Source organism: Calypte anna, chromosome 9 (genome assembly GCF_003957555.1).
Source record: "Calypte anna isolate BGI_N300 chromosome 9, bCalAnn1_v1.p, whole genome shotgun sequence".
Taxonomy (NCBI): domain Eukaryota; kingdom Metazoa; phylum Chordata; class Aves; order Apodiformes; family Trochilidae; genus Calypte; species Calypte anna.
Window position 1 is genome coordinate 22,016,532 of NC_044255.1, and position 72,089 is coordinate 22,088,620.

Genomic DNA, 72,089 nt, shown 5'->3' on the forward strand with positions numbered 1-72,089 from the left:
AGAGTCAGTATGAATCAGTTACATTTTGGAAGTTGAATGGCAATTGTTCTGCAGAGAATTACTTTACAAAGAAACTAAAATGAAAAGCTTGTGGTTTTTTCCTAGCAAAAATACTGTAATTAAAAGTAAACAAAGGTGGAAATGTAAAAGGTTAAATGTTTAGTAAATGTTAAAAGTAAACAATGATGGAAACATAATTTATCTAGAATAATGTCTTAGTTTTACATTCTCTAGTGGTAACAGGTGCAATGCCTTTCACTAAGGCATTATTATAGAATATATGATGTGAAGAACTGTGTTTAGGTGGCTGCTAACTTCATGGTTTTCCTACAGGAAAAGGATATGTTTAAGTGCTCCAAATAAGGTCCAAAATACACCTCAGCTTTTGCTAATGGTATTCAGCTACTGGTATGTTTTTTAAAAGTGAGGCTTGCGTAAACATCATCTGAAATTAATTTAATTTCCTAATGCTGATGTCACTTTTTATTCTGAAGTGCTTGTTTACTGCCAGGTCTGTAAAGGATCTTAAATTGGCTCCAGTTTCCATGGTCTTTGGAATATTTTGTTAAAACAGATAATGATTTATTTCTGCTCTCTCACCAAAACATTTTGTGTCAAAATGAAAACAACTCCAAATTTGTTTTACAGAAGAAGAGAGCATTAGGATGTATTTTTAGATTCATTCCCATCATGCAAACTACAGTTCTTTCTCCAGATCAAAAAATCCATGTGGGTTTTCCACAGGCTCTCAACACAAATTGCCTGTCAGAGTAAAGTCTTGAAAGGTGTAACCAGGATGATGAAGGAAAATTACTGCCAGATTATATAGTCAAGAATTTTTGTGCCTCCTAGCTTGATTATATATATGGGATGAATGCAATTTTTCCAAATGAAATACAGCTTAGAATGCATATATTTCAAACAGATAATAGTTTGCACTTATTAAAGCTTGGCTTGGGTCATAAACAGAGTGCTTTCTTCTGAAATTATAGCTTTTCTGTAAAGACTTGGGGTTTTTTGCCTAAGGGAGCACTGATTATAAATAATGGTCTAACCACCAAAAATGGAAGGGTTAGACTTGAAGGAAATATACTGAAAATTATGATTGATATAAAAATTATTCTTTTGCCATGAACTCTGGGTATTCTTTGAGGATATGAGGTTAGCATGGGAGTTACTATTTATTGGCAGATACCTAAATACCTGCTCTGGAACAGCCAGAAAGTGATGCCAAGACCTGAAACTACCCAAGATGGGCATAGATATGGATTTTTATGGGTGTTAAATGTCTCAAGGAGGCCGTATAGCTCTCTGGGTGCTGAGCACTAACTCAAGGCTCAGGTTAGGAGTGGATAATGGGATAACTTGGATGAAAAGGTACCCAAAAAGCCTCCTTGCACTCAGCTGGGTTGGTTGAGATTTTGGGAATTAAATCCTCAGGGGGAGTGTGTTGGTTCCTCCAGAGATGAAGGTTTAAACACATGGTAAGTTAAGAGTAAGAACATAAAAGGGCCCTGATAGAAACAGAGACGTCTTTTGTGGTGGCTTTGGGAATAAAGATCTGGAATAAAGATGGAAAGCTTTGCAGCAGCAGTGGGGGTGCAGAGGAGAGGATTTTCCTTTTGGGGGACAGCACCAGCTGGGTTTCTCTGCTGGAAAGTGGATCCACACCTGCTCTAACTCAGCTGCTGTGGAAGGATTGTCCTGGCCCGAGGGAAAAACCCCTTTCAAACGCAGTTTGAGCTGATTTCCCTGAGCCTTTCCGAAGCCCCTTGGGGAGGAGAGGCATTCCCTCGGCAGCAGCGTGAGGACACCAGACACCTCTGCTTGGGTGCAGAGTAGCAAAAAAAGCCTTTCCTTAACTGTGGGAAGAAAAACATGAGGTAAATCCACCCTGAAAACTCAAAATATCACCCGCTGGAAGGCGTTATTGTACCTGGGGATTCTCGGGGGTCTTCGCCCTTACCCTGAGGGCTCTGTGGCTGCTGAGGGAAACCCAGGGCTCCCCCCCAGCGGCATGGAATGGTTTCTCCCTAGCAACCGACCCACATGGAATGGTTTCCCCCTAGCAACCACCCCAGCCATATGGAATGGTTTCTCCCTAGCAACCCATCCACATGGAATGGTTTCTCCCTAGCAACCCCCCCCCCAGTCACATGGAATGGTTTCTCCCTCTCTCCCTCCCTCCCGATCCACATGGATGTATTTGCAGTAAATTTCATGGGGTGACATTTGAGGTGAAATCACTGTAATTAGGAACTTTCTGCTTGTGGTATGCCCGTGCTGGGTCTTGTTTGCTCTGTTTGGGCAAGCAGGAGTCATCTCATGAGTGGGGAGGGCAACTGGTCACAGATTTAACCCCTCTCATTATAATGAATAATAAATGGAGCTTTCTATTGAAATACGGATTTAACTATTTCCCAAGAAACAGTAACGTTTTAATGCCAGAGGTGTTATGCTCCTATTAATTTTCATTTAATATTCATAGTCGAGTTACCCTGGTGTTTATATATATAAATGTAAATATTCTTTCATATAGGTTCCTTCAGGAAAAGCCAGGTTGAAAATACTCAAAAGAACAGATCCAAGGTAAAGGCAAATTTATTAACTTCCTAAAAACTCATCAGTTTATGGTGGAGTAGCTGGTTCTTGAAGTATGTTCCAATTCAGCAGTAAGGAAATCTGGAGTTGGATTTTTTTTTTGTTTTTATTTCCAGAGCCAGTGACAGAACCATTTAATCATGAAATGCAAGTGCTGTAGCTCACGAAAAATCGGAAAAATCGGAAAAAAAATCCAGCTCTCACCCCCCCGTCCCCAAATGGACTCTCCCTTCCCCTGACGCCGCTGCCATGGGAACGGAGCGCGGGGTGTGCAGCGGAGCCACCGCTGAGCCGAACCGGGACCGGACCCGGCACCGGACCCGGCACCGGACCTGACCCGAACCCCGCGGGGGTGAGCCGGAGATCCAGCTCGCAGTAGAAAACCGGGGGAGGATTTTGGGTTGGCAGCAGAACCCCAAGTTTGTGCCGAGGCGGCGGGGCCGTGGCCCGGGTTCCCCTCCGGAGCTGCGGGCCGAGCGGAACCGCCCTGCCCCGGGAGCACCGAGACGGTACCGAAGTGTTGGGAGAGTATCTGGAGGGAATTCCCTCTCCCTGTGTCCTGGCTGCTTGGATCTGGGTCTGTCCCCTGCGTTTCACTGCATTCCCCTCCCTTTAGGCTTCCTGATTTTAGGACTCAGCTTTGGGCACTTCTCTCCTTCTTTGCCCTTCTCGCTTTTCAGCAGTTTTCCTGAAAACCAGCTCTAGGTAATGGAACAAAACTAAAAAGTAAAAAAAAAAAAAAAAAAAAAAAAAAAAAGCCTGTTGTTCTGAATGTTCTAACTTTTTCCTTTTTCCTTTTTCCTTTTATCTTTTCCTTTCCTTTTTTCCTTTCCTTTTTTCCTTTCCTTTTTTCCTTTCCTTTTTTCCTTTCCTTTTTTCCTTTCCTTTTTTCCTTTCCTTTTTTCCTTTCCTTTTTTCCTTTCCTTTTTTCTTTCCTTTTTTTCCTTTCCTTATTCCTTTCCTTATTCCTTTCCTTATTCCTTTCCTTATTCCTTCCCTTATTCCTTCCCTTATTCCTTCCCTTATTCCTTCCCTTTTTCCTTCCCTTTTTCCTTCCCTTTTTCCTTCCCTTTTTCCTTTCCCCTTTTTCCTTTCCCCTTTTTCCTTTCCCCTTTTTCCTTTCCTTATTCCTTTCCTTATTCCTTTCCTTATTCCTTCCCTTATTCCTTCCCTTATTCCTTCCCTTATTCCTTCCCTTATTCCTTCCCTTATTCCTTCCCTTATTCCTTCCCTTATTCCTTTCCCCTTTTCCTTTCCCCTTTTTCCTTTCCCCTTTTTCCTTTCCCCTTTTTCCTTTCCTTTTTCTTTTTCTTTTCCTTTCCTTTTCCTTTCCTTTTTCTTTCCCTTTTTCCTTTTCTTTTTCCTTTCCCTTTTCCTTTCCCTTTTCCTTTCCCTTTTCCTTTTCTTTTCCTTTCCCTTTCCTTTCCCTTTTCCTTTCCCTTTTCCTTTCCCTTTTTCCTTTCCCTTTTTCCTTTCCCTTTTTCCTTTCCCTTTTTCCTTTCCCTTTTCTTTCCCTTTCCTCCTTTTCCTTTCCCTTTTCCTTTCCCTTTTTCCTTTCCTTATTCCTTTCTTTGATACACTAAGAATCTCCACTCAAAATACTTTGGTTTGACTTATTGGTAAGTGGATAGAACTCAGTTTAGCATGAAATACACATTCATGGTTATGCTAATGGGATTTTATGGGTTTATTGATTTGAGAAAGCTGCTGGAGTTTAATCTGCTCCAGTTAAACTCTTGTATTTGAAGTAAACTGGAGCCATCCTCAGCTGTCTTCAAGTTGTAAAGCTGTGTTTAAACTGGGGAGGAAGAAGTTTGAGGTAAGCTGAGAGGCAGGGGAAATGAGATTTGTGTTGAGCCCTGAAAATTAAATGGACTTAAATTTCATTTAGCAGAAACAACATGTTTTTGTTTTGTTCATTTCCACTGTATACCCATTAGCAGCACGGAGGAACCTGCTAGAGTGATGAAATTTGAGTAGGAGAGGGTGTAGAAGAGCAGGCAGAAAGGATGTGGCTAATTAATGCTTGATTTATTTATGCTGATGAGTTGCTTTACTCTTTGCCTCACCGGAAAACTGTGTTGCATGTTGGGAAGATGAAAAAATTCAGAGGTAAATAGAAAGCAGACAGAAAAAGGGAACTCTTGTCTGTATTTAAATTAGAAGTCTGTTTCCAAATATGATGGATGGAATCACATAAAGTCCATAAAGCATCACATAAAGTCCATAAAGCATCACATAAAGTCCATAAAGTCTCAGATTCTTTGTGTCTGTATCCCCTGTTCTCTATAACTTGAGGCATTTTTTCCCCCCACCCACTATTACTTTACTCTCCAAATGTTGTGGATCATTTTACCTGTGATACTATCTCATCTTTTAGGTTACTTTTTTATTTGCTTCCAGTGGAATACCTTAAACCCTATAAAACCAAAAGTCAACCATATTTATGGGTTAACTCCTTTCCTTTCTGGAGCTTGGTAAGCTTCACTCATTCAGCTCCATTTTCCTTAACAGGGAGGCTCTGGGTTACATCAACACCAGAGTTATCTCTGCCTATCTAGATGCACACATTGACCACTAGAATAATGTTATTCTAACTTAATTTAATCTTGTTTTACTCTTAGAATGTGAAAAAGTAATAGTTTTTAAATTATATGAAAGAATGGACTGCTTTATTTTTCTCTGTAGAGTATGCTGGACTAAAAAGGTATTTTCCCTGCTCCATTTGCACAAGTCAGTGTTGATCTTTGTGTGCTTAAAACTACAGGTATGGTTTCTTCCAGGTGTCTGTACTAGTTATTAATATCATCATATTAATTATTCTTGTTCTTAAACACTGGTGCTGAGAGAGTAGGAATGTCAAGCTTCATTTTGGGCTCTGTGCTGGATGAACTTCCTTGTTGGAAAAGTATTTTACAACCTGGAGGAAAACAAATGTGTCTGAATACTCCTGTTCTTTTGTGTCCATTTGTATAGGACAGAAAACATTTGGCTTTCTGAGTCTTTGAGATGCTTTGGTTTCATAGCCATTGATAACAATTTTCTCCTCTGTGGGTCTGGTTCAAGAAAGCTCTGTTTTATTTAGTGTTAAACTCCTTTCACTGAACTTTAGGGAATTGCTCAAAGGAAACAGACAAGTCAATATTTTCCCTTGTAACATAAATAGTTTTTCTTCCAGTTAAATTGAATTAGGAGCTGCTCTAGGTTTTAATTGGCACTTCATATAAACACGTTCTGTGCTCCATTTCTCTTTCTGTGCACTAATATTTTTGATTTATAACGAGGATTTACTGTTTTAATTTCAATCAAATTCCCATTTCAACAGATTGCTGTAGATCATCAATTTTATTTTTTTTTTAATTTATTTTTTTTAGAAGAGTTTGTACTGGGAATCATGAACATCAACGATTTTGTAATACTCCCAGGCTCAAAAACTGGAACCTCAGTGAGATTAAAAACTAAGTAAGTGCATTTTATATGATTCTGATAGAGATGTTTTGTACCATTTTAATAACTTGAAATGCAACACGAAGTAGAAGAGCTTATTTGGGTATGAGCAGGAAGAATAATGTTTCTTTTCCAGTATTTTCACTACAGTTTTATCTTTAAGCCTTTAAGTTTTAATCCATTTTCTAAGCTACAGGTCTTGTAAGAATGTATCTAAGATACATACACACAAACAAACAGTGCTAAAGGATTCTCAGGACTGTTTAGATAATTCCTGAAACCTTTCTAAATGCAGACACGATTGTATCAGTTTTATCTTGGTTGTAATATCTATGCCAGATCCAGAGGACTCTGGAATGCCCAAGGAGTCCAAGGAGTTTACACCTGCCCAAAGTTTTCCAGAACTCTTGCTGAGAGCTGGAAGGGTGATCTGCCTTTACTGTCAAGTTTTCCAACCTTTTTTCCTGGCTACTTGAACCATCTTCGTGTTCCTTACTGTCTTTGAAGTGATTTCTAATGAATATTTTATATTAATTTCTCCAGAACTGTCAGGGAATTGCAGCTGGAGAAGGCACAGTTGGAAACAGAAAACAAAGAGATGGAGAAGAGATTACAGCAACTGCAGTTGAACATGAGAAGAGAAAAAGAGCAGAGAAAGTAGGTTACATTTCTGTTTCAGATAAAGGAATCCACTGGGATGCTCCCTCCACATCCCCCCCTCCTTCCAGATGGGGTATTTTGCAAAGTTTGGAATTCACAAAGTGCTCAGTTTCCCCTCTCCAGTCTTTCTTGATGAGAAACTTTTCTACCCTATCCCTTTCTCATTGTAAACTCCCATGAAAATTAAAAAAAAAATAAAAAGAAAACTGAAAAATCCTTCCTGGCAGGGATGCTTCTTGTGTCGGAGAGATCCCTGTTTCTCATTTATTCCCTCTTTTCCCTTTTCCCCATTCTGATTGGATTTGTCACCTTATTTTTAAAGCAGGAGACAGCAAGTAGTTTCTCTTGCACTGGGTCAGTCTCATTTCTGAAGTTTCTGAGGGGGATGCTGTACTAAATACTGCTTTGGTCCTGGTTTCCATGAAGCTGTGTATTTTTTCAGACATTTTTTTTTTTGTTGGGAAACATGTCTTAGAAAGTAGTAGTCAATATCTAAACTGATAGCCACTTTGGGTATGTGCCGGGTCCTGCACTTTGGCCACAACAACCCCATGCAGTGCTACAGGCTGGGGACAGAGTGGCTGGAGAGCAGCCAGGCAGAAAGGGACCTGGGAGTTTGGATTGACAGGAAGCTGAACATGAGCCAGCAGTGTGCCCAGGTGGCCAAGAAGGCCAATGGCATCCTGGCCTGTATCAAAAACAGCGTCACCAGCAGGTCCAGGGAGGTGATTCTTCCCCTGTACTCAGCACTGGTTAGGCCACACCTCGAGTACTGTGTCCAGTTCTGGGCCCCTCAGTTTAAGAAGGATGTAGAGGTCCTGGAACAGGTCCAAAGGAGGGCAACCAGGCTGGTGAAGGGACTCGAGCACAGGCCCTATGAGGAGAGGCTGAGAGAGCTGGGGCTGTTCAGCCCGAAGAAGAGGAGGCTCAGGGGAGACCTCATTGCTGTCTACAACTACCTGAAAGGAGGGTGTAGCGAGGTGGGAACTGGACTCTTTTCACAGACGACCTTCAACAAGACAAGAGGACACAGTCTTAAGTTGTGCCAGGGGAGGTTTAGGTTAGATATTAGAAAGAATTTCTTCACGGAGAGGGTGATCAGGCTATGGAATGGACTGCCCGGTGAGGTGGTAGATTCTCCGTCCCTGGAGACATTTAAAAAAAGACTGGATGTGGCACTCAGTGCCATGGTCTAGCAACTGCTCCGGTGGGTCAAGGGTTGGACTAGATGATCTCTGAGGTCCCTTCCAACCCGGCTAATTCTATGATTCTATGATTCTATGATTCTATGTTTTCCTGGCTTATTGAAAGCTGCTGCATTTCTGCACTTCTGGGTGAATACATTGGACAAAGAAGATTAATCTGAAGTGTTCTTCTCTTCAATTTATATTCATTTAAACCCAGCCTTAGAGAATCGATGGGATTTTCTTACATTTAATAATGCCTGATTCAGTGGTGTAAAAATAAGGACTTTCTTGTACATTTGATGTTTTTACAATGATTAAAGTCAATGCTAAGCAAATTTCAATGGCAGGAAGGTGTTTGTGTTTTGGGGAATTGATCCTATAGCTAAGTCTTTCATTTTCATTCTGTTATTATTTGAAAAACATTTATGCATCTCTTACTTAGAGAAGACATAATTTCCAAAGATTTTCTTGATTTTTGGTTCACAGGAAATCAAGTGCTTACCATTGGAAATCTGGGCAGGCAGGAGCAATGATCACTCAAGCCCGAGTTCTGCCACAAAGCAAAGAGAAGAGTAATAAGGTAGGAAACTATATTTCCAGATAAAGCTGTTTAAAACCAAACAAGATTTGGAACATTTATAGTCAAGAAAATGGGAATTCTAAATACTGTAAAAATAAAAGGTTAATCTCATGCTGAATAATATTTTTTTATTTTTCCATGACAAGCTTATCACAGATTCCTTTTGAGCTGGAGGAACATCATGTTCTGTTTGGGGGTCTGTTGGTTTGTAGGAGTGTTAGTACTTCCAACTGCAATAACCTAGACTTAGTATTTCATTCTCTGATGAAAAAATTAATCATTTTAATAGCTTAGGCTCTTTTCCTTCAGGCTTTATACATCCTGGAAGCAAGAATTAGGTGTATCTGTCATCTGATAATGTTCATGAGTGCTGTTAAAAGTGCTGTTAAAATCCCAATTGTGTGATTAACAGACCTTATGTTCTTCACTTCTTCCATGAATCTGTAGGGGATCCCAAATCCAAAGTAATTCAGCCTAGAGATACTTCCTCCTTCCTTTAGCAGACACTGATGTGTCTGGAGAGACATGCAAATTGGACTGAGTGGGACATAAAAAGAGGGTTTTCTCCTAAGATTTTTTTTTTTTTCCCCTGGAAGCCATGCTATATTTTCAGTGTTGAAACGAGAGCTGTTAATTAAGTGAGACCACTTGAAATTGGCTGAATTAAAGCTTATGGAAGTCTGAAGAAAACAGACAGTGACAACTTCAGACTAAGCTGTCAGACTTGCTTCTGGAAGCCTTTTGAAGCAGCAGCAGTTTGGTGTGAAGGTCTTCTCAGCCAGCACACTCAATTTCAATAAAACTGCCTCTGAGAAGAAGAGAGGCTCTGGATGACAAGGTTGTCTTTAACCCACCTCCTTCCCTTTCCCCTCCTCTGAGACAAACAACTTAGATCTGCTGCCACTTCAAAGGCTTTAAATTGTCAGCTGTGATGGCCCAGGAGTTGAGTGGGGCAGGAGTCTCAAAGGGGCAAAATTAAAATTTCTACAGATGCAAAAGAGTGGAGGCTGGGGTGGAAGTGAGGGTGCAGAGTGGACTCTTTGTAGGGAAAAACTGAAGGGCAAAACTGTTGAAAATATTGAGTTACTGGGGTGCTACATCATGAAAGGGTAATGAAGAGAAGCAGAAGCAAAACCAAATCCCCCCCTGCAACAAACTGTGGGTAGATATATTTGCAGTAAACTTCATGGGGTGACATTTGAGCTGAAATCACTGTAATTATGAATTCTCTGCAGGTCTGTGCTTGTGGGAAGCCCTTGCTGGGTCCCTGTTTGGGCAAACAAGAGCCATTTCCTGAGTGGGGAGAGCAACTGGTCACAGATTTTAACACCTCTCATTATAATGAATAATAAATGGAGCCTTCTATTTAAACTATTTAAATATATGGTTAACTATTTCCCAAGAAACAGTAACATTTTAATGCCAGAAGTGTTATGCTTTTATTAATTTTCATTTAATATTCATACTCTTCTTACCCTGGTGTTTATATATAAATGGAAATATTCTTTCTTACAGGTTCCTTCAGGAAAAGCCAGGTTGAAAATACTCAAAGAACAGATCCAAGGTAAAGGCAAATTTATTAATTTAGTAAAAACTCATCAGCTTCTGGTGGAATATCTGGTTCTTGAAGTATGTTCTAATTCACCAGTAAAGAAATCTGGAGTGGAGTATTGGGTTTGAGGTGGAGTTTTTTGATTTTTATTTCCAGAGTCAGTGACAGAACTATTTAAGGATGAAATGGCAAATTCTGTAGCTCATGAAAAATCTGAAGTGAAGAAGCTAGCATGTGGACTGGGTGAAATTCAGAGTGCTCTGCTGGTAAGTTAAACAAAATATATTGTGTATACATAGTAGTTTTGTAGCACTAAATAGACTTAGATGTGTTACAGAGTACAATAAATTTTAAAATTAATTATTTTGGGTTTGTCCAGGCTTCAAGCTGTGCGTGGTTGGCACAGATGAGTCTGACCTTGGAGACTTTCAGGCTCCTTCATGAGGAATTAATTTTTCCTAGAGATGTTAATACAAATGTGCATCCCTAAAATACAGAAATAGCTCTAAATTCTGGGTTAGCTTGCTGGATGTTGCCTGGTGTTATTGTACTGGCTGCCTCCATTCCTGCCAGAAAAAGAAATTATTTTGATGGTAGGATTGCTGTTGGTGAGATGATAATGTCAAGGAGCTCATTTGAACTTTTGGCCTTAGCTTTTCAGTCCAGTTGAAGATTATTTTTTTTTAAATACCTTATTTTTGTAGTTTATTCTGAAAAAAGAAAAAAAAAAAAGGAAAAAGAAAAGAAAAAAAAAAGACTTCTCCAAGATGGTCAGCTTGAGGTGCCTTATTAATTATTTGATGTTCAGCAACTTAAAGAGAGGAAAATTTACTTAAATATTTGAGATTAATTTGATTCTGGTTATTTAAATATCTTATCTTACTGGAGTGAAGTTAAGGCAATAAGTCTCTCACATTTTTTCCCAGAATATATTTCTCAAATCCACTTTAATTTGAGCCTTTCTCACTCTGATAACTACATCAGCTGAAGGGGGGGCTTTATATGCTGATTTTCCTGAGTGGCCAGGGAGCAGATTAAATGATTCTGTTATCAAAACCATTATCACTCCTTTAACAGCAAGGGTTTTTTAAGCTATATTTGTATTAATTTGCCCAGCATGGGAACAGGAGTGCAGGAGAGTTATCTCCTACTTAAAGAGCACTACCCTATGATTAAAGTAAGATGTGTGGTTGCAGGCAAACAGGACAATATTGAGTGGTCCAGGAATGTTTTGTAATTCTAAATATTTCCAAGAGCACCAGGAGACATTCTGTCAGGGTTTAACACTGGCCTGACAATTAAACCGGATAACAGACGCTCTCTATTAATGTCCCTCTCCTCCTTTATAAAGAAAGGAGAGAGAATAAGGGAGAGAGACTGATGGGTTGGGAACTAAACTACACAGCTTTAATGGAACAGGAATGATAAATAGGAAAAATTACTAAATATATACAAATATACAGGAAAATTGATACCACATTCCTTCCTCCTCTCCCCCAATAACTTTCAGGTCACCCCCGAGGCTGCAGGGCAGCCCTGGGAAAGTCCAGGCTGGAATCCTGGGGTCAGGAGCAGTTGGGAGCTGGAGGCAGGAACACACAGATGTGGGCTGGGATGGATCAGGAGCACAGGCAGAGGAAGGGATGGAATCCTCCCAGGATGCTGGGTGAAGGAAGGGAAGCAGGAAATCTGGAAATCCGGAAATCCCGAAGTCTGGCTTGGCCCTTGTGATCCCTCAAATTTATACTGAGTATGACATATATGGGATGAAATCCTCTGTTTGGTCAATTCTGGCATCTATCTTGTCCCTCCCCAAAGGAGGCTGCAGGTGGGACCTCTTTATCCTCCTGGACAGTAAAATGTTCCTCAGAGCTGAGCAGTGTCCCTGGCTCTGCACACCAGGCTCTAGCAGTAACTCTAAACATCAAGTGTTACCAGTCCTAGAAGCACACACTGTCTGAGAAACTTGCTGTTCATTTCAGCAAGTGCAACCAGCAATGAGCCAGCAATGTGCCCTTGTGGCCAAGAAGGCCAATGGCATCCTGGGGTGCATTAGAAAGGGTGTGGTTAGTAGGTCAAGAGAGGTTCTCCTCCCCCTCTATTCTGCATTGGTGAGGCCGCACCTGGAGTATTGTGTCCAGTTCTGGGCCCCTCAGTTCAAGAAGGACAGGGAAGTGCTTGAAAGAGTCCAGCGCAGAGCTACTAAGATGATTAAGGGAGTGGAACATCTCCCTTATGAGGAAAGGCTGAGGGAGCTGGGTCTCTTTAGTTTGGAGAAAAGGAGACTGAGGGGTGACCTCATCAATGCTTTCAAATATGTAAGGGGTGAGTGTCAGGGAGATGGAGTTAGGCTCTTCTCAGTGGTGACCAGTGATAGGACAAGGGGTAATGGGTGTAAATTGGAGCATAGGAGGTTCAAGTTGAATATCCGGAAACATTTTTTTCCTGTAAGGGTGACAGAGCCCTGGAACAGGCTGCCCAGGGGGGTCGTGGAGTCTCCTTCACTGGAGACATTCAAAACCCGCCTGGACACGTTCCTATGCGAAGTGCTCTAGGTGGCCCTGCTCTGGCAGGGGGGGTTGGACTAGATGATCTTTCGAGGTCCCTTCCAACCCCAAGGATTCTATGATTCTGTGATTCTATGAAAGAGACTGAGCTAAAAGCAAAAGTACAAGACAGAAAATCACCTTTATCCTGGCCCAAACCAGGACACATTCTTAATCCTGGCTGCTTCCTGAGCTGTGTTAAAGACTGGAAATCTGTATTATCAGGTGTGAAGTGATTTATATTTCAGAGAGATTTTACCTTTTTAAAAGTTCGAATAGGAAACTACCCCCCAAAATACCACATAACCCCTAATGGATTTTTGAAGTAACTTGTGCAAACAGAGTAGTTCCATCATTTCCTATCATTTTTTTTTTTTTTATTCTGAGAAAGCATTCCCTCTCTTTGAAAGATTTCCACCCTGCTCTGTGATAAATGCCATGGCACATTAATATTGCTTTTACAGCTAATTGGGCTGATTGGAGCTGCAACCACTCAGAACAAAAGGTGCAGATTATTTTCTTTGTGTGTCTTTTAAATGGTTTTCCTTTAGGGAAAACAAAACAAAATGATGAAATTTAATTTTCTGCTGAGTTTGCTTGCCACCAAACCCCCTGGAATTCTGCTTCCTTTTTTAAAATTTATTTTTAATTCTGTTTTTTTTAACTTATTTTACATTCCACTTCATTAGTGCTCACCTGACCCTGGCTGTGCACTCAAGCCAATCATCCCCATCCTTGCCAAAGCTGTTTTATTTTCTTATTATAACACAATTCCTACCACTATTCCATATCATATGATATTATATACAACCATTATACATAATACAAATACAAATATAATACAATATACAAATACAAACATAATACAAATAATATATACATATTATATATACATTGATATACATAATATATACATATTATACATAATACAAATAAAATATACAACCATTATAGATAATGGTTGTATATTTTATTTGCTATTATAATGTTATTATTACATATTATAATGTTATTATAACATTATTTTAACATATTCTTGCTGCCATTACTATTGTTACTTACTACTATTGTTACTTGCTATTATTATGCCACTACTGTTGTTACTTACTACTATTGTTACTACTATGGTTGCCACTACTATTATAATTTAACTATAATATATAATTATATAATTATATATAATATAATGCAATACAATATAATATATATTATATAATATTTTAATATAATTTTTATATTATTATATTATAATTATAACATTATAATTATAATCATTACTATTAATAATTAATATCATAACACTATGATAATAAATATATAATTATTATTTAATATACATTTATTATATAACATCATACATATTGTATATTATATATTATATATTATATATTATATATTATATATTATATATTATATATTATATATTATATAATATTATAATTATATAATTATAATTATATATAATATATATACTATATATAATTGAATTATAAATTATAATTTAATTATAATTTTATCGTTGTTATTATCATTGTTATTATCGTTGTTATTGATACCATTATCATTATTGATATTATTATTGATATAACTATTACCATGATTATATGTTGTTGTTACTGTTGTTGTTATTATTATTATTATTATTATTATTTATTATTATTATTATTATTCCTGCAAGCTGTTAGGGTGCTCCTTACCTCCCACCTGCTCCGCAAATCCCGATTTCCACGTTTTTCACCCAGGATTTCTCCCCCCGCTTCCCCCACTCATCCCCACTCTCCCATCCCCGCAGTGCCCGTGCGGGCCGCCAGGGGGCGCTGCGCACCCGCAGGACGCTCGCGCTGCGGGAGTTCCCCGCTCCTTCCCCGCTCCTTCCCCGCTCCCTGTCAGAGCTCCCCCAGCACCTCCCGGGACCGGAGGCTCCAAAACGGGAATTTTAGGAAGGATTGAGGGACGATTTGCCCTTCTTTCACCCCCACCCTTCAGCTGAGGCGGAGCTGCGCTCCCCCCAGGGCTGAATTCCCCATCCCACACGGTCGCTCGTGTCGGGGCGAGGCGGGTGGGTAAGCACAGGGGTTGGCTCCACACGGGGAGTCTCCCGGGGGAGACTGTTTCCTGAGAGAAACCTGAGAGGAAAAAAGTTCCCACCGAGGGACACCTCCCTCGCGATTTTATCGCGATACATCGAGCCGATGGGTGACAGGGTGAGAAAGGCTCCGCCTTCCACGAAAGGTTTCGCGTTCGCGAGTGGCTCGGCAGGAGGTTGATGGGCTGAGGAGAAGTTTCCACAGAAGCGAACAGCACCGCTGCTTTATTGCAAACCCCCCAGCCTGCTGCCTTTCCCTCGATGGATTTTGTTAAAAAAGAAAAAAAAAAGAAAAAGGTGGAGAAGGAGGCTGTGAAACAGGGACTCGAGCACGAATCCTGTGAGGAAAGGGCTGAGGGAGCTGGGGGTGTTTAGGCTGAGGAAGAGGAGGCTCAGGGGAGACCTCATCACTCCCTACAACTCCCTGAATCCTTTCCTCCCTGAATCCTGGTTGGAGCTCTTCTCCCAGGCAGATATCAGTAAGACAAGAGGGCATGAGCTCAAGCTCTGCCAGGTTGGATATTAGGAAAAAATTCTTTCCAGAGAGGGTGAATGGGGTGCCCAGGGAGGTGGGGGATTCTCCATCCCCGGAGGTTTTTAAGAAGAGGCTGAATGTGGCACTCAGTGCCATGGGTTGGGAACCGCAGTGGATCAAGGGTTGGACTTGGTGATCTCCTTCCAACCCAACTGGTTCTGTGAACTGGGTGCAATTCCATCTGTGGCAGTGTTGAGATGCAACGTAACACGATGCTGGGCAAGGAGGTTTTTCCACAGGCTCTTGGAAATATTATTATGGGTGCACTGTTTGAGACTTTCCCGAGTTGTTGCATGCCAAGTGTTTTAGAAAAACAAATTGTCAGTGGTAAAAATGGCCAAAGGTGTGTAATTGCTCACCAGAGACAGTTCTGGACCCTTGTGTCTATATTTAAGTCTGTTATTTGGAATTTAAATACAAGGAAGCTTGAAAGTCTGAATTCCTACTTATGTCTGCTCCCTCGGTTGCCACTTTCAGAACCCCTGATACTTTCAAAAAATTCACAAAGGAATAAATGGTGGTCACCTCTGTACTGCTCAGTTTCTAACATACAACTTTGTTTCATATGTGTTACGAAACAAAAAAATGTTACAAGTAGGGTAGAAAAGATTTCTCCTAGAATTCTTGTGTAGCAATTATAAAAAACTTCAGGTTGGCATGCATTACATTTGATTGCTTTTTGTGGATAGGTTGGAACAACTATTTTTGGACCAATTTGCTACATATGCTTTGGTGGTTGGTTGTTTTTTTTTTGAGAAAAACAAATTTTTTTTCCTAAGGTTATTCCCACTTTGATTCTGAGAAATTTCTTTTTCCAGTAACTTCCCAAATATATATTATTGTTCTTTTTAAGTTTCTTTCATTCCTGCTTCAATAACTGTTTTAGAGCAGGACTGAACGAATTAAAGAGAATACACATCAGGATATTTTTATGAAAAATGTTTGGTTTCATGCATTATTGCTGCAATTATAAAGAAAGAAATTTACTTTATAGTGAGACTGCAAGCTAACATAAAGATTAAAAATACAGGTAAGGTCTTGATTAAATGTAAGTAGATTGAAGTCATTTCAGTTGTGCCATATGGAGTTCTACTGAAGGCAAATTTTGCTTTTCAGTGGTGTCTCTGGATCTGTAATTCTGTTATCCTGCTAAAATTTATTTGATGATCTCATTCTTTCTTCCCAGAAATATAATCCTATTAGTACTGCTGTAAATTATCAAAGCTATTGGTCTAATAAATAATTCATTGTTGAAATGATCCTTGCTTATGTTAGCAGAAAGGTTACATCATTTGATGGAAAAACTTTAGGTGAGAATTTAAGGCAGTTACAGAAGGATTCACCATCCTGTGGGTAATGAAAAGGCAGCAGTAAATAATCTTTTGGGATGATGTTTAATCATGAGTTATGCAGTAGACATATTTTTTTTCCACAACTTGTTTTACATGGGTATAAAAAGATTTCACCACGCTAAATAGAGAGAGGTTAGGATTTTTTATTTATTTATTTTATTTATTTATTTTTATTTATTTATTTTATTTATTTTTATTTTTTAATTTATTTTTTATTTTTATTTTTTAAATGTTTCAGTCCTAGAGCTGAAAGCTGGGTGGTAGCAAGGGTAAGAAAAGAGTGATAAATCTTGTAATGTTTTTTCTTTGAGATAGGTAATTTTTTTATATTTAAAGGCATAAGCCCCTGGTATCAGTTTTAGTGGTAAACAGACTGGACTGAGATATGCTGGAATTTTATTGTAGGGCTTAAAGGCCACGGAGCAGTTCACTGGAGGAACACAAAGATTTAAAGTGAGAATCATGGAGTGCTGTGATCACTCCATCTGCATCAGGAGATTTCTACCTTAAAATGCCGTGATTTACACCACTTCCCCCACCACCTTTTATTGTCCTCTATCCTCTCCAATCCTACTCTGAAGCTAATTAGAAACTGCCTCTGGTGATAAAGGAAGCTAACAAAAGGTTGCAGGGAGAGGTGTCTGTGTGGGTTAGGCATCAAAGTAGGGGAAAATTAACATCTTGAGTTCATCCCCTGGGAAGTTTAACATGAGGTCAAAACAAATAAGCTTTTACATGTGTTCTCTACAATCAGTTCTGCAATTCTTGCTTGAGTATTTTGAAGCAACTGAGCAAAACCTCAACAAAGATGCTCATGTTGTTCATACAAATAACACAGCAGGGTGGGTCCTTCAAGTATTGATCTGCTGTAATGCCAGAGCACCAAAAAGAACCCCACAGCTGTGCTTGCTTGAAGAAAGATGTGTGAAGCTCCATCAATGAAACCATCTCCTTGAAATGAATGTGTAATGCTAAGATTATTTTCCTCATGAAAAAGAAAGCAACAGGATCTTTAGCCTGGTCCTTTTTAAGGCATCTGCCATAGGAAACAGAACGAGCCAAGGAGAAGGGCAATTGCAGGGTGTGTTTTTGTGTGCTCTCTCTGGGTGTTACCAATGTGGTGGTGATCCTGGCTGAAAAACTTTTCCTGTTAGTTATGGATGGTTGGAGGCTGCTAAAATTGAGCAAAAAGGTAAAGCACTCGTGTTCATACAGGAGAGTTAGTGCAGAGCAGGTGGAAAGGAGATGTGATGTGAATGAGTTCTCAGTTTGCAATGGTTTCTTGAGATCTTTGACTCTTTCTACCTGTACCTTTACTGGTTTGGGGGTTTATTTGGGTTTTTTTGGTGTTGTTTTTTTTTTTTTTTTTGTGAGAAGAATGTGTTCCTTACTTGAGAGTTTCATAGACAGAGAATGGTCTCTGTGAACAGAGAGGGCACATGGGGAAAAGACAAAAATGAAATGTTTTTTGTTCTTGCTTGGTAATGATTCAAGAGTTGGCAATCAAAACCTTTATTACATTTTCACAGTAATTTTCCTGGTGCTAATGAAGGTTGCAAATCAGTAAAGTCCCAGAGTGAGTAAAACTGTTATTCTCCTCTGTAGCTGTTTTCAGTCAGACTCATCTGGTTCTTCATAGTTTGGAATTTGATAGAATACTTTTTGTATGTAGATAGATGGGTACTCTACTTAGATCCATAAATGATTTTTTTCCTCTTGTTGACCTCTACAGATGTGCCTTCTCTAAGTGGAAATCTTCAGTAAGTAGAACTTCATTAATAGAATACACAGCTCATACATTTGTTTCAATATGTGCTGCATAAAATGCATCATTCTAGTCTGTCCTGTGAGGTGATTAATGGGATATTCAGAGTATTGAATTTTTGCTCACACACGTGCACACATTGCAATTAACATGTGCTTATGTCCTCATCACTCCAGTGTGTGGTTTCCTACCTGCTTCCAATATGGTGTTTGGTGGAATATTTGTGTTTATAATAAATTTATGGTTTCATAATGCTTTATTAACAGACAGGAGCAGATACACGTGCTGGAAAGTTGGAAGTCATTGATCACTTCATGAGGGAAGTAAATCTGAGTGAATCAAAAATGAATCATGAGCAGAAGAAAGTGAATAGCAAGTATCAGGTCACATCAGACAAGTTTTCATCTCTTCCACCATCAGCAGACAGTACTGAGGTAACAGTTCAGGTAAGAAAAAAAACACTTTTTTAAGGATAATTTGGGTATAATGGGGAATCAGGCTGTCAGTCTTGTGCAAACTTTTGATCTTATTTTGCTCTTGGCTGAACATTGCAGTTTAGCTGTGAGCAAGGCTACAAAAGAAATGTGTGATCTTGATGAAAACAGGGTGCTGCATTTCCATGGGTGATGCTAAAACTGCTGTTGCTCTTGTGTGTAAATGGGGAGAGGATGAGCAGCAGCAGTGCTCTAGTAATGTTGTGGAACTGATTTAGGAACTGTCCTCAGAATCAACTTGTACAGGCCTTGAAAATCAGGACAAAGGATTATTACTAAATGGTGCATTTAATGAGGAGGAATCTGCAAAGTCTTTTCAGAAAGCTTTGCTCCAATGGAGAAGACGTAATCGTGGTCACAGAGAACAGCTGCATGCCAGTGATGCCCTATCAGGTATGATTGGTTTTGTTCTTTAATTGCATTTAAAAAATTGGAAGCCATTTTGGTGAGTTAGCAGATTTCTGAGTAGTGAAGATAGATGTTCTGTTAACATAGTAAATGTTTCTTCTTAATTTTTCTCCCTGTGTTTCTAGATGAATTAATAACAACTTCTGCATTTTATTTTTTTTTTAAGTAGCATTCAGATTAGTGTTTATCCTGATTTTTGTACTGAACTGTGGCTTTGGCCAGACTGTTTAGTTTGTGTCCCTGTATTTTTCTAAAGCTCTGTTTCTCAGGTGAGCCTTTAATGTGAACTGTAATGCTCAAGCACAGAGTCCCAGCTTTTGACTGAGGAATGTTCATGGCTCAGATTTTATATGTGGCATCAAAGTCCATTTTCTGCTTGTCTTCCATAGGCTCTTTATTTCTTTGTCCCAGTGAAATGTGCAATCAGTTGAAGTATGCATGGAAAAAAAATGAAAGAAACAAAACCTCCTGTCTGATTGGATTTGTGCAAGATAGTCTCTTTCCTCTAGTTCATGGATGATGTTCATTCTTTTTATGTTGTTTTGAATTTGTGATATGCTGGTATTTTTATTTGTGGGGTCATGGATTTCTGCCCTGCTTCCCCTCCCCCAATGCAGTAATTTTCCTTTAGATGAGAAGCTGTAATCAATGTTTTTACTGGCTTCCCCCACTGCTGACTGTGTGGCATAAATACAATACTGCTGTCTGTTTAAATTTTGGAATTATGCAAAGGCTTAGTTAGGCATGGACTACTAATGTGAAATTGATTAGAAAACAATGTAACTAAATAACAAGTTTATATATCTGTATAGCTGTGTAATATTTTTTTTTTTTATATCTAATTTTAATAGAATCTGTGGGAATTTGTGAGGTGCAGACCAATCTTACTGTTAGGAAGGAACCTGTGCAAATTGAGTTCAAGAAAGATGGCCTGAGCTACCTGGAGAAACTCTTGCTGAAGAAATACAGAAGGTATTGAAGTTGCTGGTGCTAGTGAAAGAAGTCAGAAATACTTAATAACATTAAAAAAAAAATCCATTGAAACTTTTCAACTATTAGAAATATTTTCAAGAGTTAAGGGGCCTGTATACATGGTGGTTAAATAGAACAAATATTATTGATAATTAAATATTAATAATAAATTAAATATTAATAATAATAAATTAAATATTAATCATAATAAACTAAATATAAATAAAATAACTGCTATACCCAGACCTGATAATGAAATATTTCTGAATTAATGCAGACGTAAGATTTGGAGAGGAATCTCTCTGCTAGCAATTTATTGTGGAATTTGAAGACTGGTACTGATATTCAGTTGCTTGACTTTTGGGGCATTTGCTACAGGAATTTTATAGAGAAGGGGCAGTAGGATCTTCAACACTACTGAGTTGTTTAATTGATCCCTGAGGTGAGAGGTTATCTCAGTGAAATTAAGAAGAGTTAATATTCACTAGCAGTTAATATTACTGCAGTAAGTAGTGTGATGGTTTTGATTTATTTTTTTTAGGGACTGTGATATTGCATATTAAAAAAAATATGTCTTGTTAAGATTGTTTTGGTTTTGTTTTTTAGAACTCCTGTTGAGCAAATGAGTGGTATTAAAGATTTAAGGGCAGTGGAACCACAGGATGTGCATCAGGCTGTGACTGGAGAAGAGGGAGAAGGAGATGATGACATTGATGACTTAACAGGTTTAATACCTTTCTGTTCATTGAATCTAACTACCAAATACTAAAGATATTTTTATTTCTGTGATTGTTGAACAGTTAGGTAGTTAGACAGTTTCTGCTTAAAGAAAGGAAGGATAACGAAAGGAGAGATTTATAGCACCTCATAATAAATAAAGTTTTCATTTGTATAAGTAATTCTTGACCAGGAACAACTGAAATGCAGCAAATTAACTATTATTTCACAGTTGAAGAGGTGAAGAGATATTGGAAGTCTGTTTTTAGAGAGGATGTACCCAACACTCTTTCTGAAAGTGCAGATTTCAAAGAGTCCTGTTTGAAAATTGAGCTTCTTGATGATGTAAGTATGTAACAAAGAACTTCTCCACGAGTCTTCAGAGTGATCCTGAATGATTGGTTTAAATATTGTTCTGGTAGATATCTCAAGTAGCAACAGCTAGATAATTTCTAATTGAAAAATGGTGCATTTTTTTTCTCTTTTCCACATGAGTGTGGTTTCCAAAGTTTCCCTGTAATATGTTCCTGTCGTGTCCAGGAACCCTTACTGTACAGAAATTATACAAAAATAAAGTCTGAAGATTTTTAATCACTTGAGATAAGTTGGTTTTTTTTTATTTTAATCTCTTGGGGTTTTTGTTTGTTTTTTTTAATTAGTCCTATGGCAAGGACTTGGAAGGATTGTCCAACTTTGTGGTGATGGAAGCTGGGGCTATTGGAATGAATAAGCAAAGAAAAACTGATCTACTGGAGCAGATGGAAAGGTATCAGAAATGCAGAGATTATTTGGAAGAGAGGAGAAAGATCATATCTTCTGACTTAGTTATGTTGCTAAATAACAGGGACTTTTCTGTGCAGGTATTTGTAGTCTGTGTGAAAGGGGAGAATCCTTGACTGTAAATTGCTTTAAGGCAGGGTGAGGATACACAGGTTCTCATCCTTGCTGTGTAACATAGAGTAGGACAGTGTCATGAAACTTAATTACTGCATTTCTTCCAACATCCTGTCTGGAAACTTTTAATTTGGATGACCTAATGATTTGTTGCTTAATTTGTAAGATATTTTGACAACTGTTGGGCCATTAAGGGGCATACAGCACTTTTACCATTAAAGTCAATGAGTAGTTTGTTTCTTCAGCTTTGTCAGTGAGCCACCAAGGTATATTAATTGCCTGTAACTAGGGAGACAGCACTTCAAAATGTCTTTATTTTGTTTGCTTAATCACTCCAGTGTTAAATCATGTAAGAGACATTTCTTCCTAGGTGTATGTCTTGAATTACAGGTTTTTTCTTCTCTATTCTCTCTCAGTAGGAGCTGGGACTGTCATACAGATAAATCTGTAACTGTGTTGTGTACTTTCAAGGTACTCTTACTCCTCTCATGTCATTCCAGACAAAACTGATAGTCCTTATAATTAATGGGACATGTGTAAATTTTCTGATGTCCCTGAATTCATTATTGATTAGGTGTGATCTGTTTTGTTATATTTTATTCTTCTGGTTTTTCCTCCTTCATCTGTTTAGAAGTGGTTCAGCAGCTGCAGATCAGAACAGCACAGTACCAGACCTTATGCCAAGACAAACTGTAGGCATAATGAGAAAGTCATTTTGTCATTTAACTTCCACAGCTGACACTCAGTGTTTTTTACCTTTCCTCTTGACAGAAATCCTGTTTCTAATAAAGAAATTTCTCAAGGTAAGTTTTAATATTTATTTGTACAATATACATAAGTGTATACAGTTTTATCATTCTATTGTAGGGTGATCTCACCAATTTCAGAGTTTAGCTGTACTGTATTAGGTTTAATATATGGCATGTGCCCTTTTTAAGTGGAAAAAAAATAATCTGTATAGGTAGGCTGAGCAACTTTTTAAATGACCACCTGTTCTGCATGAAAAATCATAATTAATGTAGAAGTATTCCAGTGCCTGCTGCATGTCAGTGAAATCGCCTTGAAAGCTTTGCAACTTTATTTTGTAGCACTCTTAAGGGATCCCAAAGATCTTATTCTGTGCCCTAGAACTACATAAACTATATTGTCACATTTTTAATATTAGGAAATAAGTTGGAATGTAAGGGTACTTATTTTCTTTGTTCTTGCAAGTCCTGAACAAATGCTCCAGCACTTCAGGACCTGACACTTGTTCTCTTTGTGCTTAGTTCAAGATACTCAAAGGTGAAAAAGCAAACAGCTGACTAATGAGATGTGATTTATGTGCTTCTTTGGGCACAGGTTAAAAATTAAAATGAGAGTGAGTTGTATAAACAAAGAAAAACTCCTTGCAGAATCATTCACAGACTATTAGTTGATATATTTCAAACCATAATACTATTTTTTTAAGTGTATTCCATGGAATTGATACCATTGCAGTTCTTGTGCTGGTTCTGGTTAGATCATAGCATTGAAAATGTAGAAAACTGCATTAGCATGAAGTAGGAGTTGGAAACATGATAAGATTATTATCAAGATCAAATGTTTTCACAGACAACAATGGACAGGAACAGAGAAATCAGACATTGAGCAGGTAGTATTACCTGGTTGGTTTATTCCATGTATGCTGGCACCTCTGGAAGTCATGAGCAGGAAGCTCCTGACAGTTAGCAGTTCAGATTTGTAATTTTATGGCTTAGGGGTAACTGATTTTTGTGTTTAAGTTAATGAAGAAAATATTGTGGACTCACAGGTTGTAATTCAAATTATTCTACATAAAAGAAAACCAACTCCCTCTTTCATGACTTCGTTGTAGAAAAAATGTCTGTCTGCAGTCACCTGGAAAGAAATGCAGTGCAAAAGGAGAGTGTGAAACTGAAGATGACAAGATCACTTAGTTCCTGCAAACTACCTGAGAAGATCTCTAACCCTACTGAGTTAATGAGCAGCAAATACCTCCTGGAGACACTGCAGAAACCTCAGAAAGGTTCACAGCAGCTGGACAGCATCTGCAATAGCCATAGCTTGCTTTTACCTGTACTTACAAAGTCTTCAGTGGTAAAATATTAATTCCTTGATTGCTAAATAGATAATGTCTGTTTCTTAATCCACTTTCCTAGTTTAGCATGAGGCAACATAACATATTCTTGAGTCAGTTGAGAAATATTGATGGTTTTATTATTACCATGAAATAGTCTACTGCTTTTCCCCATTTTCCACCAGAAACCTTGCCCTGAAACTATCAAAAACATAGTTTTAATCAGAGGATGTCACTGCCTTCCATATTTCATATGTTAGGGGATGAAACCCCCCCAAAACAAAACCAAAACCAAACCCCAGACAAATAGAACAATCTTGGTCAAAAAATAAAAGGTGTGAGGGGGAGAATGCAGCTCTTTCCCATGTCAGTATCCAGGTCTCTTCATCTCTCAATTGAATGCCCCAAATTCTAGATACTCTTTTCTAACTTAACCTATTCAAATGTTCATTTGCTGAAAAAAAAAAATGGAAAGCAAAATATTATGGGGGAGGTTGGGACATTTAGATTTGGAGTAATTGTTAAACAGTATTAATCTAGCTGATGTACACCAGGATAAGTGAAAACAAAGAAAAAATGCATTTCATGTCCACAGTGGAAGAATAAACTCAAACCCTCACAACATCAGCAGGATATTTATAGGATTTTAAAGCCTGAACCATGCAAAACCATCATCCTTGTGGATATCTACTGCACCAGGCTATCAGAATCATCCCAGGTTTTATGAAATGAGCATTTTATTAATACAAACTAGCAAGAGCAACCCACAGAGTTTCCCCTTTTCCTGTTTCTAATGTCTGTGTTTTCTTCAAGTTACAGGATGTAGCCAAAAGACAGAAATCTGTTCCTACACAGTACTGGGGATTTGAAGGTTTCTTTGTTGTAGGTGCAAACCCTAAACCAGGAGTGCTTGGAGCACGTTCTTCACTGTGTGCTGTCTCTAGCCACAGGGACAGTAAGGTGCCATTTCCAGGTAATGCTGGACAAATAAATTCCTCAAACAATATACAAATTTATCACTGTTGTTGTGAGACATCCTTCTCTTTATGTAACTTGACTCCATGCCAACACACACTACTGGTGCTGTGGAAGGATAAAATAAACTTTACTACCTTGAGATAAATTACATCACTTTACTGCCACAGATTTATAAGCTTCTTTATATGCCCTGAGAATTGGGTTCCAGTAGGACTTTATACTTTTCTTTGTGTATAAAATACCTTAACAAAAATGCTTTTAGTGGTGCATATGAAACAAGATGTGAAATGATGGGTGAACATTAATTATATGATCAAGTATATTGCTTGAATGAAAGTTTTTTTAGTGTGTAATGTGATTTTTTAAATTATTTTTATTTTACATTATGTGTAGAAAATTTGTTGAACAACTTCTTTAACAATCACACATTAAACACAGCAAATACAGGAACAGTAAATGCACATTAACACAAAACCTGCCATTGGTTTCCTCTAATACTTTTTAATTTCAGGAGATGGGAAGTGGGTTACTGAAAGGAGCTTGGGTGAATATGCTGCTGACTCTGTAGTTCAAGGTGTGTTAGAAGGTCAGCTGAAGAGACCTTCAAGTGGTTTGGGGATGCAGAAGAGAATTTCTGCACCAGTGGTAGCACAGAGGTCATGTCCAGGTAAGGACAGCAACAGCTTTGAGGTCCTGCTTTAACAGGTTTATTTTTTTATGTAAAAAGCAAAAGTGCTGTCTGTGATGATTCAGTTGAATTCAGGTAATTTTATATTCATCTATTAGTTTGGTCACAAAGGGTTTGTACGTGGCATTATTTTCATAAGAATAAAATTTTTAGTTAAAAATAAAATTTTTAGTTAAAAGTTCTCTTCCCAGCTGTCCCTAATAGTTCTTTATATTGTGCTTAGTTTCTTCTCCTGCCTTTACCTTGTTACTCCCCTCTTAACTTGAATATTTAGATAATAAAGTGTCTAGAACAAGACTATGTATTACTTTGTTTTATCTAATACATTGGATTTGATCTAATAAAATATTTCTTCACTAAGCTTAATATATGAACTATAAGAAATAGGGAAAAAATAATTCATAACTGTATCTGTACTTTGTTACTTTTCTGAATTGTAGCTGTCTCCATCTCAAGGAATGTAGCTTACATTTTTTTGCCCATCTTAAGCAACCTTCTTGGCATTTTAATATTAAAAATTCTTTGTGCAGAAATTGAAATTCAATTTTGAATCCCAGAAAAATGTGTGAAAGTGTCTGTATTTTATTCATCTTGCCTTGAATTAAAAAAGACAGAACCCAAGTTTTAAGCTTTCTACAAACTTCCTTAGTCTCTCCTCTCAAATTTGTGCCACTGAAAACTGATAATTAAATATTTTTTCTGAAAGATAACCCCGAAGCATGAAGTTTCACATCCCAATATAATTGTGAGCTCTTTATTAACATTTATTAATTCACAATATTAAGCAAAATTAGTAATCTGTTCAGCTCCAATCATAATTTTAACTACAATAAATGTCACTAATGAGCTGAGATAAAATTCTTTTTAATCTTGAATTATTAGAAGTAGTGACCTTTTCTGTTATTTCAGGGAATGATTCTAGAAGACCTTGGCCAACAAATATCCCACACTGTAAAATGACTGGAAATTGTCCAAAAAACACACAGCCAAGACCAGAAAGTTCATCTATGGATGTGTTCAGAGATGACACTGAGGTAGCAAAGTACAAATGTCTTGATATAGCTACACAAGATGAGTGTCTCTGGGAAGACCTTGCTGATCAGGAAGCCTTACTTACTCTGGAAAAAGAATTACAGAGTTACACAGGCAAGTGGCAATATTGCTTCCATCCATGTTTAAAGGGGACAAAATGAAGATGAGCAGCTCCTTCAGGTGCCTCCTCAGAGTCGGCTGATGTTTGATGCAATAATTCACTAAATGATTTGATGATCAAGACTCACTCAAGCTGTAATGCAGTCCCTCCCCTTCTGAGTTGCTATGGTGGTTTTGTATTGGCAGGTCCTGGCTGTCATGCACCTTCACTAAACAAAAGTAGGGTTTTTTTGGTGTTTGTTTGTTTGTTTTTGGTTTTTTTGGGTTGTTTTTTTTTCACACACAGCTCTTCTGAAGCTTCCAAAATACCACATTTCAGCAAGCTCTGTCCTGCCTTTTTTAATATGTATTCATCAGAACACACCTGTGTTAGGAACAGTTTCTCTTGGTAATGTTTGAAAAATGAGCATCCATGCTGAATATGCTCAGAAAAGGATAGGGAGGGAAGTTATTGTTGAACTGTCCCAGTCTCTTTCTCTCTCCCTTTCTGTTTGACTTGCTTGGAAAGCAGAGACTTCTGGCTAGCTGGGAAAATAATAACATCAATATGTGTTGGATGAGAAGCAGAGACCCCAGTTGATCATCAGTGACATCTTTCATCAGCTGGAGTTGCCTCAAGACTTTTAATGCCAAGTTTTTGTTGATACTCTGAAGATCTTTACATTTGACAGTGTAGATACTGCATTCTTTTGCTTATATTTATTCCTGAAATGACCTAAAATATTGCAGGTCCTGAAAAACATTACAGCTTGCTTACTGAAGATGCAACCTCTTCCAGCAAATGCTCAGAGAAAATACTTGCAGACACTACAGTTTTCCACAAAAACCTGGAGCTAAAAGACCACAGCAGAGTTGATACTATCAGGTAAGTTAAAAATTGTTCAGCATGTTTTCATGATAGTGTAAAAAGCTCCAAATGCCAAATATCTTGTCAGTATTGCAATAAAAGCAGTCTTGACTTTTAATTGTACTTTGCATGTTGATTACAAAGGTCAGCATGACCTATTTTGTGTGTTGGTGTTCTAAGCCAATACTCTCATATATATTTTTGTAAACTTTGGAAATATGTTTAGTTTGGGGTTTTTTTTATTGCTTTTTGTTAATATGCAGCACTGAGATGTATAAAGTATGGCTATTGCAAATCATCCAAGTTTTGGGGTTGTAAAGTACCTTGAAAAAGTCTCCTCTATTTTAGGAGATGACTGGAAACAAGAAAGTTCCCAATTAATCTGTCATTAATTTCTTACTATGATCTTGTGATTAGCAAGGGTCAGTGTAACACTGAGGTTACCCACTTGCTGTGTAAATATGGCTGGTGTAGAGATTAGTGCTTGTTTGGGTTTGGTTTGGGTTTTTTTTGAAGTTTTTCATCATTTTCACAACAGTGAAACTGCAGATTAGTAGAAAACTACAATATATTTGCAAATAGTGCAAGTAGCATAAATGAGACTCTCCTCCTTATGCTAGGATGTGGGATTTCTCAACTGAGCTACAATAATGGGAAAATTATTTACTTCCTGCTTGCTTAAGAGGTGAAAATCTATGTGACAAAGATTGAGGGGAAAAGAATGCATATGTTAGCTTGTAATGTATATTTACTCACAAAATATACAGCAAAAGCTATGTTCATGCCTGCTAGTTGGACATATGTGAACATACATCACTAAGCAGAGTAAGGAATTTGAGCTGCTGAAAATCACTCTGGTGTCTTTCTTTTAAGGGGCTGGGATGAAAGCCAAATGGATGATGAGGAAGAAATTCTGGAGGATAAGCAACAAGTCCTTGCATTACAGTGAACATGCAGACACCTCAGTGCAATTTTGATCTTTGCCTGCCTTACAAAACTTAGAAGCAGATGAAGAGGTGTCTTGAGAGCTGCTCAAGATATTATTTATTAAGGATTGTTCTGTAAAACTGTCAATAAAAAGTTTTCAAATTGTGTTCATTTTGGATTTTTTATTAGTGCCAAGAAGTACTAGGATAAAACTGGTTTTGTGCTATTTTTTTTTAAGGAATTTTTTAATTCTTTAGAAAAATATTTTTTCTTCTTTATTTCTCCTTCCTTGCCTGCAGGTTGAAGTTTGTCTCCAAATGCAGTTTTACATTGCCCAGGTGAGAGGTAATTAATGGAGATATTAATGGAGTCTTCTTAAATTGTGGGATTCAATATGGCCAAGTTTATATGGAGAAATTCACAGTACAAAGTGTAATAGCTCTCTTAGACATGACTCCTTATCATGGATTTTACCACTAAGAGACTTTTGCCTGGCAGTTCCACACAGTACATTTTACTTTTCCTGCTAAATTCCTTTCTTCATTCCTGCAGTTAAAAGATGAGCTTGGCTGGTTTTGGTTTCACCAAACCATTTAAATTTCTCTATCTGATCACATTAATGCCTCAGTTGTACTCTTGAACTTGCTGTGTCTTTGTTGTACAAAGAGGTTTCCTCTCCCTTTTCTTCTCCCTTTCCCAGCTGAATGCAATTAACTGCTAGAGAAGGTCATTGGCTGTTACATCCTAACACAGTATTTTAATGTAAAGAGGGTTTGGTGGCTTTCTGCTTTCTTTTTGAGGAAAAAATTAACTGTACCCAGTAGTTGTGAAGTTTCCTGTGGAGGTGGAAGTTAGAGCTTGAAAATCTTGTGTCTTTTGATAACATCTTTAGGATTCTTGGATACAGCAGAGTGCTTCAGCTTCCTTTAAAGATTTCTTTAAAGATTTTATTTTTTTCTTTCATTGTGCTCTTTTTTTTTTAAAATCAAAAGGTATCAAATTGCAGTCGCAAGGACATTTGTCTCTGTGTTGGGAAGTGTTGAAAGTGGGATTAATTATGAACCTTTTATCTGGCAGTGGTTCTTAGCAATTTACAGGTAAATCCTCTCACAGGACTCAAGATCAATGGCAGTTGTTCACATAACCTTTCATATAGAAAGAGAAGTTTTAGATCCTCTTGACATCTTCCATCTGTGTTTCCCAGCTCCCATAACTGCTTTCAGTGAGGAGTTACAGAAGATGAAATTCAGAAAGCAACACCATGAGTACTTCTGACTCTGTTGTTACCCATTTTATATGGAATAAAAGGATTAAATGTCACAGCTACAGCTATCAGTGAGTTATGTTTCCATCACTAAATGGGTTATTTAGGAAATGTGGGTAGTTTTAAAAAATTAATTTCATTTATAGCCTCCAATGTTAAAAGACATCTTTGAGTGCTTGTCTTGAAATCCATCTGATTCTGTAAGTGAACTTCTTTAAAGCATCAGTGGAAATATTCCAATATGTTGTTTAGCTTCTGACAGTTAAACACATTTGTGTTCTCTCCCCACCAAAGGACACCAATGCAGTCTGGTTTGTTGTCTGCCTCCTTCATCAGCTGTGTACTAATCTTAGATAACACAGTAATCTTCTCAACAATTTCTTTTACAGGAAAAAGTACTTCAGTAGCCCCAGTTCCTAACAACCAGAGCTGTAGAGCTGAACAGACCATTGAGTTGGTCTCCTGCCTTGTTTCTTGTCATTAAGGTGAGGGCATATTTTCCACTTGAGTTTTCTTTATGGAGTTTGCCATATGTTGACATTTTATTACACTAGGGTTTTTTTTTTTTTGCCAGAAATTCTAAGAATAAAATCACAAAGTAAGTTTTCTACTTGGTAGATTAAGGCCAGTGCTTTTTTGTCATGAATCACCTTTTCTTTCTTTTTGAGTTATGTTTCCAAATATTCTTCTTGCACCCTTGCACAGATAGGCTGACTGCTTCCATGCTGTTCCTAGCTTTTTTTAACTAGAAAACCAATGAACCAGGTGCCTACTGTAGTGTGTGCCTAGAGCCCTCAACAGTCAGGATAATCCTTTGTGTTTGTGCTTGTCAAAGATAACTAGAAAGTCACTGACAGTTTGCAGCATCTCATTTTGTCAGATTTCCTTCCCCATCCCATTTTCTTAATAGGAAAAAATGCTTTTGATAATACCTCTAACAAACTTTGGACTAAAAATAATCTCACCTCACTCTATTAGTTATCTCTTTGGTTAGTCAGTGATGATTTCAATGCATCTCAGTTTAATAGTCCTAGGTTTGACACAGTTGAAGAGGTCTGTCTTGGGTGTATTTTTTTTCCCCTCTCCAAGACATATTTGTGGAAGTGTTATTCTAATGAGAAGACTGAAAAGAGCATCTGAACTGATGTAGTTCTGTGACATTTATTGCTTGTTTTCCTGTTGCAAATAGAACAGCTCTGCTGAATGTTGCTTATGACTATGGATGTGCTTTAATGAACTTCTCTGCATTTCTGCCTTGATACCAATGCAATCTGTAAATGCCTTATTTTTCCTTTTCCTTTTTTGTTTGTTTTTTCTCCTGTGCCTGTTGTAGGGGTGGCTAGAGCTAAACTTATCAAGAGATCTGAACAGAAACATGATCTTTTCTTTCCAGTTAGAGACAAAGAAAAGGAGATAGAAAACAGTGAAAGACATTTTGTTTTTTTTTTTAAGCTTCTAGGGTGAGTTTGTACATCTTTTTGTCTGCATTAACTTTTGGTAACCTGATTTTATAAAATATAAATCCTATTAACTTGGCAATCAGTTTGGATTTTGAAAGAGGGTATCCCACTTGATATATATTCAAGTATTCTGGTATTTATAGGGACATACATTTTTTTCAGTAGCCTGGCAGTCTCTGTTTCTGGTGGTGATAAGAAGAAATGGTGAATTTGGCAAAAACTGGATTCCTGGTGAGTTTTTTAGAGGGGTGCACAATTAGCATATGGCAATAATCAGACATTTCTAGATGCTTGGAGAAACTCTTGTACCTCACAGGGATCATCTGCTCAGCTCTGATGGAGAAACTTGCCACATATAAACATTTTTAACTTTATTAACCTCAGTTGATACAGAATACTTCCCTAACAGCAAGTATTTCTTTCTTCTTACACCTCAAAATAATGGTGCATCAAGTGGAGCTGCTATCAGAAAAGAATCCATCAGGACTCCTGCCTCATGCTCTTCTCTTCAAATCACCTTTCCCAGTGCATCTACCAATTGTCTGCCACAAGTGGATGACTTTTACAGGTAAATCTCTCTGCTTCCAAGTTGCCAAATATTTCCCAGTCAGTTTTTGTATCTTGGTGTTCTTAGTATCAGTTCTTTTTCCAGCTTGCCAGATCAGAAATATCCAGCATAGTAATAAAGGCATCATGGGAAGTTTATGGTATTCCCAAGAGTTGTAATTCCAAGACATTCCCCTTGTCTTCCACTTGGTATTTTGTGGATTTCAAGGAAGGTCACAGAATCTCTGAAGTAGCACCAGCCCAGCCTTGCCATACAGAGAGCTGTGCTGTTCTGCCAGATTCTGATGAGTGTCTGTGTAGTTGTTTAATATGAAACAGCCATATTTTCATGACCATGAATGAGAAAATTTGTGGTGTGAAATGAATGTTCCTTGTTCTCAAAATACAGACAAAAGTAACAGCTGTTAACTTCGGTTGGATGCTTATTTCTAAAGCACTCACCTGGGAGTCTCTGGGGTATTTTAATTGGCTGCCATTTGGCTGGCTGCCTGATAATGTCTGACTTATTTAATTTTTTTTTTAATATATATAGAACAGGCACTCATCCAAGTAGTCAAGTTGCAGAAACCACGTGAAGTGCTACCAACTTCTTGTAGTGCAGTTGGCTGTACACAAAGGAATACGTTAAGACTGGAAACTGAGAATTGAGATTTTCCTGTTTGCTTCACATTTCAATGAGTTCTGGCAGTGAATGAATTACACTGAAAACACTGCTCATGGTTCTACTTGTGCTGGTTCTGTAAAGGGCTCTGGTCCATATGCTAAAACTCTTTCCCTAACAGCAGAGCTCTGTTTCACTCTTCCATTCTAACATTTAATAGCCTTTAAAATGCTGCCACTTGCTGAATCTCATTTATAAAAATTAAGGTTGTCCTTTCCCTCATCATAATGCAGCTTACATGCATCTCATTCAATTATCAGAAATTTATAAAGTCAATTTGTTCTAATTTATCCAGACCCTTTAAATCACAGGAAAAATACATTTCTTTTCCACTTGAAAAATGAATTCTGCATTTTGCAAGCCATCAACACAAGGGCATTTCTAAATTATTTTGGTCAAGAAAAGTGTTCTGTGACTTTCCATATAATTTGGATTAATTAGATTGTTGAATATGCCTGTGCTTTTTGTAAGGGAGGCAAACTTGATAATAAATTTAATATAAATATTACCAATCAGCTAACAAGCACAAGAAGTGGAAGCCTCAAAAAAAAAAACCAAAACAAAACTAATTTTCCATATATTGAAGGATGTGCTTAAAAAAACCCCCAACCTGTCTTTGAGCTCTATGAAACAGAGGGATTTCAAATGCTGTTTTCCAATGCAAGTAGAACAGAGATGGTAAACAACAAATACTCAGCAGAATGCCTTTTCCAGTGCTTTTGTTTTTCTTCATTCAAAAATGGCACTTGCACAGGGTTTTGAGAAACAGAGGTCAGTTTTTGGAGTCTATATGAACAGGTCACCTGAGGTTCAGCTCCAATAGTAATGTCTCAGTTATGGTATATCTAACTTTAAAAAAAAAATTCTTTGGAAGAAAACACAGTAAAACTCCTTAAATGTCTTTTTATTTTCTTTTGTCTGGTTTGAGTCTTCCTAGGTTACCTCTTTGTTCTGTGCACTGATGGATTTCTCTGCAGAAACTGTATTTCCTTGCTTGGTGCCCTGTACTCCCTGTAGCTTTGTGCTCATACTTTCCACAACAAAGTGAAACTGGGAGGCATCTTGCCTGACCAGGGATGTCTCAGAAGCATGAGAATCTTTCTGTTGTGCAGGAGACCAACAGGACCTGGAAGAAAACATGCCCTGAGCTGGTGTCTGCCTGTGTGCCTGTGACCTGGAGGTGGTAGATAGAATTCTCAGGCTCAGAGCCTTCTTCTGAGTCAGTTTCTACTTTTTTTATAGTGGCCCAGGATGTGGTGCACAAAAACTATCTTTACCACAGCTGTTTCTGCACCAGAGGCCTGACAAAGTATTTTATTTTTGTTTTTTATTGTAAGTTTGAATCATTTCTACAGGGAAACCTGAACAAAACTTAATTGAATGTGGCTCTGCTTGAAAAATGTGAAGGCTTTTCTTAATGTACTGTGAATATATAGTCCTGAAAAAGTAATGCTCAGTTGCATTGTTTCTCTTCCTCCTGTAGCTTGCCAAATACATACATACTTTCTCCACCACTATATTTCATTTTCCTATTTACTATATTACATTACAATTGCTATTAAATTATTAATTAGAGTTGTCATATGCTGCTTAAAACACAGCTACTGTTCTTGGCATTATTTGCATTTAGCTGTTCAAGGGCTGTAAAAATAGCTTTTATGATCCCAATTGGAACATCAGCTATGCAGCAGGAAGAACAAAAGGATTTTTGAAAAAACCCAGGAACTTTTGAGGCAAAGAGCTTCCATATCATCTACCCCCTTTAATCCCAGTCATTAAGCTTTCAGACACTATTTCTCTTTTAGCTAAGCTATTCTTACACAGGTTTTTTGATTTCTTCCCCCCTACCCCTCACCCCCAATTGTTACTTTGGGAACAGTACCAGAATGTGCTCATCAAGGTTAAAGCCTCATTCTGCTGCCCAGCATTCTTTGTAGGTGCCATGGCCTGTGCTTCAGAAAAGTTGGATCTCAGGAGCAGGCCAGAACAGAGTGGGGAAACAGAATTATGACCACAGTTTTAAGAATAGAAAGAGCTACATCTATGGATTAAACTTTTCCTCTCCTGCTTGTGCATGTACACGCACACATTTTTTTTATTTTTTCTCTCTTACCTTCTGATTTTTGCATTTTAAAGGTGTTTGGAGAACTTGTGTCCATTTAACAATGACAAATCAGTTTCATTGGGTGTTTTTTTTTTGGAGAAGGTCAAAACAGGAGCCTCAGAGATAAGGATTTTGATTACTTTTTATTGCCATTGCTAAAAAGAAGAGAATATTCTGGCCTCTCTTTCAATACAGATTATGCAAATGGCTTAATTTTGAATGATGAAATCTTGAGAACAGCCAGGGACAGCCTATCTGTTCTTAATAAAGTCTGTGGGAGTCTTGCCAGTGAAAAAGCACATAATGTTCTTAGTCATATTTTTGCTTTCACTCTTTAAATGACTTTGGAATCCAAAACATTCTACATAATGCAGCATCCTCCTCCATCCCTTTAATGGACTCCACTGCCCCATTAGTTGCTGCACACTGGTTCATGATTGCTTGGAAAAAGGGTCCTGGAGTGTCAAGAGCAGTCCCCCTATGTAGTGTTTATCAGGAGTATAGGTCCTGAAAGTAATTTCCAAAATCTTGCAACTGCTGTCAACTTTCTCAAGTGTAGGAGACAGAGTTCAGGCCAATAAACTGCCTGAGAAATAGAGAGCTAGGGAAATAATTAAAAAAAAAATGTTCTAGTACAGAGAAGTGATCTGATGACTGACTTGACTCCTGCTGTAAGCTCACATTGAAACTTCACTAGATTACCTATTATTTACGAGCTCCTGGCCATTTTTTAAATATTTGAAGTTATGACAGGACTTTTTAAGTAATTCTCCAAATATGCAAAGTTTCATCCCTCACAGGTGTTGTCACAGTAGGTGCTAAGAGCCACAGTCACAATATTCTCAAATTCTGCAGCTTAAATGTAATTTATTTATTTGTGGTGCTTTCAAGATTATTGTGGAATAAGATAAAATCTTCAGCTTGGTTGTAGATAGCCTCATATTTCCCAGCTGTAGTATTTAATACTACTACTACTACTACTACTACTAAAGAAGCTGTAGTATTTAATAAGACCTTGGGAAAACTAGAACTGGGTATGAGGTTCATGGGGCTCCTTTTCCATTTCCAAACTTCTTGCTGTTGAATGCTTTGAAATTTCATGCCTTGTTGGCATGAGATGGATGTTGGCATGTTGGTTGGAGATGGGAATGAGGTAAAACACTATTTCCATTTTGGTGTAATACAGCATTAAGCTTTGATTTCAATGCAGATATTAAGCCAGCTAATATTTTTTTTTTCAGTTTTTAAGTTAGAAATCTTCACAGACAATACAGAAAATGATTGCTAAATTAAATAGATTAGAATTTGCTCTATTTGTAGGAAATACAGTATGGTTAGAGACAGTAAACTGCTCTGTATGGACTATTTTTGCAGGTTTACAGGAAATGAAGCAACCACAGGCATCTTCTGCCTTCTTGTTTAAGAACTGGTTAGGTCATGAAATCCTTAGGCAGGCTGAAGGTTTAAGAACTGGTTGACTGACTCAACTTTCATTTTACCAGGAACTTCATAGGCTTTGTTAGCAAGAACCTATTTTCAGGACAAACTTTTGAAATTCAAAATATGCTTTGTATTTAAAGGGTACTGGAAATCATCCTGGTATTTTCTAAATCACTTAACAAGAGTCAGGAGGAGTTCTGAGGAGCTCAGTTTAAAATGTTGTTTGATGAAGCAAAAGACAATACAGAAATGTCATGATTATCCTTTTTTTTTTTTCTTTTTCTCCATGTATTGCACTGAGGACATGAAGTATATTTTATGAAGTCATAATTTCACAGACATTTATAACTTACAACACTTCCAAAGATGGTGTTTTATAGTTATAGGCCATTCAGTTCTGCAGTACAAATTAATACTTGCTTAACAGTCTTAGATAAGCATCAACAAATCACATTTCTTGTGCTGCATGAGATGACTTGATTCTGAAAGTCAAAATAGCTTTCTAGAGAGTATTTTGCATGTTAATTTCTCTACCTGAATGTATTTGGCAATGTAATTCTGGGAAAGATTATGAGTTTGCTTATATAACTTGTGTCTAACACTGGAATGTATCAGCAATCTTAAAGTAAACTGTTTTCCTTCCACTTCACTGCAGCATTTTATGTAGAAAGTTTAGAAGTTGGGGTGTTCAACTTCTACATTATTGCCTCCTGCATTTATATTATTCCTACCAGGTAAACCTGCAGAAATGAGAATTGTGTAACAGGGCCAGGGCCATGGTTTATGGCATAGTGTGTAGGGAGTATGGTTTATGCTTATAAAAATCACCCTGCATAAACTATTTCACATCAGTGGGGTTTGGTTTTCACTGGTGGGATTTTGATTTGTCTGCAGAGTGTTTATCATTGGTACTTTGTATGGCATTTGCATTTAACAAGGCATCTGAAGAACGATGAGGTTTCATTCCTGACAATTTTTTTGGACAAAACAGGATGTTTACTGCTCAACAAAAGCTTTTTTTTGTTTGTTTTTTTTTGTTTAGTCAAATATCAGGAAAAGGAAAAAGCTGGAGTGTTTTATTAGTTGCAGATAACTTGCCTGGACAGCTGTACTCCCAGCATGGTGTCAACATAAAACTTGTCTCAGAAACCCAAGCAGTCTGGGAAGCAAATCAATTTAAAACACATAGCAAAAGTTATGAGGCACTCCAAGGCATTAGCAGAGTTAAGTAGTCTGCCAAGGCACTGGCAAATCATTGTGAGAGGAATGCAGTATTTTTCCTGCTTGGTGCTAGAAGTGTTACTGCTTTCTGCTCCATGTTCTGGAGAGCAAGAAAACGACCTGGTAAGTGTAATAATGTTGATAAGAGTTCATCTAGTGCAGGAAGATGAATAAAGACCCATGTCCTGTTCAGGAAGAATCTACTGGGATGAGGAAGTGCTCCACTGAAAAACCCCAGAAACCCTACTGGTAACTCCTTTGCCTTCTTCCTCCAAGAGGAAGACCTTAAAACTTTTACAAATACCTGAAAGGTTGTAGTGAAGGTGGAGTTGGTCTCTTCTCACTGGTGACAGATGACAGGACAAGGGGAAATGGCCTCACGTGGCATCAGAAGGGACTGAGGTTGGGTTTCAGGAGAAACTTCTTTACAGAAAGGGTTGTTAAGCACTGGAGCAGGCTCCCCAGGGGAGTGGTTGAGTCTCCATCCCTGAATGTGTTTAAAATTTGTCTGGTTTGGTGCTTGGGTTTAGTCATCAGAAATTGGGTAAGGATGAGGTTGGGCTCTATGATCTTGAAGGACTTTTCCAGGCTGAGCAATTCTGTGAGGTGAATCTTAATGGTTTTTGAAAAGCCAGAAGAGATGAAAAGGTTTGTTCCCTTACCACCATCACTGCCCATACTAGTTTGATGTGTGACTGTGTCCTGAAAGTCTCTCAGTACCCACAGAGGGTAACAGCTGCTTGAAAATGTTCTGTGACCTTGGAAAATGTCTCTATATGAATGGAAATAAGAAAATGAAGAGAGCTAAGCCTTCTGAGGCTAGGTGTGGCTTTTGTCATGTGAAAATGCTTGATTTGTCAATATTGAGTGACTTTCAAAAGCACAGTGAGATTTTTAGATTGTACAACAGGATTTGAGTTAAAACAAGAAGTTAAATATGGATACAGTCACAAATCTATGGCCATCAAATTGATCCAACCAGAGCACTTTGAGAGGTTTGCTGAAAGAAATAGCATAGCAGGGCAGTTTGTGTCTTACTGGAGGAATTTGTTCTCTGGGGAGGCTAAATTGGACACAAGTGAATCCTCTACTGGCAGATCTTTCATGTTTTCACCTTTTCTGCAGGCTCTTGCTACAGCTTTTTAAGTCATGTTGCAGAGTTGTGGGGTTGGTTTCCCACTTCACTCAGTGACCACACCCAGGAATTGCACAGGTGTTTGGAGAAAAGCATGTTAAAAAAGTGCTGAATATCCTGGTGTGCATGTGCTCTCGTTATTTCTCCTTAATTAAAAAAAAGAAAAAAGTTGCAAACATCAGAATGTCTCCTCCTTTTGGTGATATCTATTCTACATTTGCCTACATTTCAAATTCTGTTGTCTTAGAGTATAAAAACCTCTCAGTGCTTTTGAAAGTCACTCATAATTTACAAATCAGTTAAACATTTTTTCATGAATGACAACCAAGGATTTGTGCCTGCAAGTATCACTGCATGAAATGGGCTATTTAAAGCAAAATCTATTTGCTTCAGAGGGAAGAAAAATGCTCTGAATTTGAATGATGTGTCAAAATGTCAACGAAATTGTCAGCCAAATGTGACAGCTGTTCCATTCTTAGGTTCATGTTATATAAAAAATAACTGAGGAATGTTGTAGCTGTTTTTATTTGCTTGGTTTAGTGCAAGTATTTTTTATTAGAAATTACATTTTCACTAATTCTCTTTGACAGTAAACAGCCCAACTTTTATCTAGGTTTCTGAATACACTGTATGTTGCTAAAATCATCTATGTGAAGTACTGTGGGTGTTGAACACCATTGGAGACCTAGCCCAGTTTCCTCCCACATTGTTCTGTGCTTGCTTCTCATGTTCTCCAACTGCTCTTGCCCCCTTTGGCTCCAGTAGTGCTAATCAAGATGCAAGAAATTGCAAGGTAAAGCAAATAAACTGTTATTTTGTAAACATTCACAGTTCCTCCTCCTTTTCTTTTATCTCCTGGTATAAGATGCTCCTCTACTGCTTGTTCCTCTGACTTGGCTTCTTGCACTTTTTTTCTTTACCATTGCAGTTGACAATGAACAAATGGAGGGAAGAGAGAAGAAAATGATGTGGCTGATTGCACAGCAGAGTTGTTCTTTAATGGTAAGTTTTCTGGTTTGTTCACTTTGCTACAGAAATTTCTGGCCTCCAGGACTGAGGTATCCAGGCTTCACCCCCTCCACCCCAACCCTTGCTGCAGTCAAGGGGAAGATCTCCTGATTTTGATTCCCTACTGTTAGGCAGAGCCTTGACCTCTCTGTTCCTCAGCAGGCTCTCTGGCTCCAGCCTTTGTTTTGTTCATCAGTGTTCCTGCAGCCCTCAGCAGGGAAGGATGTTGTGAGTACCTTCTAAACACTTTTGTATAGATCTCGGGTCAGGAAACTGAAATAATCAATTGCTATTCTTTTGTGTGGATGACAGGCAAGAATTAAAAGCTCTCACAAGATGCACACAACAGGATTCTTTGGGGCCAATTCTAACTTTGGAAGACATGTCCATTTCCATTAAATTAGAAAGATATACTTATTCTGGGTTATTAGAAATGGAGTGTCCAGAAGACAAAGCCCTGTTAAAATCAGCTTCAGCATGGTGTAAATGGCCTAATAAAGGCAAATGCTTTGTAGATTGTGGAATATATATAGCAGCTTGAGTATTATGTCTTCAGTTAGATTTCTTAATGATACCTGCCTTCCTTAGCCCAGCTGGAAAGGTGGCAAACAAGTTATGTCTTGTAGAAAAACAGGTGCCACATGTGTAATTGAGTTTTTCAAGGTAATTTCCATTGCAAAATATGAGCTTTCTGTAGGCTTTGTTGAACTGATTTGACCTTTTAAACACAGCTTTTTTCTCTTCAGCAATCCTCAGGCTTTGAAACAAACCAATAAATTGAGCAGTAACACTTCACAAAGACCAGATGGTCTTCACCCAACATTTCTAAAGGAATGAAAATGTGTAATTACCAGATTGCTGCTGTGGCATAGCACTTAAATCTGCCTCTATGCAGAGGGAATAGCAGGGTGTAGCTATTACACCATCCTTCTTAGTGCTTCAGTGTGTAGCTGAAATCAAAGACAAGTCTGAATTATTAGTATAGCATAAGAAAAAAAATTAGGCAGGTAGAGGAATGGATAAACATATGCTGGAGAGCTATCACTGTTACTTTTATGAAGATAAACAGTACCTGGAAAAGGGTAGTTTCTTGGAGAAGTTAACAAGTATGTTGATATTGTTGACATAATTGACAGAGTGTGCAAAGCTTTTTCCAGAACAGCCTCTTAAGCATTCTAAAAAGCTTTTAGGAAATGAAACAAACATTGGATTAGGAAGCAGACCTTCCATACCTTTGTAACTTTAAAAAAAGAGGAACTGGAGGATGGAGGAATGGTTTTACATGGGGGATGATTACAAGGCATGAACTATGTAATAAGTGTGGTCTGGAAAAGAAGGTATATGGGTCACAGTTTGCTGTTGATAAGAAATGATTCAGAATATTCTTTTTAAAACTGAGAAAAATGATTGAATGACAGAGGAAAATGAATATTAATAAATGGATTGCTGTCTGTGGGTGGGAAGGAACCTTCATCCGAGTTGTGGATGACTTTTAAATTTGCTGGTTGGGATATAATCATTGTCTATAGTTCCTGGAAAATGTTAGCTGAAAGGCAATCAAGCTGCCACATATATAATTCTTGATGTAGATGCTAGTTATGCTACATTGTTCAGTGTACAGGGGCAGTGTTGATGTAATGGTAGGAGGAGGATTCAAATTCCCTGCCCACTCTAGGAGAAAAACTCAGTTCAAAGCCCTAGAAGAAGCAGTCTTGTATCAGCAAGTCAAAACTTTATTTTGCAGGCAGTATGTAATTTTTTTTACTTTTTTTTTTTCCCCTGTTGATTCCGTGTTTGGGAGGTGCTTCCAGAACCTCACTGCTCTAAGATTCAAATTGAAACTTTAATCCCACTTAGCTCTGATTTTATTTATTAATTTATTTAGCCATCAGGTATGTATTTATACTTAGCTACCATTTTTGGATTTAATTTGTCTTCTCTCTCCATTAATGGTTTTCTTTTAATTCACGCTATCTAATGACAGGCACCAATTAAACCCCAAAATTCTGGTACTTTGCTAAACAGTTACCAACAACACTCTCTCAGGAGATCCCCCTTGGTCCTCATAATATGAGTAATGCACCTTTTTATAAATGCAGCTTTGATTGGTTTTAAAGGTGTGCTGGATGCATTGCTTGGTAATGTTTAGAAGAGATTTAATGCAGCCATCCACATGGGGAGGAGAATGGCTTTTGAGATTCCAAGAAGACCGACTGCATAATGCTCATAAAATTCCTCATTTGTTGCACAGATGCAAAACCTGGCATTTGACAGAAGTAGAAGGAAACATTTGGGTGCTTTTGATCAAAGATGCTTATGGAAAATAATACTGCAGAACGAGGAAGTGGTAAGAATATAAAATGTCAGAGTCTGAGAAAGAGTGAAGCTCTCATCAACAGAAATTGGTACATTTTAGGGGAAATTTTCTGTGTAGTTTCTCCAATGAAGCTTGGTGCTTGCATATAACATTCAGATAATGGGGTTTTCAGATGATACTAAAGCCCAACTTCATCTGAGTTTTAAAAAAATTAGCTGCAGATGAATGGTCTGCTGCAGAATGTGGCAAAAATGTTTGTAAGTCACTAAGCAGAAGCTAAATAATTTTCTTGCTACCCATTGTTGAACACTATGCAAGGATAAATAATTTCTTTTAGTAGTAATTCAGTAACTAGAAATACTCTGTGTCCAAGCTAAAGAATGATTTAGCTTACATTGCTTTTTGAGGGCTATATTCTGTTGCAAATCTAAGCCTATTTCATAAATAATGAAGAATTTGTGTGTTTTTCAGGAATATGTTTTCTGTAATTTTCTAAGCCAGTGTAACAATGGATAGAATTTTCTTCCCCCATCGAACAGAGAGCAGTAAATCTTGCATCTGCCAGTTCTGTAATCTGATTTATATCCAGTTTATTGCTGGCCACCTGCAAACAATTTTTTTTTTCCAGTCCTGAGAGCACTCATTTGTCTGTGAATGATGATTCCCTTGGACTGGCTCAGGATCTTGGGCCTGCCACGACAGCTGGGTGCTTAATGTGGAGTCACAGCATCTTGATTTTTTTAGTTGGGGTTTTGATATGTTTCTAGAATGTCTGCTTCATTCTGGTTTGGAAGGAAAATTGCATTTCATGCTGTCGTATTTGGTGCCATCATCTCCTGGGAGAGTGAAGTTCTGTCCCAATTGTATGTCCATGTAAAGTAACCTAAGTGGCTGACTGGTCTAGACATCCAAATGAAACAGTCCTTATCTTTTGAAAATAGAATTAGTATTGTTTTCTTGGTTGAGTATTTTAGACAATGTTTTTTCTGATTCTGGGCTTTTTTAGGGAGTGGAGGGGGTGGTGTTTTATTTATTTGTTTCTCTCTTGTAATGTGGCAGAGGTCCTCTGCTCTTAAGATCAAAAGTTCACACTTTTTTTCTTTTTTTCACTGGATATCCAGGTCCCTGGGGTAACAATGCCATCATTATGCCTCTGATGCACTGTTCTCTCTTGCTTTTTCATCAGATTCAAACTATTCAACTACTCTTGCTTGCTCAGTGTTTTGCTAAGTTTATCTGGCTGAAACTCTGCAATGGCAGTGGATAAAGGGAAGTTATCTATGATGCTATAGACATTTCTCTCTTCTTTTGGTAGGATGTTCTATTATTTATTCAAATATCTTGCTTTATCAGGTCCTTACTAGACTCTGAACACTTCTAAACTCACCTGTTGCACTAGTGGACAAAACTACTCTTTTTTTTGTGTGTGGGTGAATATTTTTTGACTTTTCCTCTCAGAACCAAACACCTCTGACTGCAGATGACTTTTAAAGCTTCTAGTTTGACATCTGGAGAGGTGTGATGTGTGTGAAAGCTGAGATTTATCTCCAATATATAATACTAACAGTGCAGTAGTGAACATTCCTTGCAACTTCTCTTTCCTCTGTGTATGTATCTGCTTCTGTGTATAATATCAATACTGGCTTTCAGTGGGCATTTAAAATGAGATTCTCAGGACTGTTTGAAACAGCTGTCACTTGGGGTGGTTTCCTTGGTCTAACAGATCTTGAGACTATCTTAATCCACACAATCAGAAATGATAGCTGAGGTGATAGTGAGGTGTCTGAGCAAACAGAGCTGTTGATAAAACTAAGCTTTGAAGCTGTTATTATAGCAGAAGTCTAAAATCCATGTTCTCACTCCATGCCTTGCTGTCCTGTCTGATGGGGTTGATGTGTTTATATATGGGTAGCATAGAAAGCAGAGGTTAAAAGCTACACTTAGACTTCTCTGGAATGAAATGACTATTTAGGGGTGCTTAGTTAAATCTGGAGAGAGGATTTGGATGTGCATTTTCTTTAGATCAAGGCTGCATATTTTTATAGTGTACTCTGAATATTGAGATAGGACTTGAGACTCTGATTTGTGAGAAGAAGATGAGGTAAAGGAAGGGACGTGAGCTGAATTAAATAAGCTCATTCCTATCCTGAATGACAAAAAGAAGAGGAACTGGCTGAAATACTGCTCAGACATGAAAATTCACCACGGCCAGAAAGTGGACATGAAAACCTTGTTGCCAGACAAGAGGATTTGCTTTGCAGGAAGATGGAATGATGTTGATGTCCAAAGGTGCCAATATTTTGGGCTCTCTCCAGGCACCCAATATCCAACACTTAAAAAAGGAAGAGCAAAAGGAAGCAAATCAAAATACCTATAAAAATTATTTTAAAACTGAGTCCCCAGAATGATGCTGTGTAAGTTCTCATTTCTTGTTGCATAACACACCAAACTACCCTAAACAGACTCAGATGTGATCAGTTCAAAAGGGGCTACAAAAAAGCTAGGTGAGACATTTGGGACCAGTCTTTGCCCCTTTTATTTTATCATTGCTGCAGGATACTGCTTTAAAATACTACACAATCACAAAAGCTGTTCCTCCTGGCTGCAGAGAAGGATGAGGAGAGGAGAAAACCTAATAACTGACTCTTCACCAGTGTGAGGTACATGGAATGAAATTAAAGCAGTAAGGAAAGATAATGGAAGGTAAAGCCAGGAGTACTTTTATGAGAGCTGAGCCACAAAGTAGGGGCCTCTAGGCAGCCCTGCTCTTTGATCCAAAACCAGTTACAGCTTTTATCTACTGATGGGGACAGAACTCCCTGATATGTGATGGACACCAGGGCCATCAGAGCTCCAAAATCTTGAGCATGTTCAAACCCAAGGCTTTGTGCAAGCATCCACTCAGACACAACTGCAGCAATATAATTCCTCACAAATACCCTGACAGAGCTCCAATGGGGTGTGTGGCCAGGGGGGTGCCACAGGGCTTTCAAACATTGCAGAAATACCAGACCTTATGGTCTGCTCAGATTAATGAGAGTGGCAGCTCTGTGCAAATAAATGCCATCCTCACAATTTAGCAGCCACACATCTAAGACAAAGCACGACTTGAAGTCAAGCAAATGGAGAAAACTCCCCTCCCCATTTTATCCTAAAGGAAGAGGGTAAATGAACAACAGGCAATACACGAACTGGTAAGTGGCTGTAGAAGGAGGAGCCATTTCATTCCTTGTCCCTAGGGCAATTTTCTACCATGTCACATCACTGGCTCCCAAAGCTGCTTCTGCTGCCATAGGAAATTCAGGGATAATGAGATAATCAGAACAAGGAGTCTAGATGAGAGCTTTGGGTGAACTCTGCTGGGGAGATTCCACAACAACACAAGCTTACCTGGCATGATGTCATTTATTTCTTTTTATTTATTTTCTGTCTCTGAGCGAGTTGTTAGAATTAATTAAGTCATCCAACAAACGTGGAGGTGCTTAGGGCAAAACACAGGCTTTTAATATTTTAGCTGCAACGTGTCTGTAATAATGTCCTGGTTTGGGCCAGGACAAAGGTTAATTTTCTGGCTTGTGTTTTTGCTTTTCTCTTGTAAGAGCAGAAGAGATATGTAAAGGGACTTCTTCCTTTCTGAACTCTGAATGCTTTATACACTTCATGGTATTAGGAATACCTTTGCTTCTGCTGTGCTGCTTCCCCTGGCACTGATGTTATTTGGTTTTCACTCACCCTAGCTCCAGTCAGTTATTATTGCCCAAGGGCTTGAGAGAGATGATTACTTAAGTCAGGGAGCAATTTAACCTGGAGCTTTCTAAGGAAGGAGATAATGGACTTGGTTTAACTCCTACTGCACCCAGCAAAAAATTTTGGCCTGTCCTTCACTGGTGGTGTCTGTCAGAAATGTCCCTGTGCTTCTTGCTGATTTATTCCAACTTTGCAGTTTGGGTAGGGAGTGAGGTGCAAGTTATCTTTCTCTCTTGCAGGGATAATTTCTTCCTTATTGTTTCTTTTGGTTTATGATTTCCTTTGGAAAGAACCACCTGTGAGTTTCTATAAACATTTCAGTGCAGGGAGTAATAAAACAATATCTTAGGGACAGTAACTTTTTTTTTTTCTGACCATTTATATTTACATTCAGAGACTCACAGAGGATTTTTCTGCTGCCTGCAAAGATTGCAGTCCTAAGGCCAGAGTCAGCACTGCTTAGAGACCTTATGGTCTGCTCAGATTAATGAGAGTGGCAGCTCTGTGCAGATAAATGCCATCCTCACAATTTAGCAACCACACATCTAAGACAAAGCACAACTTGAAGTCAAGCAAATTGAGAAAACTCCCCCCCCATTTTATCCTAAAGGAAGAGGGTAAATGAGTAACAGGCAATAAAGGCAAATGCTCTTTGTTATAGTTAGGTCCAAGTCCAGGTATTCAGGTCTTTGCTTCTGATTATACCCCTATATTTTGGACACAGAGGAGAAAAAAAAAAAACCTTAGGTAGTGTTTCCCCCTGGCTGTGGAACTGTTATTGATTTAAAAAGCCAAGTATCCCTCTTATACCCAGGATGAGACTGTTATTAACCAAGGATGCTGGAAAAATCAATGCAAGAGCAGATTCCTTGATCTGTCATACCAGGTTGTTCACTGTAATCCCCACTCACTGAAACCTCTGGGCCCATGCAAGGCTTCTGTCCTGCTGAGGTTGGATGTCACTGACATCTTTTTGTGTCTGCCTGGCACAATCTGTTTGGTAGGTTTGCTAAACTGGTTTTATTTTCTCTTTTATAATCTCACCCACTCTAGGGAGCATGTGTTGTAGTTTCTTAAAAGCAGGATTACTCTGGATGTTGCATGTTAATCAGAGAAAGCACTGCCCTTAGTACTGAATTTCCTCTCAATGAAAATGATATTAATTTGAAAATACACTGATTGTAATTTTATGTTGGGAAATGTGATGAAGTTGTGGCTTGTGTTGTGTCTTTGTTTGTTTTGTGTTTTTTTTTAAGGGATTCAAGGTTTTCTATCAAATCCTCTGAGGAAAGAGGTCTCTTCCTAGAAGCCTTTGATGCTATGCTGCTATTTAACTCTTCATTAACTGTAATCCCTAAATGTGCTAAGGCCCACTGGGAAGAGAACAGAAAGGAGAGGTTATGCTGCCAGATTTTGGTTGAAAAGTAGAATGAAAATAGTATTTAAAATGTCAGGCTTTGCTTGTTCAAGAATATGATATTAAATGAGTTAGAGCACTGAAAATGGCTTCTGATGTTGAAGCCATTGTCAGCCTGAAAAGATGTGACAGAACTTGCTAGAGCATTTCATTTTGAGGAGTTAAAGGAAAAGAAGCCTAGAAAAAAAGGAATATTTCTTCTTTCTGCAAAACCTTGAGTACATTTTCAAGAGAAAACACTCTGTACAGTGCAACAATATGAAATCTATAGGAGATTCTGAAAATGCCCCTTTTTGTAAATTCAGCAGAGCTACAAGGAAAAAAGTGCTGATCTTCTGGAAATGGTAAAAATTACTGCCTCTGAAGAAGTGTTAGGAAAATATATTCAGCAATTATAATAACCAGCTTTGCTTGGAAACTTGCTATTAGCATGATTTTCTGACAGGGCTACCATGAAAACATTTATAAATTGGGTCCTGAGAGATTGACATACAGTATTGAGAAGCTCCCTTGCTGGATTTTAAACAATACATCTTGCATACATATACAAGTGTGGTTGTGCAGCACTTAAAATTACTCCTAATCCAATTACTTTCCAGGTTGCCCATTTAAAATATTTTTTTCTGTAGGTGTCACTGTAGCATAGCAGATAGGAAACACTTCCCTTAATGAAAATGTAGAATACAAACAGCTCAGAAGCAGCTGTAATCTGGTTTACTGTGCCATGGTTGTCATATCAACAATGAGGTTTCTCAGCAACTAACAGAAGAAGGAATTTTATAGATTTATTTACTTATCCTTTCTAATAACAAACCTGATGCAGGAGATTTTTTTCCCCTTTATAATTACTATGTGGCAATTAAGAAAGGCTTCTCAGAATCATTTAGATTTTCTCATTGTGTTAAATGTTAAAAGAAATCTTGTTAAGAAAACTGAAGCTGATGAAGATTGAATGAAGATTTGATGAAGATTTCCCACTTGCACCAAGACATAGCCATTTTGTGTTGCAAGACTTATTTTGTTTCTACTTAACCAACTGCCTAGAAAAGAAGAAATTATTAGCATATATGAATTTGATGGTGCTGTTTTCAAGACACAAACTTTGTGTGGCTCTCCTATGTGCATATTATTTGCTCTCCCTGCTTAGACCATGCATCAAAATAATTTCTTAGTGAAATATTGAACAGGGTTTTCTATTTCAAAATAAGATTGAACCTGCCTCATATCATACAGCCATGCTTCAACCTCAGGATAAATTCCCACCTCCAAAGGGATGAATTGCTGGGCATCTGTTGGTAAAGGCCCAGCTGGAGAGAGCGTGGTGGAAGCTGTAGTGTTAGTCCTAACTTTCAAAAAGAATTTTACATGATTTATTCCCTCCTTAAACCCAGTGCTTGTGCACCATAAGACGTGTAAAGCAGTAATGAGAGCAGACCCAGGGCCACTTCTCTGCCTTCTGGCAGGGTGTGGAGAATTTGATGCCCTTGCCTCGTGGCATGATTTTTGAGAAAAAGATTTGCCTTCCTCTTCATTCTTCTGCAGGTGTTGTCATCAGCACTGGGTGACATGGTCTTCAATCCTCTCTGGAGGAAGGTTGCACTGACCTGTCTCTCATTTCCCTGAAGGGCTGTTCTAATTATTAAGCTATTATCTAATAAGGTAGAAGTGATACTCTGGCAATCATTTCAAGCCAATCCAGTTGCTCTTGTCTATCAGCTGTGCTCAGAGCATGCTTAATAGCTTGGGGTCTCCAGGGTGCTAAGTGGCCCTCTGCTTAATTAGAAACTTGGGATTTATGTACCTGGAGCCTTCAGCTGCAACTTTAAAAGCTTTCAGGCAGAAGAGGAGATTTTTGTGAGCTTCTCACCTAGGCAACGAGTAAGTCTGCAGTTTTCCTGGGTGGTAGTTTTGATGTAAGCTCTACAAATCTGTACAAAGCCTTTGGGAGCTTGCCTTTGTGTACATACTAATGGATCAAATTGCTGGAGATGCTGAGGTATCACACTGCCAGGTGGTCTGAAATAAGAGCTGGAAATCAAGTTCTGGCCTTTAGCCCCTCAAGCAGTTGGTGTGTTAAAGAAAGATTTCTTGCACACAAACTGTCTTGGATTTCCACTCTCTTCAAATTGCTGTGTAATTTATACCACACCTCCTAATAAACTCTCCCTCTGCTTCCGTGGAGAATACAGCACTTGAAGTTAATTAAATAGAGAAGCTATATGAAGCTCAGAAGTAACTAGAACAACTCTGACTGTCTGACTGTAGGAGATCATCTTAAGTAGGCATTTGGGCACTTATCAGCAGACTGGGAAATTACACGTTCAGAACCAGGGATTGCATATGCACGGAAAAATCTAAGGAAAAATCTTGGTCCTCTTCTGAGGAGACCAAAAAAAATGGAGAGGGAAAAACCCCAAACTGTCAGTGAACAACAAGAAGACATTTAATCTGCTTAATAGATTTACTGGCCCAGTCTGAGTGTAAAAGTGGAGCTTTTATTTACACAGGACAGAGTCTTCTAGATGCATTGACACAGTGTGCTGGTTTACATTGGTTTGAAATGGAATAGTTTCAGAAGAGGATGTGACAGAGTCACCCATGGGAACAGAGGTCTCAGCTTTCAGAGGAGCTGTCTCCCAGCTCCCATTCTGTAGTTTTAGTGCTCTGCTGTTATTGAAGGAAATGGAATTAGAATGATATTTCTGTAATCGTTTGGCTAAGGTTCACAGACACCCTGATAAAGTCAGGCTTGTAGAACTCTGGACAGCTTTTCTGCAGATCTGGGGGTTCCTGGGTGGTTAGCAGAGATTATGACACAAGTTTTAATTTCTTCAAGCCACTCCAGGTAGAAACTTTGAGACAAAAATGAACTCAGTATTCTGAGGGAATTTATCTGGTGACTTGCTCCAGATACTGGTACTCCTTGGGGGCTGTATCTGTGGTAGCCTAAAGCTTAATGAAACCACACCTTGGGGGATGTTGGTTTAATGAGCACTTTGCTGTCACTATGTTCTGGTGAGGTTTTTTAGTGTCTGTTTTTTACTCTTTGTCCAAGTTTCATCACTCCATTGCCCTGTATGCCTCTCCTATGTCAAGTATAAGCTCTTTGGGACCTTCAGCTGCTTGTTTGCTTCCCATGCCCTACCCTAGAGCCTCAGGCACTATGATAATAAATTGATTCACAGGACACTTTTCTTTATCCCTTTCCTCACTTCTGGGATCTGTCTAAGATTTATTCCCTGCTTTTTTTTTTCTATTTGACCTTTTGGCATTTGGTCATCTTGGTTGCTGTGTAGTTTACTAGTGAAGTACCAAGCCCCTTCTCACTGTGTAGTCTCTGCTCATTGTCCCTTCATGCTGGGGTTATTTCTCAAGAGATGAGTCCCAGAATATAAATGAGTATAAACCCCCAGAAAGAACAGGACCCAATAATTTTCATAGTGGAAGCGATGCTGAAGCCCAAGTAGTAATTATTATCTTTAGACACCTTCTGGTTATTTCAAGGAACCAAGATGTTTCTGAATAATTCAGCTTAGCATCTCCTTCTAGGAGTTTATGGGATCACTTTCCTGTAAAGCCTGACCTTAACAATCCAGGTTTGATAGATGGGATAGGACTAATAAGTAGCATTAATATTTACTGAAAGTGCACCTGCTTATTTTGTATTAAAGCTTCACTGTCTGCAATAGTCTTTATAATAACTTGTCCACCAAGGAAACATGTTTTTGAGAATCTGTTCTACTTAGCCAAAAGCAATGGAGTCATTTATTGCCAGCTTAGACAGAGACTTCATCTCTGTTTGTCACAGTAAGACTCTAAATCGCAGTAGGGTAAATTCATTTATCATGAATATGTGAATAGTCTGCTGTTTCACTAGCTGGGATGAAATTACTGGATTATTAGTTCTCAGGCTTCAGGATACAAATAGATCATTAGATAGGCTCAGTGATTTTTCTTCCTTCACTACCCAGATCCTTTGTTTTTTGACAATTAGTTATTTTACTTGAAGCCTGTGATATTAGCCAAGTTAAAGCTCTGAGGTGTTGAACCTTTGTGTTCCCAGGGCTACTTCATCTATCTCAGATCCCTTCCTCATTCTTTTTACTGTATCCTCCCCACCAGGTAAAAATAAAGAAGCTGAAAATTGAAACTGTGGGCAGGAATCTGTACAGCACTGAATATATTACACTTTTTTGGTGGAAAAGTCAAATGTGGTAATTTTGAAGTAAGGATTTTGTTGTAGAGGATATAGAATATTAATATAATATAGCAAGAAGAGAATAAGGGAAAAAAAAAAAGAGGGAAGAGATGAATAATTTATAAGAAAACACTTTCTTCACCTCATTAAAATGACCTGACAGACATGGAAACTTAAGATTTTTCTTGTTCAAGAAGAAAGTAGAACATATGCAAATGAACTTTTAAAAAACTAATCAAATGAAACTTTTTCTCCTCTTCATAGTTCAGGTTGAAGTTTTTACTACAACAATACTTGCAATGATATTTAGATTTCCATGAACAGATAACTAGGAGTAGCTGAAGCTGGTGTTGGAAACCTTGACTTCACTCCTGCAGTTTCCATTGACATCTGAGTGAGTGACTTGCAAAGCAATAAGATTTATTTGTTTTTATCATTTGACTTCAAACATGCTTTGCATAGCTGTTTTTTATCTCAGAAAGCCACAGAATTCAGAATACTGCAGGTCTTGGAATGCAAAACCCATCCCCAAACTTTTCTATCTAAATTTAAAACAATGGGGAATTTTCATTATTGATATTTAATTATTAATAATTGTTGTATGTTTATCTAATATAGATATATCTCATATTTATATATTTATTTTTTTAAATAATTTTCAGGTCTTCTGTATAAAAATAAAAACTTGAAACAAAACTTTATTAACCATTTTTTTTGAAATTACACAGATTTTGGAAAATTTCAGTGGCAATTCTTTATGTATGGAGAACTTGAAGGACTGGGACCTCTAAGACAAAGAGAGTGTAATTACCCATTCTGCAGTTCTAAGTCAATTACTATGAGTTTACCATCCCCAGTTTAGGTCAGGGTGAATATAATCAAATCAGCATTTGAGGAAATGAGAGAATGGATGCACAGTTATGGATGTAATTCTGAAATGAGCTGTCCCAACTCTTTCAACAGCAGTTCTTTTGGATGAAAACTCATTATGACTTTCCCCCCCTCCCCCCAAAAGAAAGAACCAATCTGCAATGAAACCCTGCAGTGCACCAGACTACCATCTACTGTTAGCTGAGTGAGCTCCTGGGTAGTTTGAAGAAAAGTGTGTACAGATTATGAAAAGTACTAGAGCAAGAACAAAGAAGGATGTAGTGAGGAACAGTAATAACTGACCTGATGTCTTGGGATTTGAAAGCAATAAAAGCAAGGTAATGGGTTCTGTGAAGTACCAGGGCCTGAAGCAGCACAGTAAAGGCAGCTAAAAGCACTGTGTCATTCTGCATCTCATAATTTCCTAATCAGTGATGTTTTTGATTAATTGTGGGGTTTGTATTTTCAATAATTTTTTTTTTGGTCAGTTGGTTTTGTTTTTTTCAGTTCTTGGCATATTCCATGAATTCACTTTTGGTACTGTGACCCATCAATTTTAATTTCCCCTTAGCCTTTATTTTTTTTTTTTTCCAACCAGCTATATAGGATGCTGTGATGGAGCAGGTTAATAATGGTCAGCTGTGATGATGATGCTCAAAATACCATGAGGAATAATTCCTGTTTTTCAGGTGGATTCTCTTTGTTTCTCTGCTTGGAGGGCACAGAACAATCTGACCCCTCATAGCTGCTCTGCAGTAGCTTTAAGTATAAGTTCAGCTCTAGAAATCTTGGATGTGTTTGCCACATTCCTCCAGGTTGTTCCTCAGAGCCACAGAACTTCTGGCTGTTGAGGAAAGATGGAGACTTCCAGTTAATTTGTGCATATCCAGCAAATATCTATTTGTGCCCAGGGAATCTCAGACCAGGAAGATAACATCCAGTCCTAGAGCTGAAGCTGTTTCATTGACACAAATTGTTCTAGCAAAAGAGAAATACTTTAAAGCATAAAATGTTTTTGTACATGATTGCCTTAACTAAATACCCTTCTTTGACATAACATTCTTCTAGCTTTGGGGTTGATTTTCACCAAAACTATTTGGCTGGAGGAACAAATCTGTGCAAGGTAGGGATGGTTGTCTGAAATGAAGACAGGCTTTGGCCTTCTGAAGTTTTCCCTAGGAAACTGATAAATAGTGATGTTTAAAAGAAAGATTGCAAATATGTTGATTTAGATTCTAGGATAATCCTGTTTAAGAGAGAGCAGGTCACACAGACTTGATGTGGACCTCATCTTTGCACACTGAGGCAAAGCCATGGCCACTTTTCAGCCTCTTGGTTTCAAAGATAAAGGAATGTGCATTAACACTTGCTGGTGAGACGCTTCCTTCCAAACAAATAAAACAGCAACCCAAATTTAATGTCTGACAATGGATCATACATTACCAAGGCTCTCAGTTCCAGCCCTGAGCCTGGAAGTTATTTCAGCTTTGTAAGAGATGAAAACTTGTCCAAAACCTGGACTGTGGCTGCCTCTGGGGAATATTGTGACTGTGATTCATTTTAGGGGAACCAGCTGGCTAATCTTGGCTCTGGCATGTGGAATACAATGAAACCATGGCTTGTTGATTTCACACCTTTCATGTGTTGCTAACAAGATACAACATGATTTTATGTACTTCGTTTTCTTATCTGACATGTCTTTAACTTGGAACAGAAAGATGCCTTTAACATCAAAGATTTCTTTAGCCCCTTTACGTGCAGATGATAATTAATTGCAACCTAAATCCAACTCCACAGTTAATCCAAATAAGCTAAAACCCAAGAAACAACAAAAAAACCCCAAGGTGCTCTATTTGTTTATCCATTAACACTGTCTATTTTTATCTTTAACAATGTTGCTGGTGTTCATCTTTTCCCCATTGAAGGTCTGTTGGATAATGCCTTGCATTCAACCAAATATCTGAGATATTTATTTTTTAGTCAAAACAGTGGGCTGTGTTCTCAGATGTGCCATCCACTGTAGTTTCTTGTGGTTGAGTGAGGAATTTATTTCCAAAATATCTGATTGAAAAATATTTTAAAGGCTTACTCCAAACATAGTGCTATAAATGAAAGGCCCTAGACACCAGGTTGATCTGTGTGTGATGTTTTGTCTCCTATGCTGCTCATTAAAACTTTTGTAGTTCTTTTATTATAAGAAGACTCAGGCAGGTTTTCTTTAGGTTGTTTTTCTAAGCCTCATCTTATATTATTCCTACCAAAGGATATATGTCTGTCATTGTTACCAAGTGTACAGAAGAGCATACAGTGCTCACTGTTCAAATCAATTTCAGAGTTCCTACTCCAGAACCTGACTGCCTTCAGCAGGGCTCTTTTGATACTGCAAAAATTGTCTTGAACAAAATGGCAACAGATGAGGAATCAAAACCAACTGGGTTTGGTTTTGGTTTTGTTTCTTTGGTTTTTGTTTTTGGGGTTTTTTTGGTTTTGGATTTTTTTTGGTTTTTTTTTTTTTTTGGTAGTATCATTTACTTTTTAACTCCTGGAAGGCACAGAAGGAATCCTGCAAAGAGTCAAAGAGTGCAGAACTAAGGCCCTATAGTGAAACCACTTAAACCTTCTCATTATTTCCCTGCATGTGGTTACAGAGCTGTAGAGCAAAACTTTTCATGTCCAAGATGATGTGGCTTTCCTTCATCTTCTGTTGCTGGCAATAGCAACATGAGAGCTTCATCAGCTTAGCTGCCTGCAGCTGAGAATTTTGCAATTCCTGATGATGCTCTGATAAAAATAGAGTAAGTCATCCTATTGAGAACTGGGTATAAATACATCTTGAAAGATGCTGGAGTTTTAGGAAGAATCTGAACTAGGTATCCCAGACCTCCCTAGGGATCCCACACTGATTCTTCGGTGTAAACAGTGTTTATAAACTCTGGCTGGTTTTTACCACTCTTAGCTATTTTAGCTTCTGCTCTGATTTTTTTTTGTGCTCTTGTTGTCTTGTACATGAAAACCCATCTTGTTGTGTGTAGGTAAAAACATTCAAATGTTTCCAGTCAGACCTCATCAGGAAGACACAAGTCTATTCCTTTTTTTCACATGGTGTTTAAGCTCTGCCATCCCTAGGCTGAGTCACATTGATAGTGAATTTTTTTTTTGTCTGCTTCTTCCCACTTCCTCTCAGCTGAAAGGACAGATACAGCTCATATCCACAGACTGGGTATGTACTTGTGTACCACCTTGGCTAACTTTCCTTTTTTTTGGCTACAGCTCAAGCCCTTGAATGTCTGACACTGTTTTACCTTGCTGAATCTGTTTCAAGATTAAACTGCAGAGTAGGTCAGCTTTTCAACAGGCACAGAGCATGCTAGGGAGATGATTTACCTTCTGCCCTAATTATTTTCCTCCTCCAAATGTTTGTCAGCTCAGCAATGGCAGAAATACCAAATGAGAAGCCATGAAATATAAATAGCTGAAGCTGAACACTCAAAAAACAAATAGTCTCAGACTGAGCCTTAACTGCCTCAGCAATTTAGCAAATAGAAATAATGGTTTAAATGTGAAGATAGTAAGTGTGGAACTGTGCCCAGTCTGCAAATAGAAAGGTAGCTTCTGCCCACCAGACAGCATTTTCTGGGTGAAACTCTGTGCTTTTATCTCATTAGAGAGAAAGCCTGTGATAGGATATAAAGCTGAGACAGGAGGCCTGAGGTTAACTTAAGTTTTGTCCTCTGGGTTTTAGTATAGTGCTAGAAGTCAACAATCCCTATTTGTAATCATGTGCCAAGTTAGAACTAGAGAATTAAAAACAAAAAAATTGAATTAGAAAAAAAAAATCAAGAAATTTGGCCTGTGCTAACATCTAGGTTGAGAGTGCTGAAGAATTTAGGTTAATAGGCTCTGCCTGCTGTGTTACCACGTTGAATCCAAATCGTTGAGTATTCAGTGAATACACTGCTGAGTTCCACAGTCCCTTCTTCAGACACCAAAACAGGTTAAGAACATTCTGCTAAATAGATTGGGCCATATTCACTGATATGCTCTGGTGATGCAAAGAAGCCATAAAGCTGGGTTAGTGCAGTGGAGCAGTGGGAGACCAGTAAAGAAACAGGATGACTGTGGTTTGCTGTGATATTTCTTCTTCTTTGAAACATACATAAATATATATATATAAAACATTTAATTGACCAATTTAATGAAATTATAATGACATTAAGTTATCCCAGCAGTCACAAATATAATAAAATAATGATTTTTTTTTTTCTTTTGAAGGGGTATGGGCTGTATTTAGGGGTAAGTCATGATGTGTTTTAATCAGCCGTTGCTCCTTGTCTAAAGGATGTTTAGCAGTGAAAGATGGAAACCTCCTACTCTGCACCTTCATGCTTCTTCCCAAACAGGCAACAATGAACATATTCTATTTATCTTTGGAAAGGAGGAGTAAGGGTGGTATCTTGTAGTTGTTTAAAAAGTTGCATTCATTTAGAATCAAATCAGAGAAAGGAAGGAGTTGGCTCTCAAGGTCTGAGGCCAACCTTAAGGTCTGTGATCACTCCCTCACTAACTTGTGGGGGTAGGAGGAGTATTTTCTCTTGCAGGATTAGACCATCACAGTGCTTCTGGTGAAACAGTGAGCAGCCAACAGAAACAGGTAGTAAAATGGAAAGCTTTATTTCTAAACTCTTAAAATTATATATGAACCCATTCTAAGGAGAAAATGGAGTACGCATTGCAGAGGAAAGATAATGCTGGTCTTGCTTCTCCCTAGTCCAACACCATGGTTTATACCATCATTTTCTCCTATTATATTTTATTTGCACTCTGTTTCAGCATAATGAACGAAGTTTTGGGGGACATAAAAATTCCAGCAATGGCTAATAACCAGCTTTTCTTGTTTGAAATAGCATAAGTTAAGTAAACTGAGCCAGAGGAGTCAATATTTTGCTTTCTTTATATGTGTAAATTTCAATCCTTCTTTTACAGTTACTCTGTTTTTTTTTTTTTTCCATCCAAACAGCAAACTGCTACTAGAAGACAGAATTTTATAACTTTTAACACATTACCCTAGTCTTTCTTGCTTCTGTTCTTTAATTACTTTCCAGTACATAATTCATTGTATCAGATTAAACTTCTGCAGCATAGAAATTATATCCACATAGAAATGAAGATTAATTACTTTGCTTTTTGTGCTAGGTTTACTCTTTTTGACTAACTACTGAGTGAGACGATGTTGAGCTCTGCAGAGCTGGGCTTTGAGAAGCTGAGCTGTACAATCTAGCAATGTCTGTAGCTTTTTATAGTAATTCTTTTTATATTCAAAACATCACTTAGGGCTTGTTTATATGCATTACTGTACCTCTTTAAATTAAGGTGTAATTTAAAATCAGTTTCATTAAACTAGTCCTGTGCAAGCTACTCTTGTTTCAGCATAAACTCAGTTTGTTTCAGGTTAGTGCAAATCAGGTAGATATATTGTTAGCTTAAAATACAATAATCCATTAAATTAGACTAAAATTGAAGATGTCCTCACAGGAGTTGTGCTGCTGTGCTCTCCCTTAAATTAGCTGGAGCACATTTATGTCTACACAAGGAATTAGAAATTAAATCAAACACCTACTGACAAATTCCATCACCTTGGGACCAGTGTATCTCAGAGGAATGGGGATACAGGGAAAGGGGGGTAAAGAAAAAGGAGCCTTTCACTTTGACCAATGCACTTGGTCAAATCTGAGGGCTAAATCTGTTTTTCTTGTCACTGCTTTAGGCTTGGTGTAATCAGCAACCCGAGTAGGTTTAACAGCAATGACTTGGAACAGAGGTTGAGATTGCACTCAGCCTGGAAAAGCAGGGGAGAGAATTAACAGAGCCTCAAAGTGCTTCTCTCCTGCAGGTGAAATGCCTCTTGGACCTAAATCTGCTCTTTTCAGCTCTTAACTGCTCTTATTGTTGCTCAGCATTGCTTTGGGTGGTATCAGCACACTCAAATGCTCCAGAACTTTCCAGCTTCTCAGCAGTTTCCCCCTGATGTTTCACCAGGCTGGTGGCTGCTGCATTTCTGTGCTGTTAGTTTGAGACCCACAGCCACAGAAAAGAGAATTTGCTTTTGTGTTTCAATAAATAAATATTGTGTGCTGTTTTTCCATAGCTCAGTTCATCTCTATTTGCAGATTTAATGGGGAGAGTGGATGGAGAGGAAGAGTCATGCTAGGAGTGGTGGTTTTGCATGAGGAATGAGCTGTGTTTTGTTGCTTCTCTGTAGGATTTTTTAGGGGGGATATATGAAAAATTATAAAAATAACCTATACTCTATATCTCTCTAATAACCATCTGTGCACAGCTCTCAGCAGCAGAGAAGTAGTGGGCTGCTTCACTACTGCTTTCAATTAGTGATTTCTTTAACGAGTTACCACTTCAAAAAACATAATTGTGCATTCAGTTAATATTTACTGAATTACTGAAGTTTTTTTTTTTTTATTGTCATGTAAATGATATGTGAAAGGTGCATTTTTGGTACCTGTATTTTAGTTCTGTTTAGTTTAGGTTCAAATTATTCTCTGACTTTAGCTGAATGTCTGTAAAGCTTTAGAAAAAGGGACAGAGGAAGGGGCAGCATCTTTAGCCTGTAGCTGAGGCTCCAGTAGTTAATTTAATACTAATTTAATTGCAGAATTAGAGGGAGGATGGGGAAGGTAACTGGACACATCTGCAGTCACCATCACTGAAGAACTCTCCTCTTAAAAGCAATAATCAAGACAACCAAAGCAGCTGTTACTGTCTTGGGCTTCCAGCAGGTGTTGTGCATCAAACCTCAATGAGCATCAGAGGGGCAGCTGCTTGGGGCCATATTGATATTTAGCAAGCAGGAACTTAAGCAAATACTTAATATCTTTTTTTTTTTTTTTTTTTTTTGGCTGTATTTTTTACTTTAAATTTCTCACAGTTCCATGTCAACATCACTGAGGCTTTTTCCTAATCTTTTCTTTTTCTTTTTGGTGCTGTGAAAAAAACAGAAGAGGCATTTAGGCTTCAGTCACTCCCACTGCTTATGTACTGAGTGTGATTTGCATCAGAAGAGGTATTTTTCCTTTATATCTATAAATTCATTTGCATAATATTTATCAGTATGCAAGCTGGGCCTGACTTGGACTGGTGAAAGGATTGCTGAGTGTGAACCTCAGGTTTTAGCCACTGTTCAGGCAACAAGGATATGAAGGCACACCTTGCACATTATGTAGTGTTCACCTTGTCATTTTCACAATCCTTATCAAGTGTAAGAAGGGCTTTATTAAATGGTGTATTATTTGGTCATCAAGAGGACTAAAGTATTCCAAAAAGAGATTATTTTCTTTGAATACAAAAAGAAGCTGCCATCGATTTATTGCTGAAATTGAATCAAGGTTCTTGAGGCACTGACTCACAAATCTTGGGAATATAAATTTTTTTATCCCCTAGCTCTAGTAGAAAAATAATTATTAAAACACCCCAAAATATGAAAAAAAAAATCCTGTAGAGTTAATGGCAAGTTCTAGAAAAGAGAATCTGGAATCTTGCAGTTTCTGAATCCATGTGGAGTTTGTCCAAGGAGAGCTGAAGTACTTTGTGAGCAGGTGAGTAGATCTGCAAGGATCCCCTGGCTTGGTCAACAAGCAAATGTTATGGAGATGGAACCCCAAGTGACTCAGGGTGCTCTGGGGGGATTTTTGTGAGCAAAATATTTGCTAAGAATGGGCTGGTGGGCTTAATATTCCTTAATCATTAATTACAAGGGCAAGTCAAGTTCCTTTCATGTTTAAGTTGCCTGAAGAAAAATGATGTATTAGGCTGAATTTTGGAGCTTTATATATATATATATATATATGTACCTATATATATATATTCATACACACACACACACACACACTATATATATATATATATACAATATTTGAATATATTGTAGCTGGAAATCCAAATAGGGTTATTGGGGGGCTCCTTTTGTTATAGAAATAAGAGTTTACAGCCACGTTGGCAATCTGCCTTCTGTTTCATTGACTTCTTTTGCTTTTAATTTTAAAATGTAAATAGCTCTCAAATGTTTACAGCTCCTCAAGGAAAATGTACTTAAGTATTATGTATCTTTAGGGGCCCATATTGCTTTTAGGAAGCCTTCTTGATCTAAACTGCCTTTTACTGATCAGTTGTGTGTAGCTTTTGAATTTGTACTTATGGTTTTTATGGCACCTTCAATGCATTTTGAGTTGCTAGACAGAGAAGATGGTAACTTTATGTACTCTCCCTGGTAGGCACTGACTCTGAAAACTTGGATGTGTTCACTGGCTGATGACTCCAAACAAGAGTTGGTGTGTGAGTGTGAGTAAGCACTACCTGGTGTAGAAACTACTAAGGATGGGTCTTACATTAGAGAACATGAAAATAACATTTATGTGCTTGGTCTGGAGAGCTTTTGATTGGTGACAGTGCATTTGAATTTGCTTTAGGTTGTATATGTATTTTACTGCAATGATTGCCAGCCATGCAAAAAAAAAAAAAAAAGACTTTTTCCATGCTGTAATCTGATTGCAACCTGTGTGTCACAGTTTGCATGGTTTCTATTTGTGTGTAAAACAAACAAAAAAAAGGCAAAAAAAAAAAATGTGGAATGCAAGCTCAAGGTTCTGAATGCTGCGAGTTGCTTTTTGGGTTGTTTTGCACTGCACACTCTCCTCTTATTTGAGCCTGTGGGTGATGCACTTACTGGATGCACTTACTGCTCCTGTGTGGACATTTTATTATTTCTGAGAGAACAAACTCTGAATTTACAAGCACCGTGTACTGATCACTGCTCTTTGGGTGAGGGAATCCTGGGCACACCAGACAAACGCTGCCTGGGCTGTGGTTCTTACTCCAAAAGATAGAAAAAGAAATTGTTTTTTTGTTTTTGGTTTTGTTTTGTGTGTTTTTAACTCCCTACTGAAGAAAGAGGGAAATATGGCAGGACAGATGATCCAGAACAGGTTGTGTTTTCTACTTCTTGATTCCACTTTTTTCCTACGATGTGCTGTAGAACCTAGTAAGGACCATTCCTGCCTCAGAACACCCAAGGCCATGAAACAAATGTGAGGAAGCAACTGTGACTCTTGGGGATTACAAGGTGAGACCTGAACTTGGAATCCTCACCTAAAGGAGCTCTGCTTCACAGCACATTTAAATTCCTGCTCCTTTAACCCCTTCCCTACCATGACTTAAGAAACTCCTTGGCTGCATAGAGCAGCAAGTCCTACAGGGTGGTCTTGGTACAGTCAAAGGTTTTGGTATGGATATTTTTTTTTCCACAGTCTTACTAAGATTTTGGGATGTTGAATTTACAGAATCATTTGTTTTGAAAAACAAAACTATGTGCTTACCACTGTGTTGCTGATTCAGGATCAAATGTTGGTTTAATTCTACAGCATTTGTTCAACTTACTCTTGCTTAGCTTTGCCACAGTTTTATGTCATTTTTTCTTAATGATGGTGTAATGTATATATATTTTACATTTTCTGATTAACTTCTTTTTTCCTATGAAAATTGTTTAGACCTAGTAAACTTCATGGAGCAATGGATAAGAAAAGTTTGGAGGAAAATTAATTTATTTTTATGTGGGTATCCTTTCTTGTCCTGTCATGTGTTCTTACTTGAATATCTCCAGAATATCTCTGTGTGAATTTTTGTTTTCAGTGATCTGTGTTATCTGAACACCTTCACACACTGGAATGTTAATACAGGAGCATCATGGATGGGTGGAAAATATTTTGCAGTTTTTCATCTTGGTTTGTTCAGAGTCCTAATTCGAGTTGTCTACTAGGAGACTAGTTAATTCTAAGATAAATGTTACCTATTAAATCTTGCCTCAGGATAAATTAATTAAGCTTATTTTGATGGTGGTTTTTAAGTCATGATTGACTACCTCATTCATAACTAAGGTAGTTTTTGGATTGCTTTGAAGAGATGAATAGCTATGTTGAGATCTTTCTTGTCCTATGCATTTTTTTGAATCAGGTATGCATTTTAAGGGTTCTACCTGTCAGGTTTTGTCTTTGCTGTTATTCTGGTCAACCTGTTATTTCTGCAGTGTAGCTGATACCTGGTTGATGTATTAGATGTGCTGTCAGCTCAACTATTTATTCTATTAACTAGTCATGCTTTATGTGTCAGTGAAATGATGAGGGTGGGAAAATGGAAGTTATTTCATGTCAAAGTCTTCAGTAGGGAGAGCTGAATTGTGGCTTACAGGATAATTTTTGTCCCCTTGATATGAAAATGTCATTCTGCCTTGCAGCTGAGCCTTAAGAATTCAGCCCTCTCTGAGGTGTGTGAGTATCTGTCTAGGTGTGTGGATACATAATCTCTTTTGGGCAGGTGGTAAATAAAAGCAAGACTGGGAGTTATCTGATGAAAGAGAGAGCTGCATGATGTTCTAGCAGATATGCCTGATTGTGGGTATAACATGGAAAAAACCCAACAACTTTAGAGGAACCTCTTTGAAACAAATAATTTGGTTTTTGCTCCGTGAGCAGTAATGAGGAGAAAGCCCAATGCTTTGTGCTGGATGTGAGCTCTGGACTGGGTCCCAGGGACACACTCTGGAAGGTTTTATGTGCCAAGCTGCTTGTGCTGAACTGAAAAACCTCTGGTATTTGCCTGGGCTCTCTTAGAGCATGTCATTAAACCTCTTCTGATTGAGAAAATAGCAGCTGAATGTGCACTAGGAAATGCTAATTGAGAGCTGCATTGTCATGGTTCTAGCTATAGAGAGATGTTGATGAGATCTGCCAAACCAAGTGAATTATATTATTAAACTCCCCAGTTTAACCAGGACAATAGGCATCTCCTTTATTAGAAAATTTGGCAGAATCAATGAAACAGGCAGTTCAAGCAACAGATTATGAATCTCAGTCCCCAAGGTAGATGGAAAAGCAACTACTGCTTTAACGTATGCAATCTGATGCTGAAAGTATAGAAATGTTTATTGAACTGGTGAAGTATGTACTTGGAAATGGAATGACTTCTGTCTTAAATGGTATCTCCTAACATGAGGATCAATAAAACACTTATGCTGGAAGAATCCTAAAGATGATTGTTTATCTCCGAGCTGTTTTCTAGCTGGTTTATATTCTCATAAGTTGGTGCAGACAACTATAGAGAAAAAACACCAAAGGCTGTCATTTAAGTAAATTTCTTTTCATCTCAGCATGATAGACAGAATGCTTCTGAAGATACGAAGCACTTGAAAACATTTAAAGGTCAAGAAGGTCATATCCAATGTTTTGGTGAGGTTGGGAATGAGGATGAGGTTTTGACTTAATTTATATTTCACTCATGTTGCACATTTTCTAGATATATTTAATTTATGATGTATATTTTGTACATCATGTTAATGTTAGATTTAAGGAAGGAAGACAAGTATCACACACTTTTTTAATTTTAGTGTTAGCAGTTGGGAGGCAGGATTCTCTGATGGAGCTTGCAACTGGTACTCTGAAGACAGCTCTTCTCACTTCTGCTGGTTATAGCATCTTCTGTGGTATCTTCTGGTAAGTTCTTTATCTATGCTTTCTTCTACTTTTTTACAACAGTTGAATACAAATAATCTTTAGTGATTTCTTCCCACTCTAGAGGTTTGTTTTTTCACATAGCATAAGTTGGAGAACTTTGGTGATTCACCGCATTTCACTGCTTACCAGTGTGGAGCTCAACTATCCCCCTCTTTCAGGTATGCACAGCTGGTTAAAGTTAAGGACAGTTGGGACTGGAACTGGATTGAAATTCCTAAGGGTCTGTGAATCAAAGATTACCTCTCAAGTCATCTGCTGAAGGAAGTTTCTTAGGAAAAGTTCTTGATGTCATTATTTTAAGCAGCAGACAACTGTGTTGAAATGTTTTTAAAGAATATTCTCACATTACCATTTCTCCTCATTAATGCATGTTAGCAATGCACTTCTCTGGTAATTCAAATTATATTTTAATAGTCCTCTTACTTGAATGAATTTTGAGGAGACAGCTACATTTTCAAAACTGATTACATACACCAATCCTTTACTTCCACCCACTGCTTCTGGTTTTTCCATCCCAGAGCCATCAATGTGTTTTCTCTTTGGGAAGCATGACTTCCCAGACATTAAGACTTCAGTCTTCTCTCCTTGCCTCCTTTTCATTCATTTCTTGTGTAGCTAGAAGCCTTATCCATCCTTCAGAGTTCAGTGTGACTCCCTGAGCACTTTTTCTGCTTCTGTAGATTTATGTCCTCAAAGAGCTCTCTGTCACACTCTCCTCCTCACTTTTTCCTACTTTCTTTCCCTTTTTCTGCTCTGTTCTTCCTCTTTTCCATTTCATCCTCCTACCTTTGAGCTGAGCAGCAAATATCCTTATGATATTTACAGGAGGAGTAATATTTGGATAGTTCTTTGTTTGGTATTTCCCTTGGAAATATCACAAGCAGTCATGTTTCCATGATATTTCCATTGACATTAACTTCAGAATGATTCCCTTTAATCGGGCTTAGGGGGCAAGAAGCCTCATATGCATTGCCAGCTTTCTGTGTTTGCTTTCCTGCTTTTAAAATGATTTGGTAAATGAACAGGGAGGAAAATATCACAATCAATTTGCTTGTCTTTATTCAGGTTGAAAGCTAAAGCAAATGTAACTTCTGGAGCTGGGTAATGTTCACATACAGGAAGAATATATTGAGGGGACTTAAATACTTAGACATAGAAAAACTTAAGCTGCTGAAAGAATACATTAAAGAGATGTGTGCTGATGTTTGAAAACTAAAAAAAATTGTTTCATGTACCAAGAAATTCTTACTCTTGTCCTGATAGAGATGTCTTGTTTAAGGCCTGACTTGTATAGGATAATTATGGAGAGCTTTGTGAATAATTAGATTATTTCTTTAGGAGAAAGAAAAAAAAAATTAATATTTTATTCACAGATCTGTATTGTATTAGAAAAGGCTTTTTAAAATCATTATTTATTTTTTTTTAGTTGAAAAGGAGCAGGGAATCTGAGTGGTTATGTGAGCAGAGATGAAAAAGATGCAGTTGAAACCTTACAGAGCAGCATGAGCCATGCTGCTTTTGATTCAGTTGGAGGAAAATGCTGCTGTTATCCAGCTGTGTGCTGGTCAGCATCATTCTCCAAACATCAGTCTCCCTCATGCTCCATGTAAATTGATTGGGATAGAGAACTTTGTGTCCTTTGCTGCCTGTGGTTCTTAAACATAATTCTGAGTCAAAAACCATGCTCTAGCTACACACTGCATACATCAGAGTCTCTTACAGGCAGGTCACTTCATGACAGCAGGGAATGGTAGGAGTAGGGATGAGAAATACATGGGAAGCTGGCTCAGCTGGTAAGATTTAACTTTTTTATAATAATCAAGGTATAAATACACCATAAATTCATTTAATATAAGGTATGTCGTGGTGCTCTGATGAAGAATTCCAGGTTGATTTTGTTTGTTTTTTGTGGTTTGTTTATTCAACTTTTGTTTCATTTCAACTAAGCTGAAATAAAATTTTGAACTTAACAATGAGAAAGTTACCTTGAATTAGGACAAAACATTAGTTTTAATTATGAAGAAAAGTTAAATAGATTGTATTGGACAAGAAATGGGGATAATTATCTCCTGCATTTCAAACACGCAGCTGCTGTGCACTGTGCCTGGAAGAATGGTTTTGTGGAATGAATCAGCAGACCTGGGTTCTCTTCTTGGCATTTTCACAGGATTCCTGAATTTCTGTAAGTCAGTCATTTATTCTCAGTAGTTAAGTAAAATAACTTCTCTACTTCACAGTAATATCAAATGAATATTAAATTAATGGCTGTGGAATGCCAGAATTAATGTTGGCTGTACAAATGTTTATCTAAACCAGTGCTTTAGGATGCACATTTGTATAAAACCACACTAGAAAATTAGGTAGAGCCTGCCATACAGCCTGTTTTAAACTCTGGGTAATATTTTACCTTATTTTAACCTGGCAGGAGACAGAAATGGATTGGAAGCTGAGTGAAATATTGCCCAGTTGGAATGGAAAATGCATCTTGCCATAGCAGGTGCTCAGGCAAATACCAGTGAATTAAAATACTGAACCTCAAGGGCTGTTTGTTGTCCCTCAAGTCCTTCCCATTGGCTTTGCCATGGTTTTGGTTGCTTGTTTAGAAACAGGAGTGTTCTGTGATAAATGGTTTGTAGCTAACAACAAAACCCTGTTGTGACTCTCAGCATCCTGAAATATGAGTTCAAGATGATATAGAAAAAAAACTGAATAGAAAGGAAGACTCTCAGAGGTTGGAAACAGGAGTTCAAAAAGAATTTTTTTTTCTTTTTTTCTTAAAGCAGCTTTGGAATTCAGCCTTGACTTTTAGTTAGGATTTTTAAGCTCCTTAAAATCCTAGGAAATCAAACAGTTCATGGGAATACCTAGCCCTTGTGAGGAATATTTGAAGGGGGCTACTAAGGAGCAGGAACACTGTTTTCCCAGAACATTGTTAGGAAAATGTAATTAGATGGTGAGATGAGGGTCTTTTTAAAGTCTGTCTGCTAAAATTTGGCTGTAGATCTGTATGACTCTGAAGTAATTCATCCTCTTTAGCAAACTTACTCAGTGACTTTTTATGCAAAACATGATTTCCTTACATTAACATTCTAAATCATCTCGTATGTTGTTTTTTTTTTTATATTTTTTTTTAATGGGAAGATAATTAAGCTCCTGTGCATTTAATCTGACAGATCTGACTGAAATTTTCTGAGAAAAGTCAGCCATATAATTAGCTCATATTATTGTATATATATTTTTTGTGTCTAGTTAAGCCAGACACCGTTAATGAGGGAATAAGCCCCAATATTTGCTCTTAGAGATGTGTTGCAGTGATTTATCTGCTTCTTTCCTCTTGGCTTTCAACCTTTTATTTTCAATGCTGCCTTTAGCTAGCAAGCTGAATGGTGAGAAATTACAAATTCTGTGAATCAGTTTTCAGGTAATGTATCCTGGGCACTTTATTGACAGCCTAATATGATTCAGAATCAGGAAAAGCCTTGTGAAAGTCATAGGTGACAGGGATCATGTTTATTCATCAGAAACACAAATGTCAGCAGCAGGAGGACTATTTTAAACACTCCACCTCTCTTGACAAAGTTGTGACAGCCATGCCAGGTTCATGAAACCTGTAAACTCCCAGGACAGCTTAATTAAAAACCAAGAAGATTTGTGTTTGAGAGGAAGCAAATGTGGTGACAGATCCAACTGAAAATCAGAGGTGTGGATAAGCTGAATATAATGCTTTGACAAGATACTCTGAATTTCTTCCTTTAGCTTTCAGTCTTTGGTTGATCACTTCCCACCTTGAACTTCTAGACTGTGTTTGCACACAAGAGTGAGATTGTCATGTAGTAACCCTCTCCTCTTTGATTTCCGTTTAAAACAGCTGCAAAGAGTATTGCTACAGCAGAATTCTTCCCTTGGGATTACATCCAGTAAAACTGAAGACACCCAAGGTCACCTATAGAGCTTATGCTCTCCCCTCCCCTCAGCTGGAAGGTACTTTGTAAACTATTGTCATAAATTTTAAACTTGTGACTGGAGGGATGCCCAGCAGAAATCTTTGAGTGATCTGATTAGTTGGCACCAGGATTTCTTTTCACAACCCCCCTCCACCCCCCCCAAAAAAAAAAAGTCTTGGAAGCTTTAATTTAGGCATTTTTAAAATCAAAAGTGCATTTCTATTAAAATATTTTTTTTTCCCCCAAAAATGAAGAACTGACAAAAATAAAATCATGTAAGATGTAATTTAAGAAGGAGGAAAAAAAAAAAAAAAATCTAGCACCACACTGTAACAGGATTTCCTTATCAACCTCTTCCCAGATGCAGAAACTGTCATTTAGGCCATGCCAGTGACTGGTCTCATGCCAACCTAATACAAGTTGGTTCCACTTGTCACCCTTTCAATTTCCCAGCTGGACTCAGTTTTAAAGGGCATATTAGCATTATCAAAGTTATCTTTAAGATGTGCACTGGCTTTCTTTTAAATGTTTTGTTTCTAAATCCCATTAGTGGAAAAAATAATGACATGCTCCAAAGAGAAAGGGAATATTATTATCTTTGTCTGGTGTTGGATGTTACAATCCCAAACTAAACTCCATCTCTTCTTTTAAAAGGATGTGAAATGTCTTGTCCAACATGTGATGGTAGAAAGCATTTGCTTAAAGAGTGCTGAAAAATCCCTTTTGCAGTCAGAAATCCATGCAGCATACATCCCTGCTTGTTAAAATAATATTCATTCAATCATCTGAAAAATGTAATTGTTAACTTCAGAGGGACCCTATTTTTAATTCAAAACTATGCAGTCTAAACCAGTGAAAAATAATACAAATAATCAAAAAGTAATGGCTGTCAAAATACTCTTCAGAAAAGAAAGTTATAGAAATAACAGAAGATATTCTCTGTGTTTCCATCACTCCTATCTCTTTTATAAATTCAGTCTAAAATTAGTTTTTTTAGGCTTTTTGTGTGACCTTTCTGAAATTGCTTTGTTGGGGAGGTATGTTGGTGGCAAGGTTCTGCTCAGATAACACATTTGCTCTTCTTCCTTCAGTTCTTAGTGAGATAATTAATGGAAATCTGGTTACCCAGAGGCATTATTAGAGGTATTATTCACAAATATCAAGGCTTGCAGTAGAAAAGAGAAACTGAAAATTGCACCAGGGACAGGAAGTGGCATTTGAAAAGAAATGATGAAGAGAGTGGTTTCCATGCAGTAACCATCAAGAAAATTACAGCCACCAGGGCAGCTCAGTGAAAGGATGTTCTGCAAACAAGGCTGGAAAGGAATGATGTCCTCCATTTGTTCTCTCTGATAAGGTAAATGAGATGATGTTTAAACTCAGGACTGCTGGAGGAGTGGGTGTAATGAGATGGAGGTCACACTAGGGTGAGAAATTAGCTTTTAATTGCAGTGAAGTAGCCACATAAAAGTCGGAAGTCTGAGGAAAGGGGGAAGGGAAGAAAAGCACCTGCCTCCATTTAAGCAAATGCTGGCAAAAAGTAAACTTTTTTTTTAGGCTGTGCTCTGTGTGTCACAGTGAAGTGCTGGAATGCTGGTGAGAGCACAGTGCTAGGGCTTCACTCATCCTCAGTCTTTCTTGCCCTTCTACTTATGGAGGAAACAGTTTTCCAGTACTTTCTCTAGAATTCAGCTGGATTTAATTTCTATACTTATTTGAGGTTCTGTATTTCAGTCCATTCCATATTGGAGATCATGTTACAAACCCAAGACTTGAATATTTCCTGCTTCTTCTGTGATTTTGCTTTTCCTGATTTTTATTCTCATATCTAATTGATTTATTCCCATCCTTTATAAAGCATCTTCTTTTGCCACATAATTTATAGGTGCATAGGTTCCCAGCCTAGCTGACTCTGCACCTGCACAGGTACTTTCACCTGCACAATGCAGAATGGTGTGAAATAGTTGGAAGGGGAAGAGGAGGATTGAAATCTTCAGCTGCTGGAGGTGGTGTTGGTGCTGAATTTCCAAACACAAACTCACCCCAGCATTCCCTTCTTCCCTTCTTGGGCATCAACTTCTGACTCTTTCTGAAAGCAGCACTTTTTCTGTGAAATTCTATTTCATCTGCCTAGCCACATGTGAAATTATCTAGCTAAAAGGTGCCTTTTTTTCTACACTGTATTATTGTACTTTTCCATTAAGTACATTGAATTCAGTAGAATTATGCCAGTAAAACACAGGGCTAGAGAATGTTGCTGATATTTAGTCTCACTTTCTCTTGATTAAATCTAAAGGAGCTGAATTCCTAGAAAACTGGTAGGAAATCTGCTGGTTATCTCTACAGTGTTGATTTGTATCTGATTAAAAAAAATTCAGCTTCAGTTACTATAACTCTTTAAAGCATTTTCTTGTTTTGCATTTTCAGTTTTTCCCCTCCCAAAAGTCTGAGAAATGTGAAATTAAGGTGTAACAAGTCAATTAAAGATGAATAGAATTATAGAGGTGTTTGATAAAAACATTACATGTTCATTATTAAATTTGCAGGTTAAAATTCTGTTCCCATCAGAGGTGATGCTTCAGTTTAATTAATTTTAATTTCTGGAGTATACTGTGTGGCACTGCTTGAGTGGGCATATATATGCTTAGCAATATTACCTCCTAATCCTGCTCTGGAGAATGGTGATCTGCAAGGCTTTGCCTTGCCACACACAACTTCCTCAAGCATTACTGCAAAAATTAATTTCAAAGCACCAGTAAAGTTAATCTGAAGGCACTCTTGTGGGTTTTGAGACTGTCTTAATCAGAGACAATAATCAGTGTATCTGCTATGATATTTGAGCAGTGCATCAGGAGGATGTGCCAGGTGTTTCCTGGAGTCAGTTCTGGGTTGCCTTGACTGCATCTGAGTCTTCCTTTTTCTTCTGAGAGTCTTCTTGGATGAGTTTTATGATAATTCTCTTGTTTTGTACCTATGAAAAGTGAAATTCACTGCTCCTGGGAAGGTTGGTGCACCCTGCATTTGCCATTAGAGAGCTCCTGTTTATTAAGCTGCACACAAAGCCTTTTTTCCTTTTTTCCTGCACTACATGATAATGAACTTCATGGAGTATCTTGCCTAAGTAACCATCAGTCCTCTGTAACAGGCAGCAGAATCTCATTTTCTCTGGACCTTTCTGGACCTTTCATGGTGCTGATCCTCAGCACATAAGCTTTTCTTTATATTCTGGAGCCACACCTGAGCCCTCTTGATGTCTCCTTAAGTATCAGAAGGATTAATTCAAGATGTGGGATGAGACTGAGATGTGTGATAGGTTACAGAGCAGGAGAGCATCTGAGGGATGTGTGGGTGGGAAAAGGAGGCACTTGGGTGATGATTCTGAACACTGCTCTGCTACACTTTAATTTTTGAGATGTGTGGCAATGTTGCCTGTGGCAGATTGTAATACAGGCACTGAGGATTTGGCTTGAAAGAAGTGCCTGGTTCTTGTGAAGTGTTAAGTGTTGTTGTTTCACTTCTTCCCCTGCAGTTTAAATGCAACATTGCAGCCCCTGGGGCAGAAGTTTGAAGAGTGCTGCAGTGATTTGCGTGTGGAGTGTCATGAAGACAGCAATTCCACAGCCTCTCTCGAGCTGTGAGTTTTTATGTGCCCTCTGGATGAGTGATTTTCTTTTATCGTTGTCTTAATGTTTCTGCTTTCATTTGTTGTCACACTGCCTAAACAGGAGCAGATAAAAGGTCACCGGGGGGGTGGAGGAGTGAAAATGTCTGCTTGGAGGTTACCAGGGCAGAGTGAAGGTGAGTTTTCTACCCCTGCACTGAGGGCTGTTTAATATGAGGATGCTTTGGCTCAGAACCACGATGCACTGTAGTGAAATGAGGCAACCAGGTGCCACTAATTGCCAGGGAGTGAGCATGAGCTTGTGTCAAGCCCACCTGTGCCTAATTAGGGTGGGCCCCCACTGCGCATGAGCAGGACCAGGGGGCCAATCCTAATTAGGCACAGGTGGGCTTGTCACAAGCTCATGCTCACTCCCTGGCAATTAGTGGCACCTGGTTGCCTCATTTCACTACAATGCACATGCAGCAGATACGGGGAAAACATTTGAGGGGCATTACTGTTGTGTGCTTTCCAGTACTTTCTGTAAACATTTCCTCTTGATACCCAGCTGCAGACAAGGTAAGAGGCTGAACGGCTCATAGCCCAGACTATTCTCACTTTTCATGTGTGGGATGGTAATTTTTTTTTTTTCCTGGAACCCTTTCCATATCAATTTTATGTTTATATGTATGTGTATCTCTCTGTGTCACTGTTTTGGTAACTCTGGGCTCATGCTGTTGGAAGTTGTTTGAATACAGTGAGTTGGTGCCCCAGTTTCTGCCTTTCTCCGCTCTGAGCCTGATGAATGATACAAAGCTCACAGAACTCTCAGAGCCCAAAGTCAGGGTTTCTTCTAGTTGAGGGGACTGTCATTCTTGCAGATCTAAATGCTACTGCAGGTCACTCTGCTGGTGATTTGAAATAAAGGATTTACTACTGGCCAGTAACAAACTGGTTTTGGAGTTGAATAGCAGCTTCTTATCTCCAGAGTTGCAGATGGGTTGTGGATGTCCCACTTCTGATGGATAGCACTGAATAGGAAGTTTTGTACATGATTCTTGGCAGCAGTGTTCAGTACATTTCTATTGAGGTTTAGC

General features: G+C 38.1%; 1 protein-coding gene across 1 annotated transcript; it reads left to right on the plus strand.

The window, feature by feature from the left end:
* The first annotated feature begins 5,995 nt into the window (after nucleotides 1-5,995).
* Nucleotides 5,996-28,487, plus strand: ZBBX (zinc finger B-box domain containing). Its single transcript, XM_030456447.1, has 19 exons — nucleotides 5,996-6,063; nucleotides 6,592-6,705; nucleotides 8,382-8,475; nucleotides 9,991-10,039; nucleotides 10,184-10,293; nucleotides 11,846-11,855; nucleotides 18,585-18,745; nucleotides 19,024-19,207; nucleotides 20,065-20,185; nucleotides 20,792-20,910; nucleotides 21,135-21,247; nucleotides 21,562-21,668; nucleotides 22,568-22,599; nucleotides 23,652-23,893; nucleotides 24,687-24,846; nucleotides 25,357-25,518; nucleotides 26,449-26,685; nucleotides 27,421-27,556; nucleotides 28,412-28,487. The coding sequence occupies exons 1-19, from the start codon at nucleotides 5,996-5,998 to the stop codon at nucleotides 28,485-28,487; spliced, it is 2,295 nt and encodes a 764-aa protein (XP_030312307.1).
* Nucleotides 28,488-72,089: the final 43,602 nt, after the last annotated feature.

Excerpts from the sequence above, each read along its gene's own strand:
- ZBBX (XM_030456447.1), top strand. The coding sequence starts at position 5,996 with ATGAACATCAACGATTTTGTAATACTCCCAGGCTCAAAAACTGGAACC. Across the intron at positions 20,911-21,134 it reads TGACATTGATGACTTAACAG|TTGAAGAGGTGAAGAGATAT; the intron begins GTTTAATACCTT and ends ATTATTTCACAG. Across the intron at positions 26,686-27,420 it reads AGAATTACAGAGTTACACAG|GTCCTGAAAAACATTACAGC; the intron begins GCAAGTGGCAAT and ends AAAATATTGCAG.